Genomic DNA, 54,941 nt, shown 5'->3' with positions numbered 1-54,941 from the left:
CTCTAGAACACAAGCTCAGTAGTTGTGGTACAAGGATGTGGGTGCTCCGTGACGTGTGGGATCTTCCTGGACCAGAGATCGAACCCATGTTTCCTGTGTTGGCAAGCAGATTCTTTTCCACTAAGTCATGAGGGAAGCCCCTGGGGCAGCTTTTAAACAGCGGGGCTCGGCTTGGCGGAGAGGGGCTGGTCAGCAGCAGATCAGGAAGTGGAATGGGGCAGGGGAGTTTCCAGGAGGAAGGAACAGTGCCAAGGCCTCCAGTGAGGGTATTTGAGGAACACACTCGTGCACCCACTCTGTGGTTAGGAAGTTTAACTCAGGAGTCCGTCTGCCTGCAGGGCAGATTGGGAGGAAGCAAAGCCCTGTCCTCCTGAAGGTCATGTTCTCACGGGAGGAAACAGTTAACACATAAAGTCATTTCCAATGGCAAGAAGAGCCTGGAAGAGAATAGACCAGGGTGTGGGCACCAAAGACGACACCCTCTAGGGAGGATGGAGGGGACTAAAGCCGAGAGTGAGCTCTAGAGCCTGCCTCCTTCTGGTCACACTGGCCTCTGTGGCCTCCCGGGCCTAAGGTTATTACTAGCATTGCCACCAAGATTCCCCAGAAGCTGAGGACAACACGTTCTGCCTCTCAGCCTGAGACTTCCAGATATGTTAGAGACGCACCCCCGCCCTCCTCCCAGGGACCCAGAACTAGGGTGCGCAGGGATGGAGCGGGGAACGAGTGAGGCAGCCACCCCCAGCCCCTCCAGGAAGGAGCTCGTGGAACCCAGGCGTCAGGCTGCCCAGTTCGCTCTGTGGTGACAAGGGCCCTTTGTGCCCCCCTCCCCCGGGGGCAGGGAGGAGCTGGGCCCTGGAGGCAGGCGGCCCCTGGCACCCGGGGGGAGGGGAGGGGCTGGCGAGTGGGGGCCTAGACCCTGGGAGGCCAGGGGACGGCGAGCAGGGCCGGTGGAGCAGAGGGTGCAGAAGCAAGGGCATCAAGTGAGTACTGCAGCTGAGAGGGCTGGGGACGGGGAGGAGAGCAGAGGACCTGGGTTGAGAGCACAGGGCAGGGTCACCCAGGGCGCGTGCAACGCAGGGCGTTCTGGGCCGTGGATGGTGGCTGTGAGCTGCCACTAATTTAGGATGGGGGAGGGTGCTGCTCAGGACCGCGCTGGGCGTGGGCTGGGATCATGGCACGGACACTGACTGAGCTTTGGGAGCAAACCACAGAGAGAGAGACAGAATGAGGCACCCTCCTTGGGACCCCTCCGGTGGAGATTCTGCCCTGGGGCTCCTAGGTTTGTGGCAGTTGGGGTGGAAGTGGTCCAGGGCCAGGAGAAGACCGAAAGGATGCCCAGGTAATCAGAGGTCTGTATCCTGCCATCTGGGAGGGGATGGGGGTGGGGGGGTTGAGTGGGCAAGTTCCAGCACTGAGCACACGACAGGGGTGTGTGTGCACAGGCGCGTGCACCTCTCTGAGTGAGCCTTAATCCACGTCAGTGTTTCTCCATCTTTTTTTTAACATCTCACTAAGGAAACCTTTCAGACTTGCTTTTCCTAAACCCACTTCCTCCATGAAATCTTAAGATAATAGATGGACTGTGTTTATGTACCACACAGCCCTTTAGAGAGCCACAAACCATCATAATAACTCAGGCTTTTCTGGACCCCATCCCCAAGAACCAGTTTTCATCCTTATTCAGAATGCATGATCTACACGCTTGGTTCATGAGTCTGGGCCCGTGGCCCTCACCTGTGTCTACCCGCCGTACCTCCCCGCGGCAGGCACAAAGACGGCATCTGCCGTGTGTTCTTCGGCATGGGTCTGGGTGGGTCTGGCCACAGCCACACCTCCATGTGTGTGCTGGTCCGAGTGCCTTTGGGAGTGTGCAGTGTGCAGTGTGTGTGCCTGATGGCCATGCCTGTAGCTGTGCAGGGGTGTGGTGGGCAGGAGGGTGAGGTGTGTGTGGGTATCTGCTGCACGTGGGTCCCGGTGCCTGTTGGTGTGTGCAGGGTCCTGAGCAGTGCTGTTGGGGTGAGCCGCCTCCTTCTGGTTTTGTCCAGATCTGTAACATTTCATGCCAGCATTTGCATGTGTCTGACTACATGCATCTGTCCGTGGGAAGACAGTGTCAGAGGCCAAAAAAGCAGCCACTTGGAAACTCTGGCTCCAACCCGAGGCGACCCACGGAGCAGCCGGGTGCCAGGGACTCACTAACCCCAGTCCCTGGTCCTTCCTGGCTCCACTCAGAGCCCGGCCAGGCGTTCCCAGCTCTTCTCTCGACCCCACCTACCTCAGAAGCCCCCCAGGACGAGGCGCCCTCACCCTGAGGGAACAGGCCTCTTTTGTAACCGGGCTCTGGCCTCTGGAGGGTGAGGACACCAGGGGCCATCTGTGGGCGGGAGAGGGCGGCAGGAATTCCCGCGGCATGTTGGGAATGCTGATGCTGTGAAACCCAGTCATTGATGGGGCTGGGTCCCTGCCTGCCACCCCCAGGTCTCAGCCATGGGACAAGTGCTCCCTTGCCCCATTCACACCCCTCGCCTCCCCCTACCCCAAGGCACTGCTGCTCCCCTTTGCTTCCCTGGAGTTCTCCATCATGGCTTGCCACGGGAGGTGACCACAGAGTAGCTTTGAGGCTGTGTGGGAGGGTCTCAAACATCCAGAGGCCATGGGCAACAGAGGCTGTGTGGGCAGCCTGGCAACGGCCACGACTCGTGCTGGATCCTGTGAACGGGGGTGGGGATGTTCGGGCCCCCACTTCCTTGCACCTGTTTGATTCTTGCTCCAGGTTGGCCGGCTGACAGCTGCAAGCGGGACCAGAAGGCATTCCCAACTCAGGGAGACGGAGGTGAGCGGGGAGGGTTCCAACTTCCCTTCCTCCTGGCTTTTCCTGCTTCCTCTTGTTCATCCAAACTTGGCTCTATCCTTACTTTCTGGAGATCCCCAAGGGCATAATGGTGATAAAGATAATTATTAGCACGTCACTAACCATGTAGATATCTTCACCGGCTCAATGGACGTGAATCTGAATAGTGAAGGACAGGGAAGCCCAGCGTGCTGCAGTCCATTGGGTTGCAAAGAGTTGGACGTGACTGAGCAACTGAATAACAACAAACCCACGGAGAGTCAGGACAGTTTGGTGGTGAAGTCTACAACCCTGGACAGGCAGACAGGGCTTGAATCCTAGCTCTGTTGCTTGCTGGCTGTGTGACCTTGGGCAAGTTACTCAATCTTGCTGGAGCTCAGCTACAAAAACAGGATAATAATTGCACCTACCTCAAATGAATTTGTATAGTAGAGTACCTCGGGTGGTACATGGTTGATGCCATAGATGTGTCTGTGATCATAAATACTAACAGCAGCAGCAGCTATCATCTGAACGGGCTGCTTCCCAAAATCTTACCAGAAGTCTTACTTTTCACTTCTCTGGGCCTTCAACACTCTCCTCTCCCCTCTCCAGCTCTGCTCACTTGCTGTACAAAATGATATTCCTCACGGCACTGTCTCTATTTTGGATTATGATTTCAGGTAATAATGCATGGGGATCTGGAGGTTTGTGGGTCCTGGCCCCTGAGCAGGCTGGGGTCCCTGGACCCCTCAGGTGGTGGGAGGTGATGAGAGTGGGGGTTGGGGGCACCCGGGCAGAATGTGTCTCTCAGCCTCGGCGGTCCTGCTCACCCACAGCCTCTCGTGGGGGTCAGTGGGGCGCCTGGATGCCATCGTCCATCTCGGCCTTTGAGGGCACGTGCGTCTCCATCCCCTGCCGCTTCAGCTTCCCTGATGAGCTGCGGCCGGCCGTCGTGCATGGCGTTTGGTACTTCAATAGCCCCTATCCGAAAACTACCCTCCGGTGGTCTTCAAGTCACGCACGCAGGTGGTGCACGAGAGCTTCCAGGGACGCAGCCGCCTCCTGGGGGACCTGGGCCTGCGCAACTGCACCCTCCTGCTCAGCAACCTAAGCCCCGAGCTGGGCGGCAAATACTACTTTCGAGGGGACCTGGGGGGCTACAACCAGTACACCTTCTCCGAGCACAGCGTCCTGGACATCATCAGTGAGTCTTGGGGGGCTGTGCCGGGGGCGGGGACCATGGGAAACAGGAAGCCCTCCCAGTGCCCTTCTGGGAAGGTCTGGTCGGCAGAACCAAGGACTTGCTGGTTTGGCTGGAGGGAGGGGTGCCAAGCCTCTGGCCCACATGACCAGGCAGATGACAGAAAGGGGCAAAGCAGGGCCCCAAGTTGTATTGTCCTCCCCAGAGGAAAGCAGTGGCTCTTACTCTTCAGAGACACCCGGGAGAAAGACAGTGGGGCTCGGGGATTGCGGTAAGGTCTCTGCATCCCTGTATTAGCTGGGCTACTGTAGGCAGTTTGCTGAAATTCTCTGGGCCTTGTTATCCTCTTCTGTAAAATGGGGATAAGAACAGCATTTAAAGTTCAATAAGGGAATAGTTGTCAAGTGCTAAAAACAGTGCCTGGCACATGGAGCCTGGCTCGAGCTAAATGGGGTAGCATGAGAATGCAGGGCCATAGATCTCAGGCAGTCTGAGTTTTTGTTGTTTTGTTTTGTTTTGAGCCATGCCAAGTGGCATGGGGGATCCTAGTTCCCTGACTAGGGATAGAACCCGTATCCCCTGCAGTGGAAGCTTGGAGTCCTAACCACTGAATGGCCAGGAAATTCTCTGAATTTTCAAGGGAAACCAGAACTGTGTGTTTTCAGCATAGGCTGCTACTTCAGATTTTTTTTTTAATGTCTTAAGTTTATGCCAAATAAAATGCAGCTCTGGGCCAGTTTGGGCAGAGTAGGGTCCACTGCCTCATTTCTGAGAGGCCCTGAGAGGCATGGAATCCTTAGATTCAGGTTCCCCATCAGCTCTGAGACCATATGAGGAGCCAGATTATAGCCCTGATGCAGAAAGAGACCCCGCCCCCAACTCCAAACTGCCACAGACAGACAGACACAGCTCCAGGACACACCACACACACGCGCGCGCACACATGTGGAAGGTAAAGCAAAGCAAACATGAGAAGGAGAAAAGTTTCTTGAGGAATATAATATATTGTCTGGGGCACAGAGCTTCCCAGGTTGCAAAGTTGGTAAAGAATCTGCTTGTCAATGAAGGAAGATGCAAGAGATTCAGGTTCCATCCCTGGGTTGGGAAGATCTCCTGGGGGAGGAGATGGCAACCCACTCCTGTATTGTTGCCTGGAAAATTCCATGGACAGAGGAGCCTAGTCGGCTACATAGTCCATGGACTTGCAAAGAGTTGAAAGTGACTGAGCATGCACACATAGGGCACAGATGATGAAGCAAGAGCAACAGGGTTTGAAGCTCAGTTTTATCTGGTACCAGCTGTGGCCTCAGCTTCCTCATCCGTAAAATGAGCAAAATAACATTACTCACCCTCTAGTTTCAGCATGGCTGGAAGGACTGGCAAGTCAAACACCAGTGAAGTACTCAGAACACAATATTGTTGTTTCCATTATTATTACATCCCTCGTTGGATCTGCGGAGGGCTTCTGGGTGAACCGTACCCAGGAGAAGAGCCGGTTGTGGGGAACTCTGCATCCAAGGGCGGGGAGGGAACCAGGCGCCAGGAATGGAGTCCGACAGCGGCCTGCGGGTGAGGGATGGCTGGTGGGCGACGCTGCTTCCTCACCCTCCATCTCCCGGGCTCATGTAGACACCCCCAACATCGTGGTCCCCCCGGAAGTGATGGCTGGCACAGAAGTGGAGGTCAGCTGCATGGTGCCTGACAACTGCCCGGAGCTGCACCCAGAGCTGAGCTGGCTGGGCCACGAGGGGCTCGGTGAGCCGACTGTGCTGGGGCGGCTGCGCGAGGAGGAGGGTACCTGGGTGCAGGTGTCGCTGCTGCACTTTGTGCCCACCAGGGAGACCAACGGCCACCGGCTGGGCTGCCAGGCCTCGTTCCCCAACACTACCCTGCAGTTCGAGGGCTACGCCAGCCTGGACATCAAGTGTGAGCCTGGGTGCGGGCCAGGGGCGGGGCGGAGCGGGGCAGGGTCAGGGTCAGGGAGGGGGCGGGGTCAGGGCCGGGGGCGGGAAATGCGCGAGCGCCCCCTGAAGTCCTGTGTCCTCCCACCGCACCGCAGACCCCCCGGTGATCGTGGAGATAAACTCCACAGTGGAGGCCATCGAGGGCTCCCACGTCAGCCTGTTCTGCGGGGCCGACAGCAACCCGCCGCCGTTGCTGACCTGGATGCGGGATGGCACGGTGCTCCGCGAGGCCGTGGCCGAGAGCCTGTCCCTGGAGGTGGACGAAGTGACCCCTGCCGAAGACGGCGTCTACCTCTGCCTGGCTGAGAACACCTACGGCCAGGACAACCGCACCGTAGAGCTCAGCGTCATGTGTGAGTCGCCGCCCTGTGCGCCTCACACACCGGGCACTGGGGAACCAACCTCGCCCAGGGCAGAGCTGGGGGGCGGGGGCTGAGGGTAGCGATGGCGGTCAGGTCCATGCCTGCAGTTGAGATGAAGATGGAGAGGAAGTTCCAGGTTAAAGAGTTCTTTCATTCTTGAACACCTACTGGGCATCTATCTCCTGGCTAGGAGGACATGGAGATAGGAAGAGAGAATCAGAGTTGGTCTCTGCGCACCCAGGAAAGCCTGTTAAATTCAGTTTCCTGGGGGGTAGAGCTGGGCTTGGCCCCAGGAATGTGCATTTTATTATTATTATTTTTTAAAATATCTGTTTATTTGGCTGTATCATGCGGGCCTAAAATCTCAGGGGCTTCCCAGACGGCTCAATCATAAGAAATCTGCCCACCAATGCAGGAGACATAGGTTTGATCCCTAAGTTGGGAAGATTCCCTGAAGAAGGAAATGGCAACCCACTCCAGTTCCTTCTGGGAGAATCCCACAGACAGAGGAGCCTGGTAGGCTACAGTCCATGGGGTCACAAAGAGTCGGACAAGACTGAACAAACACAGGTGGGATCTTAGTTCCACAACCAGGGGTCAAACCCATGTCCTTTGCATTGCAAGGTGGATTCTTAACCAGCAGGGAAGCCCTGAAATCTGCATTTTAAAATGAGCCCTATTACAGTTCCAATGGGAGGGCTGAGGGGAACCCAAGCCTGATCCAGCCCCTGTGGGCACCCTGGAACATTATGGGGCTTCAGGAGGAGGGGACGGGTCAAACAGGATTCTTGGCTGGGAGCCAAGGAGAGGTCATTCATTCATTCATTCGCTCACAAATATTTATTGAGGCAAAGTGCCCAGGACTGGGGATAATAAAAATGGCAGCGCCAGGCAGCTTTTGATTTCCTCAGCAGTTTCTGAGTGCCCTATGCAAATGGTCCTTCCCTAGACATCCCCACAGCTGGCTGCCTCCTCCCGGCCGCTTCTAGTCTGGAGGGAGCCTTCCCTCCGCATCCTAGTTAAAGCCATAACTACCCTGACTTCCCATCCCACTTTTATTTTTCTCCAAAGAGCTCCTCCCCATCTTGCCAACTATACACTTGATTTCCTTATACAGCACCTGTCCACATGGACAGAGATCTTCATCTGCCTTGTTCAGGCTAAAGCAGCGCATGTCATAGTCTATTCTCAGTGACCCCCTATGAAATTGGGAATATTTTTAAGTCTAGTTTCCAGATTTAAAAAATGGGGCCCCGAAGGGTTAAGACATGGGTCCACACACAGCTGGGAAGGAGTACAGCCGGGACTCAGACACAAGCACCGTGTCTGCAGAATCTCTGTAAACGAGACAGCCAGGCCTGAGGTTACCCGGGCTGTCCTGAGGCGGTGTGTTCCAGTTGGGGTGTTGAGGGTCACATTTAGGGGTGAGAGCTGGCTGGCAGAAGAGGCCCCCCTGGCTTCTGACCACTGGCCCCCTGTCCTGCCCCCTAGATGCACCCTGGAAGCCGATGGTGAACGGGACAGTGGTGGCCGTGGAGGGCGAGACAGTCTCCATCTTGTGCTCCACACAGAGCAACCCGGATCCTATTCTCACCATCTTCAAGGAGAAGCAGATTCTGGCCACGGTTATCTATGAGAGTGAGCTGCAGCTGGAGCTGCCGGCCGTCACCCCTGAGGACGACGGAGAGTACTGGTGTGTGGCCGAGAACCAGTATGGCCAGAGGGCCACCGCCTTCAACCTGTCTGTGGAGTGTGAGTACCCCCCTCCTTGACCCTCTTCCCCTGATGAAAACAGGTGGGCTTGATTCCTGCCCACCCACCCCTGTGGTGGAGCTCAATGGGGGACACTCAGCATCCCAACCAAGGGTCAGCTTTGCTCCAGCAGATGGGGGTGGGGAAGCTAAATCCACAGCAAGAAAAGGCCCACCTAAGGGACTTTCCTGGCAATCCAGTGGTTAAGACTCCACACTTCCAATGCAGGGGCATGGGTTCAATCCCTGGTTGGGGAACTAAAATCTCACATGCCGTGCAGGTTGGCCAAAAAAAAAAAAAAGTCCCACCTGAGAATATAATATTCCCACACCCTGGGATGGGCTTTTGACCAAGGATATTTCTGAATCCTGTGGCCACTGCTTCTCTGAAGTGTAGAAGTGTTAGTCCCTCAGTCATGTCCAACTCTTTGCGACCCCATGGACTGTAGTCCACCAGGCTCCTCTGTCTGTGGGATTTCCCAGGCAAGAATACCAGAGTGGGTTTCCATTCCCTTCTCCAGGGGATTTTCCTGACTCAGTGATCAAACTCGGGTCTCCCACACTGCAGGCAGATTCTTTACAGTCTGAGCCACCAGGGAAGCACACATGCATTAACTAAAACAAAAACCGCAACCTCTAACCCTGTGGAGCATCGCTAGGAGTCAGGCACTGCTGGAAGCTCTTGACAGGAACCTACTCTTTCACCTCTTTGACATCCCAGTGAGGGAGATTCTCTTACTGTCCCCAGTTTCCAGAGAAGGAAACTGAGGCCCTTAGGGGTTATGTCACTCACCCCAGGTCACCCAGGCAGAACTGAGATTCAGATGCAGGAGTCTGGTTCCACTCTTCTGTAATGCCCAAAGCTGACCTCATCCTGTGTTATGACATCAGAATACATTGGTCAAGCCGTTGTTATGTGCACGAGCTGTGTGGCTCAGTGGGAGGTGGGGGATAGGACCGAGAGGACGCCAAGCATGTTAACAGATATAGCACAGCCAGAGAGATGAGACGGGTGCAGATAAAAAGCTAACTGTCTCGGGAATGGAGCTCATTGTTCCACTGCCAACCAGTCCCCTTCCTGACCTCCCTTCTCTGGACAGCACTGGCAACACCCCGCTCCCACCCCAGCCATCATTCAGGTCATAGCTCCGAAGTCATGGTTTCCACTTCCCCTCCTCCAGCACCTCCTTCTGGAATGTCGCCTCCATCTTTCCATTCTCTCTGCTTCCTCCCCAACCCCAGCTTGGCCTCTGGCACTTGTCTCCAAAGTCACCACTTCCAGACTTACTTATTCCACCTACTGTGGTCCCCACCACACAAGTCTGTTAGAAGGTGTTGAGCACAGTCCATACTCAACAGTCTGCAAGTGGCCACAGTCAGTTGTTGTTCAGTTGCTAAGTCGAGTCTGACCCTGCAACCCCATGGACGGCAGCACTTCAGGCTTCCCTGTCCTTCACTAACTCCTGGAGTTTGCTCAAGCTCAAGTCCATTCAGTCAAAGACGCCATCCAACCATCTCATCCTCTGTTGCCCCCTTCTTCTCCTGCCTTCCATCTTTCCCAGCATCAGGGTCTTTTCCAGTGAGTCAGCTCTTCACATCAGGTGGCCAAAGTATTGGAGCTTCAGCTTCAACATCAGTCCTTCCAGTGAATATTCAGGGTTGATTTCCTTTAGGATTGAATGATTTGATCTCCTTGCAGTCCAAGGGACTCTCAAGAGTCTTCTCCAGCACCACATTTCCAAAGCATCAGTTCTTTGGTGCTCAGCCTCCTTTATGGTCCAACTCTCACATCCATACATGACTACTGGATAAACCATTGCTTTGACTATGGCTTTGTCAGCAAAGTGGAGACAGATTATTCCACGGCAATGTGATGGCCATCACTGCTCTGCTGACCTTTCATCTTGGGGACATCTTTCCTCCCAGTTTGCTCCCTCCCAGCATCAATATGTGATATGTGTATGGGTTGTGTATACTCTGCCTTCTTCATACATGCCCCTCCTTCTTCCTCTTGGTCTTCCCCATTATATCTACTTCCTTAATCAGAGCTTCTTAGGTGTAAGAGCCAGAGAACCCCTTGAGAACCTGATGGAAGCCCCTGAATGTACATACAACTCCACTTCATGTACATTTTCAGTCACAGACCATCCTGTCCCATGGACTGTAGCCCATCAGGTTCATCTGTCCATGGAATTCTCCAGACAAGAATACTGGAGTGGGCTACCATTTCCTTCTCTAGGGGATCTTCCCAACAAGGTTTGAACCCTGGTCTCCTGCATTTCAGGCAGATTCTCTACCACCTGAGCCACCAGAGAAGCACAATAAGAGTGGCAGCAGCAAACAATGCTGAAGGGCCTACCCTGAGCCAGGACTGCATCCCCAGCACGTGTTATTGTGGTGGCCTCTTTCTTTTCTTTTAATGTTTTTTTTTTTATTGTTGTAAAAGTCACATAATATAAAACACACTATCTTAACCACATTTAACTGTACAGCTCAGTGGCACTAAGTACATCCATACTGTTGTGCAACTCTCACCATCACCCATCTCCCCAATTTTTCACCTTCCTAAACTGAAGCTCTGTCCCCATTAAACACTAAGTCCCCATCCCCCTCCCTGGTCACCTCTTGAAGCAGCTGCATATTGTCATCATCTCCCTTCACTGAGGAGAAACGGAAGGACAGAATTCCCCAAGGCCATGCAGTTGGGAGGCTGGCCAGTGTCAAGATTCTTCTGGACCCTGTCTGTCCAGTTCGTAAACCTCTGGCTGTTTCAGTTCCCCTGAAGTCCCTGGAACCCAAGGACTCAAGGCCTTCAATGTGCCAGAGGGGACAAGCAGCTGTGCCCCCAACCCCCACTCCTGCTGAGCCCGTCGCTGGGCTCCAAGGTCTGGGTCACAGTGCTTGCACTCTGGGAGTCCAGCCCCAGGTTGCTGGGCAGAGCTATCCCTCAGTCCCCTCTCTGTCCCCAAAGTCTGTGTCTCCTAGTACTGGGGCTTCCATGCTCGCTGACAACGGTGGGTGCTCCTGAGGAGGGGGTCTCAGCAGGGGACCTGCAGGGCACTCACCCTTACTGAGATCTTGTGACAAGCAGGTCCAAGCCCTTTGCACATATTGACCTGTTTCGTTCTCACAACAATGTGACTGGGGGTAGGGATCGCTTGTCACCCCAGTTTGATATGAAGAAGTGGAAGTGTTACTGGTGTCTAGCTCCTGACAGAGCTGAATGGACTTGGGTCTGAATCCAGGCTCTGTTTCCGTCTTGCTGTGTGATCCCAGACGAGTGACTTCACCTTTGCTGAGCTCTGATTCTCTTCTCTGAAAAATGGGTGTGACAGTATCTTACACTAAGGAGCCCACGTGCCCTGTAAGTCTTAGACACCCTCTTAATTTCCCACTCATCTCCCTGAACTCCTGGCTGGATGGATATCCGCTGCCTTTCTGCTGCCAAGGCATTGCTCACATGCGCCCTCTGCTGGAATAGTTCTATGTACATGCGTGCGTGTTCAGTCGCTTTGCTGCTGCTGCAAAGTCGCTTCAGTCGTGTCCGACTCTGTGCGACCCCATAGACGGCAGCCCACCAGGCTCCCCGGTCCCTGGGATTCTCCAGGCAAGAATACTGGAGTGAGTTGCCATTTCCTTCTCCAATGCATGAAAGTGAAAAGTGAAAGTGAAGTCGCTCAGTCGTGCCCGGCTCAGTCGCTTTATCTAATCCTAAATCCCTAGATGGGATGTTAAGCTTTCTTTTCAACACACTCGTACTCCCACTTCAGAGTGTATTCTCCGTAGCCCCTGGCAAGTCAAGCACCCATTACCCCTGTTTGCACAGAAGAGAAGTCCATCTTGTAGGTCCAGGAAGCTGAGTGGCCTGGTTCGGGCCACCAGCCAGTAGATGGCAGAGCTGGAATTCAAGCCAAAGCTGTCTCACGCCCCGAACCTCCCATCTTTTGTGGGACCTGGGGTTTGTCTAGTATCAGTCAGGGTTTCACAGGTCTCGGGGCTGCCGGCAACTCTGCAAAGATGCTGAGCACACTGCAGGGTGTCAGCATTCCCGCAGCCCCGTCACAGCTGTACTAGCGGTACAGTCTAGAATGAAAAGGTTTTTACTTTTTAAAATAATCACTGTCAGTTCAGGTTGGTCATTACTAATTTACTCTGTGGTGTGTTAATTCGTTAATACTATAGTAAGCATCGGGCTTCCCTGGTGGCTAAGTGGTAAAGAATCCCCCTGCTAATGCAGGAGACGTAGGTTCAGTCTCTGGGTTGGAAAGATCCCCTGGAGAAGGAAGTGGCAACCCACTACAATATTCTTGCCTTGGAAATCCCATGGAGGGAGGAGACAGGCAGGCAGGCTATAGTCCATGGGGTCCCAAAAGATTTGGACGTGACTTAATAACTAAACAACAACATAGCAAGCATATACATGTCTACCTAAGCAGAATTTGGACTATTTAACTTTTGATTTACTAGACTTAGAGATATGTACCCATTCCAAATGGAATGATCCCTATTGCAAATACCCAAGTCTCATGGCTCCCTGCCCCATCACTGTTACCTGCATATTCTTTTTGGATGGAAATTGAAGGTCAGACTAGAGTGAGCAGAGGTGAGTGCCAAACTCTCAGAAGGAAAGAGAACATAGATGAAAAAGCAACATTCAATGTTCTATTATAATTTCATATTGGGAAATGAAAGGGGAAAAACCATCCCGGTATCACTTCTTTTTTTCTTTTTTAATTTAAATTTATCCAGTATCACTTTTGTAATTCAAATGGCAGCAAAGGTCAACAAAATTATCTTGAGTGGAGGGTGGTGTCTGGTGTGTCCTATGAGGGAGGGAGGGTCAGGACGCAGGGTCTCTGGGGAGTGAGTGGGGGCATCTGCAGGATGGCCAGGAGGCGGAGCTGGCTGAACTCAGTCGCTCATCCCATGAGTCTTCCCAGAGCTCCTGCCAGGTGAAAGGGATGTTCTGGAAACCTTCCAGTGGTTAAGACTCTCAGCTTCCACTGCAAGGGGCATGGGTTTGATACCTGGTCAGGGGATTAAGATCCCGCATGCTTCTCAGTGTAGCAACAAGAGAAAAAAGAAAAGGATATTCTAACAGTGGGGACAGAGTGGAGACAGAGCAAGTACTTGTCTGGATGGAAATAAGAGAGCAGTCACATCGGTATGTAACCCCAGTAGACGTAAGTGCTGAGGAGCAAACCCGAGTGAATGGTTAGTGCAGCAAGGTGCCGCTTACATGGTGTGGTCAGAGAAAGAGCGTGGTCTGCACAGAAGCTGCCTGGAGTGAGGGTGTGAGCACTGCAGGTGTCAGGGAAGTGCTCAAGGCTGAGGGAGAAACGGAAGACTCTGGGTGTGGGAAAAAGTTCCACGAGTATGAGAAACAGCAAGGAGGCTGGTGTGGCCAGAAGAGAGTGAGCCAGAGTGAAAGCAGAAGATCTGAGTGTGGCCAAGTCCTGCAGGGCCTTGCAGACCAAGGCAAAGTATTGGGGTTTTATTCTAAGTGACACAGGAAGCAGTTGGAGGGGGTGAGTTTAAGCAGGGAGTGCCGTGATCTGATTTATTTATTTATATTATAATGATCACTTTTAAAGATTTTATTTCAGGTTTTTTTTTGTTTAAATTGTATTTATTTTTGGTTGTGCTGGGCTTCCGTTGCTGCATGGGCTTTTCTCTAGTTGCGGTGCCTGGGCTTCTCATGGAGGTGGCTTCTCCTGTTGCAGGACCACAGGCTCTAGGGCGCACAGGCTTCAGTAGCTACAGCATGTGAGCTTTGTAGTTGCAGGTCTGGGCTCTAGAGAACACAGTAGTTGTGGAGCACAGGCTTAGTTGCTCCGTGGCATGCGGGATCTTCCCGGGTGAGGGATCGAACCCGTGTTTCCTGCATTGGCAGGTGGATTCTTTACCACTGAGCCACCAGGGAAGCCCCTCATGTTTTTAAAATATATATTTATTTATTTGGCTGGGCCAGGTCTTAGTTACAACACTCGAGATCTTCACTGCAGCATGTGAGATGTTTTTGTTGCAGCACATGGGATCTAGCTCCCTAACCAGGGATTGAACCTGGCCCCCTGCATTGTGAGTGCAGGGTCTTAGCCACTGGACCACCAGGGAAGTCTCTATGATCTGATTTATATTTTACAAAGTGAGCAGCATTGGAGAGGGCATTAGAGAGAGTGTGGGGCGTCCCTGGTGGTTCAGTGGTAAAGAATCTACTGGCAATGCAGAAAATGCAGGAGACATAGGTTCAGTCCCTGGGTCGGGAAGATCCCCTGGAGGAGGGCATGGCTACCCACTCCAGGATTCTTGCCTGGAGAATCCCACGGACAGAGGAGCCTGGCGGGCTTCAGTCCACGGGGTCTCAAAGAGTCGGACGTGACTGAAATGGCTGAGTGAGCACACACAAGAGAGGGTGCAGGGGGCACAGCCAGCTCATCTCAGCCCAGAAGCCCCTAAGTCCCCATCTCCAGCCTACCAGGTCTTGGTCTTGCCCCCACAGTCGCTCCTGTGATCCTATTGGAGTCCCACTGTGCGGCAGCCCGTGACACAGTGCAGTGCCTCTGTGTGGTGAAAGCCAACCCAGAGCCCTCCGTGGCCTTCGAGCTGCCCTTGCGCAACGTGACGGTGAACGAGACAGAGCGCGAGTTCGTGTACTCAGAGCGCAGCGGCCTCCTGCTCACCAGCATCCTGACGCTGCGGGGGCAGGCCCAGGCCCCACCCCGGGTCATCTGCACCTCCCACAACCTCTACGGCACCAAGAGCTTGGAGCTGCCCTTCCAGGGAGCCCGTGAGTGATGTGGCCTGGGGCTGGGAGTCAGGGAACAGATGGGACCCCTGTTGGATCTAAGCTCCCCTCGCCCAGGCTGATTATCGGGCGCTGAGCAATGGTCCGGCTATGCCGTTGATCGAATGGTCAAGATGTGCTTTCCAGCCAGTTAGGAGAGGCTGCCCCAAGCCTGCTGACACTTCGCGGGCCCCTCCAACAGCTCAACTGATCAGTCAGTGCAAGGGTGTGCCTGCTGTGTAAACATGTTCACTCCCGCCCCTGCCCTAGCCCGTCTCCTAAGAACCCTGGTGTCCTCCTCCCACCAGCAGCCCTGAGGGCACCTGGGTCTTCTCTTTCCTCAGACCGCCTCATGTGGGCCAAGATCGGGCCTGTGGGAGCCGTGGTGGCCTTTGCCATCCTAATCGCCATCGTGTGCTACATCACCCAGACGCGCAGAAAGTGAGTGGGCTGAGCTGGAGTGTAGTGGGGTGGAAGGGCGGGGGGGTGGGTGCAGGAAGCCTCCAGGGGCAGGGCAGGGCAGACCAGTTGGAGGCTGGGCGTGGGTAACAGAGGGCGGGTTCCGCTGTGAGAATTCAGCTGGGTGGAGGACAGTGGACTCCGGCTAACAGGAGCCGCCGTGGTCAGGTCACAGGTGTCGGTGCCTGGATGGGACCCTTCCCACCAGTCATCACGGGTGCCCCACATTCTCTGCTGTCTCCTCCTGCCCCTCCCTTGTGATGTGGAGAGCCAGTACCCTGGCTTGCGGGCACAGCATCAGCCACAGTGGGTTCCAGAAACTCCAACAACTACACATAATCTGTGGTATCAGTAAACGCTCCCCAGTCCCAAGTCACACCCGCCTGCTGCTGTTTCTCTTCCTTGTGTCACACACCCATCAGCACTCCCGACAAGGAATTAATCTCCCCATTCCGCATCCTGGCAGCCAGGGGGTACAGATGGCCCCAGAGAACCGAGAGGAGCCAGGCAGGGGTCCTGAAGGTGGCAGAGACTGGGGCCCAGGGGTGGTTCGTCTTCAGCCATGAAGCAGGAGAGGGATGGGCTAGGATGGATGGGAAGAGGCTGCTCACCGAAGCGGCCGCCCACCCCATCTTAGAGACTGGGCCAAACTCCTAAGGTAGAGGGAACTGCAGACAGAGAGAGGAGTAGGGAACCCAAAAGTCGCACTGGGGCTGACATGTCCTGCCCTGCAGAAAGAACGTGACGGAAAGCCCCAGCTTCTCGGGGGGAGACAACCCCCCGGTCGTGTTCAGCAGCGACTTCCGCATCTCCGGGGCGCCGGAGAAATATGAGGTGAGGCCAGAGCCCCGTGGCGCCAAGCTGGCTGGAGATCCTGGGTGCCGGGGACACTGAGGGCCTGGGAGGGGCCTGGGAGGCCCTGGGTGGAGGGGGAGCTGGCCCCAAAGAAAGGGAGGAAAGGATCTGCTGAGCCTGGCTCGGCCCTGGGCTGGGACAGGGCGCTCAGGCTGAGGCTGCAAGCGGGGCTGTAGAGTTCGGGGCCCACGAGAAGCCCTGACCCTCCCTGCCTGGGTCTATGACTGCATTTCCTTCTCCAATAGTCCAGAGAGGTCTCTACCCTGGAATGAGCACCCCAGGAGGTAGGTTCCGGGGGCCTCAGTGTGCCCACCTCTGGGCCCGTGTTGGGCCTCGGGGTTGGCGGGCATGTGTGTGCGTCCCCGTCAGGCGTCCAGGTTGGTCCCCAGTTGAGTGTGGCCTTGCCCAGCAGCCCCTGGCCTTGTCTGTTCTGTCCCACTACTGCTCCCGTCTGTCTGTCTGTGGCCACTGTCCTGTGTGCGTGTGTGTCTGAAGGAGGGAGGTCAAGGATGGCAGGCATGATGGGGAAGCTGAAGTTGCACCTGGAGGATGTCCCAGATTGAGGAGGGACCACACCAGACCCGAACCTGCTGAGCCAGGCACTTACAACAACTGGGAAAAGTGGCTTCCCGACAGGTGGCTTCCATCTAGAAAGGTGTTATGGGTTGAATTGGGTGCCCCGCAAATTCCCAGGTTGATGAAGTTTTCTCGGAGACAATGAATTTGTGGGCAGCTTTCAGGCTTAGCAGCGAGGAGGTTGTTTTGTGTAGGGGGCACTGGTGCAGGCAGGGCTCCCAAGGGCAACCCAGGACCATGGGGTCGGCTGGGTGGGTGGTCCTTGAGGAAGGAGGCTCACACATGCTCTAGAGCCATGGGTGTGCCAGCAACCCAGCATCTGCAGCTGGGAAAGGTGGGACAGGACCGCCTAATGGGTTGGCTCCCTTCACAGAGTGAGAGGCGCCTGGGATCAGAGAGGAGGCTGCTGGGTCTTCGGGGAGAACCCCCGGAGCTGGACCTGAGCTATTCTCACTCAGACCTGGGAAAACGACCCACCAAGGACAGCTATACCCTGACGGAGGAGCTAGCCGAGTATGCTGAAATCCGCGTCAAGTGAGGGAGCTGGGGGCACCCTGTGCGGTCACCCACCCCCTCCAAGACCCTCACTGGCCCCCACTGGCTGTGGGCTCCCTTCCTCCCCAAAGTCGTGGGGGCTGGGGCAGGGAAGGGCTGGGGCAGGTGACGGAGAGCTCTGGGCCTGGCCTCCCTCTCCTTCCCAGCTGCCCCCCCCCCCCCGCCACCACCCCACCCCCACCTTGTGGCTTCCCTCTAACCTCCTTTAACCTCATCTGTCTGGAGGGGAGCTCTGTCTGTCCATGTTATTTATTGCTACCCCTTGCCTGGTCTCCTGCCCCCACACCTGGCCCCAGGACCTGTACGGAGGGATGTGAAATAAATGCCCTGAAACCAAATACCCTAGTTCCTGATGATTTCTGACCCATCCTTGGGAAGCCTGCCACTCACCTCCTTGCCCTCCCCCTGAGTCCTCTGGGATTCTAGCCTGGCACCCAGGCCAGCCATTCTTAAGTTGTTCCTGCTCTAATCTGGCAGCTGTGGGCTGGGTTTGGTCCACAGGAGGTCATGTTTGACTGCTGGGTGATTTCACCTAACAACCCTCATTCCTGCTTGTGCCACAGTCAGAGTAACCAATAGCCCAAGGCTCCCACTTCCGTACCACCGTGTCTCACTGACAGAGATGGCGGCTGCTTCTTCGGAAGGAGCCTGGCTCCCGATTTGCCACAGTGCCCACCATTCCCCGGTCCCCCACCCAGTTGGCTTCACTCACTGACTTTCCCCCCTGCCCCCTGTGGGTCCCAGGGGGACCCCGGGTCTCAGTGTTTCCTGAGCCTGTATCAGCTTGACTGCCATGCCTCACATTTATGCTGCATTCTGCAGCTTCAATCTTTCTTTTTAAGTGAAGTATTTATTTTGGTTGCTCCATGTCGCTTGTGAGATCTTAGTTTCCCCCACCAGGGATCAAATTCTAGTCCCAGAAGTGAAAGCCCTGCATCTTAACCACTGGATCACCAGGAAATTCTCAATCTTTCAAACCTCATTTGAATCAAGAAATATCCATCAGGCACCAGCTGTGTATTGAACCCCTTTAGGAAGCTCAGGCTATCCTGGGAAGGGAACCCCCACCTCTTGCAGGACAACCCTGTGAGAACTCTGGGGCTCCGAGAAGCCCTGTGATTTTTCCCAGGGTCCCAGAGCCAGGAAATGGTGTGGCCAGACCCTGGACTCAAGTCTTCTTGAAGTTAAAGAAGGCCAGACTCTCTAGCATGAATTGTTATCAACAACTAACATTTTTGCTGAGTGCTTACTATGTGCCCCATGATTCTACCTGGTTTACATGAATTAATCTCCATCCACCTTCCCTGACGACTCTGACAATTGTTCTCCAAGTGGGGTCTTGGCACTACCAGCATCAGCCTTACCTGGGCACCTGCCAAAAAGGCAGATTCTCAGGCCATACCCAAGCCTAGCAGTCTGTGTTTTCATGACTCTTCCTGGTGGAGAAGGGCATGGCAACCCATTCCAGTATTCCTGCCTGGAGAGTCCATGAACAGAGGCGCCTGGTGAGCTACAATGCACAGATCTGCAAAGAGTTCGACACGACTGAGTGACTCAGCATGCACGTACACATCTGGTGATTCTCGTGCACTGATGTGGAGAATCTGGAGGAGCCGAGGCAATGAGGTGACATGACTTCCCTGAGGGCCCCCAGCTGAGGACTGTGCAGCCCCGACTTGAGCACCCACCTGGGACCTGGCCCTAGAGTCCCACCCCCTCCCCTGCACTGACCATTGTACAGCACTGCCGTTTCAGTGAGAAGCAGCAGGAGCTTGTGAGTATGAAGGTGCCGAAGGGGCAGTAAGAATAGAGCTGCAGGGCTATGGGGGATTTGGGCGATTCCTAAGGAAGGTGGTTGTGCCCTGGTTTTTTTTTTTTTTTTTTTTTGGAGAAGGTGGGGGGTACATCAGAGACCAAAGTCAAGGTCTAGAGGCAGAAATAACTACACTGTTGAGTGGGAAGGGAACAAGGCTACTTTAGCTGGAATGGGTTGTCCCCATGCAGGAGAAAGGCAGACAGGCAGGTGGTAGCAGGGCGGGACCCCACCCTGAGGCCTGCCCCTTCCTCCCGGTGCTGGCAGTCACTCAGGGAGAAGGACATTAAATAAATGACATCAGACAGAACACCTGGCCACTACAGGCAACACCTGCTCCCAACAGGGAAGGCTAGTGGAGACTAGAACGAAAGCAGATTTAGGGTCTCGGGGTTGGGGAAGTGTCTGTATGGCAGGAATGTCACTCAGGGACACCCTGTGTGAAGTTCCCAAGTGACAACACGTTTGGCAAAGTTCCAGGAGCTGAACCAAAACTGGAGAGGGGGGCAGAGAACAGCAGGGACTTCAAGGCTGCCCCACTAGACATTTTGACCAGCTCTCCTGTGCATGTGTGGGAACCTGCCCTGACGCACCTGTCCCCTGACAACAACCCCTGGCTCCAGCAGGTCTGGCTGGGGAGGAATGCCCCTAAGGACTTCGCCCTGAGAGGCAGAGCAATGTCAATAATCGGAGCCATCAGAGTAACCCTGTGCTGCCTGAGGTGCAGCCAGAGTGCCACCCGGGTGAGCTGGGTGTCCCGGGGAGCGGTGTGGAGGGACTTTTAGGTGATAGTCATACTTCACTTAGTCTATGTCCAAGCAAAAGGAAACTAGGTTGCCAAATGTGATTGTTTTTAAATTTTTCAAAAACCTTTTTGCTTTATACCAGAGTAGAGCTGATTAACAATGTTATGATAGTTTCAGGTGAACAGGAAAGGGACTCAGTCATACATATACATGCATCCATTCTCCCCCAAACCCCCTTCCCATCCAGCTGCCACATAACATTGAGCAGAGTCCCACGTGCTATACAGTAGGTCCTCGTTGGTTATCCACTTTGAATACAGCAGTGTGTACATGCCCATCCCCAAAGGGATATTTAGAAATTTGATTTTTTTTTTTGCTAAAAGCTTAGGAAGAAGTAAGTTTAAAAACCAATCAAGTGAATTGATTTCAAGAAACGTACGAAATAACAATACTTCAGGTGGTTCACAGACAGAACAAAAATCCTAAAGGTCACAGGCAAACCATTAAAGTTTGGGTTACAGTGAGGTGATCTGACACAAAGACCATCTCTTAGGCTAACATTTAGTGATGACACTCAACTCAGCTATCACACTCTGCCCAGCGCCTGGACCCCCCAGAATTCGCCAGTTCCATCAACACGAGGTTACTGAGCACTTCCTTGTAGGGCTGCTGTACAGACCAAAAGACCCACACTCTGGCTGCTGGGACTGACATCAAATGGAAGAGATAGACAAAAACCAGATAAACGTGTGGTCAGATAGTGAGTGGGCTAAGAAGGAAGCTAAAAGAGATAGAAGGACAGCATGTGCCTGCAAGTTGGCTGATTTAGAGAGCAGTCAACTGAGTAGAGACCGGAAGGAAGAGAGGGAGGGAGGGAGCTCAGTCGATTTCTGGGAAATGAGGGTCCCGGGAAAGTCAAGATCAGGTGCAAATGTCCAGCACAGGAATGTACTTGCGGTGGTCATGGAACAAGAAGGAAACCAACCAGCATGCCTGGAGTGGTGTATAGGAGTCTGAGCAGTTGCCCAAGGGAGCTGGATCACAGCAGGGTTTTAGGCCACAGTCAGGACTCAGACTTTGAGTGAACTGGGGAGCTGCTGGAGACTTACACAAAGGCGGAGCATTAGGGAGGGTTTTGGTGACCCTGCTGGCACCTGTTTAGACAGTGAGCACAGGGGATCATCAGGCCAGGGGCTCCGGAGGCCATGACTCCTGTCCAAGAGACAGGGAAAGTGGGTGGTGAGAGGGAAGAGAGTCAGGACCTGTTCTGGAGGGGGCCCTGAGGAGACCGGCTGATATGGAGGGGAAGGAAGAGAGGATCCCAAGATGCTGACAGCTTCCTTAGGTGCTAGAGAGGCTGAGAGGCGCTAGCTTGGTGGAGAACACAGCACTCAGTATGTTCAAGGACAGGCAAGGCTGACAGGATTCTTCTCTCAGGACACATCAAGCTGAGGAAGAGTTAGCCCCCATGACACAATGACTCAGAGCCGGGGACACAAGCAGGAGAAGAGTTTTGGCCAGGCTGGGCTACTCTCACAGCTGCACCTGTCAGGAAGGAGGGGCCACTTGGTGAAGGAGGGGCCAGGCACCGGGGCATGTCAACAAGGACTGCTTTGTCCCTCCCCTCCCACCAAACTCCTTGGTCATTCCTGATTGAGAAAAGCCATCCCCGAACATCTCTCTTGGACAGGAGTCATGGCCTCCAGAGCCCCTGGCCTGATGATCCCCTGTGTTCACCGTCTACACAGCGGCCAGCAGGGTCTCCCAGCCTATCTTGAGAACTGGTGCCTGGTGCAGGCAGCTCCACATACCCAATGAAGAAAGGGCTCCAGGCTGTGTGCTGGCTACTCTCCTGGGGGTGGGAGAAGGAACCCCACAGCTCTGCCCGGGAGGAGCCACACCTCCTTCTTTCCCCACCTTCCTCACTCTGCAAAACATGACCCCTAATATAAATTGGACTTCAAAATCAATTTCTTTTTGCTCCGGGAAAGTTTTTTTAAGAGAATGAAAGGACAAACTATAGACTAGGAGAAAATAGCTCAAGTCACTTAACCTGACAAAGAACTCATGTCTAGAGTGAGTATATAAAGAACTCTCAACATTCAAAAACACCAAACATCAAACAACTAAAAGATGAGCGAAAAAAAAAGGGGGGGGGGTGCAAAAGGCAGGAAGAGACATTTCACAGAAGATGGTAGATGGTATTTGGATAGAAAATAATCATATAGAAAGATGTTCAACATCATTAACCTTTAGAGAAATTCAAGTTAAGATCACAATGAGCTATCATTCTCATACACCTATTAGACAGCTACCATACAAAACAGTGACAACAACTAATGCTAGAAAGGATGTGTAGTAATGAAAGCATTTATACATTGCTAGTGGGAATGTAAAATTGTCCAGCCACTTTGAAAAACAGTCTCAAGACAGTTTCTCAGAAGGTTAAACCTAGAGTTCCAATCTGCCTCTGAAATTCTATTCCTAGGGTATATACCCAAGAGAAATGAAAACATATCCACCCAAAAATTTGAACACAACTGTTGATAGCTCATTACTCATAAAAACCAAAACCTGAGAACAACCCAAATGTCTATTGAGTGATGAATGAATAAAGAAGATACGATTTATCCATACAATGAAATACCACTCCTTGACAATGAAAAGAAATGGAGTACTGTACAGATCCTGCAAAATGATGAACTTAAAAACATTAAGCGAAAGAAGTCAGTCACAAAAAGCTACATATTGTATGATTGCATTCCTGTGAAATGACCAGGAAAAGAAAATCTGTAGAGACAGAAAGTAGATTTCGTTGTTGCCTAGGGCTGGGGTGCAGGTGTCGAGAGGAAACAGGGGGTGACTGCTAATGGTGATGAGCATTTTGGGGTAATGAGATGATCTAAAATTGGCTGTGGTGATGGTTTGCACAATGCTGTGACTACACTTAAAACCATTGACAGGTATGCTTTAAGTAGGTGGATTGTACGGGCAATTAGAAAATGGGCAAAAGACCTAAAAAGATACTTTACCAAAGAGGATACACAAAAGGCACAGAAGCCCATGAACAGATGTTCAGCACCACTAGCCATTAGTGAAATGCAAATCAAGTCTGTGCAAATCACTGCATACCAATAAAACAACTAAAATTAAAAATAATAATGATAGTAAATGCTGGTGAGGATGCCGTGAAACTGGATCATTCATACATGGCTGGTGGGAATGTAAAATGGTACAGCCACTCTTGAAAAACTAATGAAATAATCCTACCATATGACTTGGCAACTGCACTTCTAGGCATTGATGCCCAATAAATAAAAATTCATGTCTACACCAAAACCTGTACACGGTTGTTCAAAGCAGCTTTATTTGTAATAGCCCCAAATTGGAAATAATCTACGTGTGCCTCAATACTAAATGGTTCAACAGTTGTGATACATCTATGTGCTACACAGTACAATGTACATAATACATTCCATTGCTACATAGTACTCTGTGGATGTATCACAACTCCCTGGGATACAGCCAACAATTGTGATATATCAAGGAGTACTATGTAGCAAGTACTATGTAGCAAGGGAATGAGGTATGGGACAGACATCAACTTGGAAAGTTCTGAAGGGCATTAAACTGAGTTAAAAACAAACCAACAAAACAGTCCAAGGACTTCCCTGATGGTCCAGCGGTAAGACACTGCGATCCCAATATAAGGAGCCCGGGTGCGATCCCTGGTCAGGGAACTAGATCCCTACATGATGCAACAAAGAGTTACCCTGGTGCAACTAAAGATATCGCATGCCGAAACTAAGACCTAGTGCAGACAAATAAATAAATATTTAAAAAATCCTAACGGGTCATGTACCATATGACTCCCTTTATGTACTATTATCAAAATGACAAAATGGTAGAGATGGAGAACAGATTACTGGTTAGAGATAGTGGAGGAAAGGGAGGTGGATGTGACTACAAGGGTGATCTTGGCCATAATAGAATAATTCTGTATCTTGTCTGCAATGGTTATGTACATCTGGATATGAGATAAAAAGACTTAGAACCACATACAGGTTGTACTACACCTAATTATGTAAGAAGTAACCATGAGAAGAAACTCATCACAGGGCACACCAGACTTTTCTATCTTTGTCACTTCCTCTGAGTCTATAATTATCTCAAAATAAAAAGTTAAAAAAAACCCCACCAACCCAGTGATCTCAGTGCAGGACTCCCAGGCCAGGGAACAAGATCCCAGTCTTCAACAGGGGACCTACTGGGGATGTATATTCTGCCTCACCAGCTAGGAGTATCTGCTGGCATAGCTCCAGGCATTGCTGATGGTCACAGGAAGAAATTGTTCAGGGAGTTCAAGGGCATGTCTTTATTTCTGGAGGTCAAGGGCTGCATGGAGGAGGCAGGGCTAAGGAATCAGGATTCCTGAGAATGCAGCTCTGGCGCCTTCACATCTTTTCCTCCAAAGAGGTAGGTGGTCTCTGTTTTGGGGTGTCACCTGCCCTGAACAATGGGGATGGCAGCACCTTTCTCACAGGGTTAAGTGAGGTCACACACACGCTGCACTCAGCTGTCTATGACATACGACATGTGATGAGCACCTGGTGAACAGACCTGGGTTCAAATCCCAGTCCTGCCACCTGTCAACTATGAGCTGTCCCTCAGTTTCCCCTCTAAGGATGGTGCAGACATGGGTGGTTCTGACTTCCTGAGTGTGCTGTGAGCTATCAGGAGCATGCAAAGCACTTTGCACGGTGGTGGTCATGAAATGAGCATCACTCTGTAAAAGCGTGCTGTCGTTATTGCTGATAGTCCCTTGCTCTGCCTGACAGGTACTCCATGGTGACATTACATCACACATACCTCTGGCTGCTCATCTCTAGCTTGATTTTGATAGAGAGGCCCTCTGAGACCAGATTGTGGTTCCCCGCCTGTGCCCCAGAGATGATGTTCCAGGCAGACCAAGCTCTGGGGTGGGAGTGGGGTCTTTGGCTATGTCCTGCCTGTGAGCTGGGGCTGTCACCTCACCTCCAGGGAGCACTGTTGACCAATTATGATACAATGTATTAAGTGAGTAATAGTTACATAATCACAATAGTAAAAGATATTATCTGTTTTCACAATCAATAGCCAGACAAAAAAATAAAAGAAAATTACAATTGCAAGCCATAATGGGAACATGATTAACCTAATAGTGTAAGATAATTACAAAGTGGAAGTGCACGTGTACATATGTTTTCATCTGCTCAGCCAGTCTTTTAACTAGTGCATTTAACCCATTTACATTCAAGGTAATTATCGACATGCATAATCCTATTACCATTTTCTTAATTGTTTTGGGCTTATATTCTATAGGTAGGGTTTTTTATTCTCTTGTTTTCTACCTAGAGAAATTCCTTTAGCATTTGTTGTAAAGTTGTTTGGTAGTGATGAATTCATTTAACTTTTGCTTGTCTGGAAAGCTTTCAATTTCTCCATCAAATCTGAAGGAGAGTCTTGCTGGGTAAAGTAGTCTTGGTTATAGGTTCTTCCCTTTCATCACTTTAAATGTATCATGCCATTCCCTTTTGGTTTGTAGAGTTTCTGTTGAGAAATCAGCTGATAGCCTGATGGGGGTTCCCTTATATGTTGTTTGTCATTTTTCCCTTGTTGCTTTTAATATTTTATCTCTGGCTTTAATTTTTCTCTCGGTTTGATTACTGTATGCCTCAGTGTGTTCTTCTTTGGGTTTATCCTGCCTGGGACTCTGTACTTCCTCTACTTGGTTGATTATTTCCTTTCCCATGTTAGGGATGTTTTCAGTTATTATCTCTTCAAATATTTTCTCAGGTCCTTTCTCTCTTCTCCTTCTGGGACCCCTATAGTGCAAATGTTCATGCCTTTAATGTTGTCCCAGAGGTCCCTTAGGCTGTCTTCATTTCTTTTCATTCTTTTTTCTATATTCTGTTCTGCGGCAGTGATTTCCACCATTCTGTCCTCCAAGTCATTTATCCATGCTTCTGTCTGTTATTCTGCTATGGATTCCTTCTAGTGTTTTATTCATCTGTTTGTTCTTTAGCTCTTCTAGGTCTTTGGTAAACAATTCTTACATCTTCTCAATCTTTGCCTCCATTCTTTTTCATAGATCCTGAATCATATGCACTATCATTATTCTGAATTCTTTTTCTGGAAAGTTGCCTCTCTCCACTTCATTTAGTTGTTTTTCTGGGAGGTTATCTTGTCCCTTCATCTGGGACGTAAATTCCTGCATTTTCATGCTGATTAACTTGTAATGTGGTTTTGTTTTAGTTGCTGTGGGATTGTGGTTTTTCTTCCTGCTTCTCTCTGCCCTCTCATGGAAGAGGCTAAGAGGCTTTTATAAGCTTCCTGATGGGAGGGATTGGTGGTGGGGAAAACTGGGTCTTGCTCTGGTGGGCAGGGCCTTGCTCAGTAAAGCTTTAATCCAATTATCTGCTTATAATTGGATTGGGCTCCCTCCCTGGTAGTTTTTGGCCTAAGGTGATCCAGCCCTCAGGCCAAACATCCAACTTACCTTGGATCATCAATAAAGCAGTTCCAGAAAAACATCTATTTCTGCTTTATTGATTACACCAAAGCCTTTGCCTGTGTAGATCACAACAAACTGTGCAAAATTCTTTGAGATGGGAATACCAGACCACCTGACCTGCCTCCTGAGAAATCTGTATGCAGGTCAAGAAGCAACAGTTAGAATCAGACATGGAATAACAAAATGGTTCCAAACTGGGAAAAGAGTGCATCAAGGCTGTATATTGTCACCCTGCTTATTTAACTCATATGCAGAGTACATCATGTGAAATGCCAGGCTGGATGAAGCACAAGCTGGAATCAAGATTGCCAGGAGAAACATGAACAAACTCAGATATGCAGATGACATCACTCTTATGGCAGAAAGTGAAGAGGAACTCTTGAGTGAAGAGCCTCTTGATGAAAGTGAAAGAGGAGAGTGAAAAAGCTGGCTTAAAACTCAACATTCGAAAAACCAAGATCATGGCATCCGGTTCCATCACTTCATGACAAATAGATGGGGAAACAATTGAAACAGTGAGAGATTTTATTTGCTTGGGCTCCAAAATCACTGCAGATGGCGACTGCAGCCATGAAATTAAAAGATGCTTGCTCCTTGGAAGAAAAGCTTTGACCAATCTAGACAGCATACTAAAAAGCAGAGATGTTACTTCACCAACAAAGGTCCATCTAGTCAAAGCTGTAGTTTTTCCAGTAGTCATGTATGGCTGTGAGAGTCGTACTATAAAGAAAGCTGAATGCCTAAGAATTGATGCTTTTGAACTGTGGTGTTGGAGAAGACTCTTGAGAGTCCCTTGGACTGCAAGGATATCCAACCAGTCCATCCTAAGGGAAATCACTCTTGGGTGTTCATTAGAAGGACTGATGTTTAAGCTGAAACTCCGATACTTTGACCATATGATGCGAAGAGCTGACTCATTTGAAAAGACTCTGATGCTGGGAAAGATTGAGGGCAGGAGGAGAAGGGGACAACAGAGGATGAGATGGTTGAATGGCATCACTGACTCAATGGACATGAGTTTGGGTAAACTCCGGGAGTTGGTGATGGACAGGGAGGCCTGGCATGCTGCATTTCATGGGGTCGCAAAGAGTAGCACACGACTGAGAGACTGAACTGAACTGAACTGAACACCAAAGAATTGATGCTTTTGAACTGTGGTGTTGGAGAAGACTCCTGAGAGTCCCTTAGACTGGAAGGAGATCAAAACAGTCAGCCCTAAAGGAAATCAGTCCTAAATATTCATTGGAAGGACTGATGCTGAAGCTGAAACTCCAATACTTTGGCCACCTGATGCAAAGAACTGACTCATTGGAAAAGACTCTGATGCTGGAAAAGATTGAAGGCAGAAGGAAAAGGGGACAACAGAGGATGAGATGGTTGGATGCATCACCGACTCACTGGACATGAGTTTGAGCAAGCTGCAGGAGTTGGTGATGGACAGGGAAGCCTGGCGTGCTGCAGTCCATGGGGTCACAAAGAGCTGGACACAATTGAGTGGCTAAACTGACCCAGCCCTGGGGTCCATGGGCTCTATGGTCTCATTAATGGCAAACTCCAAGAGAGTTTACTCTAAAACGGACCTTCCCAAACACCTGCTGCCGGTCCCCCTGTTCCTGTGGTAAGCCCCTGCCAACCCAGCCCACACCTCCACAGTAGACCTTCCAACACTGGCAGGCAGTTTTCGTTCAGTTTCCTGTGGACTCACTGCTCCTTTCCTCTGAGTCTTGGTGTTTGCAAGGTTCTCTTTGTGCCTTCCAACACTGAAGTCTCTGTTTCCCCCAGTCCCATGGAAGTCTTGTAATCAAGTCCCACTGGCCTTTAAGGTCAGATCCCTGGGGGTTCCCAGTCCTTTTAATTAGGTCCCCAGGCTGGGAACCCTGACCTGGGGTTCTGAACCTTCAGAACAGTGGGAGAACTTCTTTGGTATTATTGTTCTCCAGTCTGTGGGTCACCCACCTGGGGGGTATGGGATTTGATTTAATAATGACTGTGCCCCTCCTACTGTCTTGCTGTGGCTTCTTCTTTCTTTGGACATGGGGTGTCTTTTTTCAGTAGGTTCAGCATCCTCTTATCGATGGTTGTTCAACAGCTAGTTGTGATTTTGGTGCTCTCGAAGAAGATGAGCATGTATCCTTCCCCATCCTCTGGAACTGGAAGCCCAAGAAATCTGGAATTGTACTTTAAATTTCAGTTTCTAAATATTCATTATTAATATAAATAAATGTGACTAATTTTGTGTTTATCTTGTATTCTGCAACCTTGCTGAATTCACTTATTAATTTTGGAATTTTTTTGTAGGTGCCTTGGGATTTTCTACACAGACCTTTATGTTATCTGTGAATAGATTTTATTTCTCCCTTTCAGATCTATATGCTTTTTATTGCTTTTCTTTATCTTCTTATACTGTCTAGAACTTCCAGTACTATATTGAATAAGATTAATTGAGAGTGAACATTCTTGCCTGGTTACCAAGCTTAGAAGGAGAGAGTATTAACACTGTTAAGACTTAAGTATGTTTTGAAGGTTAGTTGTAGGTAATCAAGTTGAAAATTTTTTACTCTTAGTTTTCAGAGAGTTTTTATCATAAAAGGGTGATGAATTTTGCCAAATGCTTTTTCTGCAACAATTTATATGATCAGGTGAGTTTTCTTCTTTGTCCCATTAATGTGAGATTACATTGACTGATTTTCAAATATTGAACCAGACTTGCATCCCTGGAATAACCCCTGCATGGTTATAGTTGTATAATTCTTTTGATATATTGCTGACATCTATCTGCCAATGTTTTGTTAAGAACTTTTGCATCCATTTTCATGAAGAATACTGGTCTATAGTTTTCTTTTTTATACTATCCATTTTCATGAAGAATATTGGTCTATAGTTTTCTTTTTTATACTATCAGTTCAGTTCAGTTGCTCAGTTGTGTCAGGCTCTTTGTGACCCCATGGACTGCAGCATGCCAAGCTTACTTGTCTATCACCAACTCCCACAGCTTGTTTAAACTCATGTCCATCGAGTCGGTGATGCCATCCAACCATCTCATCCTCTGTCATCCCCTTTTCCTTCTGCCCTCAATCTTTCCCAGCATCAGAGTCTTTTCCAATGAGTCAGTTCTTTGCATCAGGTGGCCAGAGTATTGGAGTTTCAGCTTCAGCATCAGTCCTTCCAATGAATATTCAGGACTGATTTCCTTTAGGGTTGACTGTTTTGATCTCCTTGCCGTCCAAGGGACTCTCAAGAGTCTTCTCCAACACCACAGTTCAAAAGCATCAATTCTTAGGCATTCAGCTTTCTTTATAGTACGACTCTCACAGCCATACATGACTACTGGAAAAACCACAGCTTTGACTAGATGGAACTTTTTTGGCAAAGTAACGTCTCTGTTTTTTAGTATGCTGCCTAGGTTGGTCAAAGCTTTTCTTCCAAGGAGCAAGCATCTTTTAATTTCATGGCTGCAGTCGCCATCTGCAGTGATTTTGGAGCCCAAGCAAATAAAATCTCTCACTGTTTCAATTGTTGCCCCATCTATTTGTCATGAAGTGATGGGACTGGATGCCATGATCTTGGTTTTTCGAATGTTGAGTTTTAAGCCAGCTTTTTCACTCTCCTCTTTCACTTTCATCAAGAGGCTCTTCACTCAAGAGTTCCTCTTCACTTTCTGCCATAAGGGTGATGTCATCTGCATATCTGAGTTTGTTCATGTTTCTCCTGGCAATCTTGATTCCAGCTTGTGCTTCATCCAGCCCGGCATTTCACATGATGTACTCTGCATATGAGTTAAATAAGCGGGGTGACAATATACAGCCTTGATGCACTCCTTTCCCAGTTTGGAACCATTTTGTTATTCCATGTCTGGTTCTAACTGTTGCTTCTTGACCTGCATACAGATTTCTCAGGAGGCAGGTCAGGTGGTCTGGTATTCCCATCTCAAAGAATTTTGCACAGTTTGTTGTGATCTACACAGGCAAAGGCTTTGGTGTAATCAATAAAGCAGAAGTAGATGTTTTTATGGAATTCTCTTGCTTTTTCTGTTATCCAGTGGATATTGGCAATTTGATCTCTGGTTCCTCTGCCTTTTCTAAAACCAGCTTGAACATCTGGAAGTTCATGGTTCATGTATTATTGAAGCCTGGCTTGGAGAATGTTGAGCATTGTTTTGCTAGCGTGTGAGATGAGTGCAATTGTGTTGTAGTTCGAACATTGTTTGGCATTTCCCTTCTTTGGGATTGGAATGAAAACTGACCTTTGCAAGTCCTGTGGAGTCCTCTGGGAGGGTGCCTGGACTCTGTGAGGACCCCACAGAGTCCCAGGAGAGTCTCTGTGTTTTGTATTGTATTTGTCTTTTTTGTTTTGGTTTGGTTTCAGGGTAATACTGACTTCATAGAATGAGTTGGAAAGCATTCTCTCTACTATTTTCTACAAAATAGATTATGTAGAAATGGTGTTAATTCTTCCTTAAATGATGGATAGAATTCTCCAGTAAAACCATATTGACCTGAATGCTCATTTTGCACGTTTTAAATTACTTTAGTAGTTACAGGGCTATTCAAATTATCTGATTCATATTGATTGAGTTGTGGTAGCTTGTACTTTTTGAGGAATTGATCCATTTACTCTAAGTAGATAGAGTTTTTCATGATATTCCCTTATTATCTTTTTGACATCTGCAGGGTATGTAGAAATATTCTCTGTTTCACTTTCAATATTAATAATTTCTCTCTCTTTTTGTCAGTCTTGCTAGAGATCCATCAATTTTCTTGATCTTTTCAGTGAACCAGGTATTTTATTTCCACCACAGGACTGGAAAAGGTCAGTTTTCATTGCAATGCCAAAGAATGCTCAAACTACCGCACAATTGCACTCATCTCACACGCTAGTAAAGTAATGCTCAAAATTCTCCAAGCCGGGCTTCAGCAATATGTGAACCATGAACTTCCTGATGTTCAAGCTGGTTTTAGAAAAGGCAGAGGAACCAGAGATCAAATTGCCCACATCCGCTGGATCATAGAAAAAGCAAGAGAGTTCCAGAAAAACATCTATTTCTGCTTTATTGACTGTGCCAAAGCCTTTGACTGTGGATCACAATAAACTGGAAAATTCTTCAAGAGATGGGAATACCAGACCACCTAATCTGCCTCTTGAGAAATTTGTATGCAAGTCAGGAAGCAACAGTTAGAACTGGACATGGAACAACAGACTGGTTCCAAATAGGAAAAGGAGTTCGTCAAGGCTGTATATTGTCACCCTGTTTATTTAACTTATATGCAGAGTACATCATGAGAAACGCTGGACTGGAAGAAGCACAAGCTGGAATCAAGATTGCCAGGAGAAATATCAATAACCTCAGATATGCAGATGACACCACCCTTATGGCAGAAAGTGAAGAGGAACTCAAAAGCCTCCTGATGAAAGTGAAAGTGGAGAGTGAAAAAGTTGGCTTAAAGCTCAACATTCAGAAAACGAAGATCATGGCATCCGGTCCCATCACTTCATGGCAAATAGATGCGGAAACAGTGGAAACAGTGTCAGACTTTATTTTTCTGGGCTCCAAAATCACTACAGATGGTGACTGTAGCCATGAAATTAAAAGAAGCTTACTCCTTGGGAGGAAAGTTATGACCAACCTAGATAGCATATTCAAAAGCAGAGACATTACTTTGCCAACAAAGGTCTGTCTAGTCAAGGCTATGGTTTTTCCTGTGGTCACGTATGGATGTGCGAGTTGGACTGTGATGAAGGCTGAGCACCGAAGAATTGATGCTTTTGAACTGTGGTGTTGGAGAAGACTCTTGAGAGTCCCTTGGACTGCAAGGAGATCCAACCAGTCCATTCTGAAGGAGATCAGCCCTGGGATTTCTTTGGAAGGAATGATGCTAAAGCTGAAACTCCAGTACTTTGGCCACCTCAGGCGAAGAGTTGACTCATTGGAAAAGACTCTGTTGCTGGGAGGGATAGGGGGCAGGAGGAGAAGGGGACGACAGAGGATGAGATGGCTGGATGGCATCACTGACTGGATGGATGTGAGTCTCAGTGAACTCCGGGAGTTGGTGATGGACAGGGAGGCCTGGCGTGCTGCGATTCATGGGGTCGCAAAGAGTCGGACACGACTGAGTGACTGATCTGATCTGATCTGATTATTTGTCTGGTTTCAATTTCATTGGTTTCTGCTTTTATATTTATTATCTCTTTCCTTATGCCTGTTTTAGATTTGTTTTGCTCTTATTTGTCTGGTTTCTAGAGATGGAATCTTACGTTATTGATTTGAGGCTTACTTTTTTTTTTGGCTTGCATGAACTTAATTCCCCAACTAGGAATTAAACCCTGGCTCTTTGCAGTGAAAGTACCAAGTCCTAACCACTGGACTACCAGGGAACTCTCAAGACTTAACAGTGCCATAAATTTCTCCCTTGTGTTTTAGCTGTGTCCCACAAAGTTTGATAGGCTCTATTTTCATTTTCTTTCAGTTCAATGTATTATTAAATTTCCCTTAAGATGTTCCCTTTGACCCATAGGTTATTTAGAAGTGTGCTGTTTGGTTTTCAGGTGTTTGGGGGATGCTTCTGTTTTTTATTTCTAGTTTGATTCCATTGAGGTTAAAGCATATACTGTATGTTATTTCAATTATTTCAATTTTTTTGAGGCTTGTTTTATGGCCTTAAATTTGGTTGATCTTGGTATACATTCTATGCTCACTTGAAAATAAAGTGTATTTTGTTGTTTTAGGGTGGAGTAGTAGTCGGAGAAGGCAATGGCACCCCACTCCAGTACTCTTGCCTGGAAAATCCCATGGACAGAGAAGCCTGGTAGGTTACAGTCCATGGGGTCGCTGAGGGTCGGACACGACTGAGCGACTTCACTTTCACTTTTAGCTTTCATGCATTGGAGAAGGAAATGGCAACCCACTCCAGTGTTCTTGCCTGGAGAATCCCAGGGACGGGGGAGCCTGGTGGGCTGCCGTCTATGGGGTCGCACAGAGTCGGACACGACTGAAGCGACTTAGCAGCAGCAGCAGTAGTCTGTGAATGTCAGCTAGATACTGTTTGTTGATAATGTTGTTGGTTGATGGCATTGTCCTTTGCTGTTTTTTGTCTAGTTCTTCTATCAGTTGTTGAGGACGAGTGTTGAACTTTCCAACTATAATCGTGGATTGTCTATTCTTTCACTTCTATTGGATTTTGCTTCACACATTCTGTAGCTCTGCTGTTTGGTACTTACACATTTAGAGTGCTATGTTTTGGTGGGTCAACCCTTTCCTTATTGCATAATATCCTTCTCTGTCTTGGATAATTTTCTTTGTTCTGAAATCTACTATGCTGTTGCTGCTTAGACAGCTTCAGTTGTGTCCAACTCTGTGCGACCCTATGGACTACAACCCACCAGGTTCCTTGGTCCATGGGATTCTCCAGGCAAGAATACTGGAGTGGGTAGCCATGCCCTCCTCCAGGGAATCTTCCTGACCCAGGCGTTGAATCTGGGCCTCCTGAATTGCAGGCAGATTCTTTACCACTGAGCCACCTGTATTATAGCCACTCCTATTTTCTTTTAAAAGTTGAGATATAATCAACATATAACATTATGTTAGTTTCAGGCGTGTAATGTAATGATTCAATATTTATATCTACTGCAAAACAATCACTACAATAAGTCTGGTTAACATTCATCAGCATAAATAGCTACAATTTTTCTTCTTGTGATAAGAACTTTTAAGATTTACTCTCTTAGCAACTGTCAAATATACAATACAGCAATAGTAACTATAGTCACCATGCTATAACTTACATCCCCAGGATTTATTTATTTATTTTATAACCAGAAGTTTGTACCTTTAACTCACCTCTACCCCATTTGCCCACCCCCTACTCCCTGCCTCTGGCAACCACCAAACTGTTCTTTGTATCTATGGGTTCATTTTAATTTTTTGAAGATTACACTTGTAAGTGAGATCATACGGTATTTGTCTTTCTCTGACTTATTTCACTTAGCGTAATTCCCTTCAGTCCCATCCATGTGGTAGCAAGTAGCAAGATACTCTTCTTTCATGGCTGAAAAATATTCCTTTGTGTACATATTCTTTATCCACATTTCCATTGATGGACACTTAGGTTGCTTCCATATCTGCCGGGAACATTGGGGTGCCAATATCCTTTCGAGTTAGGATGTGTTTCCTTCAGAGAAATACCAGAAGTTGCTGTCACAGCGAGCCGGGGCCGGGGGTGTGGCCAAGAAGAGTGAAAATAGGTCACTGGCAACTCCACTGTGCTTCCCCTTTCACTCTTAGATGCTGCCGGGGTCCCTGAAGAGGGAAGACACATGAGGATACAGGTAAAAACGATTTTGTTCTCTTTTGCATTAGACAAGCATGCATGGAGCAGCCGCTGAAAGCTGGCACAATTTCGGGGGCTGGGAGCACAGTGGGGACTCTCTTCCCTTCTCCTGCCAGTGTGACAACAGGTAGTAGTCCCCTGTCTTTGAGTATCTCTCTGGCGAGTCATCTGAGAGCAGGAGGGTGCCCTGCCCTCACGGGGTGCCCAGGAGGGGAGAGCGGACCCAGGGAGGCCAGCTCTGAGGTCCTGTGAGGCTCTACGCAGGCTGGTGTTGAGCAGAGCACATGTCGGGAGCTTTTGCGCACAGGGCCGACTGTTCCCAGACTCCCCACGCCATCTCACCTCAGCAGCCTTCCAATCGCAGGCCTGGGACCCACTCCTTGTGCCCCAGAGACCACCTGAAGCTCCGTGGGGATAAGCATACAGCCCTGCTCTGAGAAGCGTCCCTCTGCCACTGGCCCGGCGTCCTCCAGTGGGTCCCCAATGAGGGTGTGACTGGTGGCTGCTGGCAGAGGGGCACCCTTGCCCAACCCCCGGAGGCTAGTCTTTGCCATGAGGAATGGACACTGGCCCTGGCCACGGCCTTTGTGGGAACCCAAAGGGGGCCCAAAGTGCATCCCTTGGAATACTGACCCTAGGACTAAAGTGTGTAAAATAGTTCCCCTGGCTAAAGAAGTTGGGGTCTTGTGCTGTACTCTAAGGTCCATGCTGGGAAATGCACGAGGCATATACAGCTGGTTAAAGGGCCTGAAAAGATCTATGCTAAAGATCCCATTTCACATTTTTTAATCCAGCTTTTCTCAAATGGATATGACCTTAAAGACTTTTTGGTGTGTAATGTGATTAACACCTGCAGAACTGTATGGTCCTTGCATGGAGTGTCTACCCCATCCATGCCTGGGGCCAGACCAGCATGACTTCTGTGCCTGGGAATAGGCCCCCTGGTTAGTTTCAGCCAGCAGCCTAGCTTTCCCCACACTAGTCGTGGACACCCAACAGTCCTTAGCTTAAGCCACACAACCGGAGGAGATAAACAGCCGGAGCGGTTGGGGGCAGGGGCGCTGATGTGTGGGAACTGTTGGCTGGGCAGGGAGGGGGTGGGGAGGAGACGAAGGTCTGGGCTGAGACAGGAGACACACTCTGTTGGCCCGTCCTGGTGACCACCCCCACCCAGGGACAGGCCTGAAGGGTGCAACCATGCAAATTGGGACTTAAATTTAACTCTATGTAAATGTAACTCTGTGTAAAAGTCTAGTGCGTTAGCTGTCCAGCTCATTGTGTGTGTGCACACACACACACACACACAGGCAGTGGTTGCACATGGGTGGCCCTTGGACCACCTCTAGCCCACGGACAGGTTTTGTTTGACCAGCATGGTGTTTATTTGTTTTGTTTCAAAGCAAGACAGGAAACTGGCTTCTTGCAGCTTTTAAAACAGTAGAAGATAGAGCAGTGCTGGGCCCACGTTCCCACCTGACTGGAACTGAGATGCATGGCCTTTACTCAAGGCCGCTGTCCCCACCTGGTTGATTTGTCTCCTACCGAGCCCAGGGTATGGGGGGGGGGGGCGGTGCTCTGAATGGTCCCTTGGACCACCTTCTTCTGAGTCCTCTCAGATCCATCTAAATACTCTCCTGGCATCATACTTAATGACTGGCTTTAGAGTTGTTGTTGTTGTTTTCCTGGTCTTTAAAATCAGTTTGGCCCTGTCTCTTTCCTATGTGAAACCCTTCCCTGGTTACCCCAAGGTAAGCTCCAAGTCATCTAGGGCCTGACATTTGAGGTGCTCAGCAATTTGGTGCCACTCAAAGCTTGAGAGCTGGCCAGCAAGTTTATAGAAGTTTGGATGGATGATTGATTGGATGGATGGATGGTTGGAAGAAAGGAAGAAGTGCTAGTCCTACATGGTGTTGGGCTGATGGGAGAGGCATGGCATATCCTGAAAAGGCCTATGAGCTTCTGGAATTCCCTATCCTGCTGTGCAACCAGTCACTGTTCTCTGGGGATCAGGGAAAAGGGGTTGGCATAGGTGCGCAAGAAGAGCTGTCTGGAAGATGTCAGCGACCAGGTGGCTCAAAGACAAACTCTTCCTGGCCCAGGCTCCTGCCTAGACACAGCACCATGCATCTCCTTGGCCCCTCGCTCCTGCTTCTCGGTAAGGATGGCAGTCTCGGTGGGTCCTTGGGTCTGGGCTGATGGTGGAATCTGGAGGAGGAGGAAAGACAGGGGAAGAGAAGAGTAAATGTGGGGCAGGGTGGGGACCGGCAGTGTGTGTGTGTGTATATATATGTGTATATATATATCTGTGTGTGTGTGCGTGTGTTTGGGCTTCTAAGGTGGCGTTAGTGGTAAAGAACATGCTTGCCAAGGCAGAAGACATAAGAGTTGTGGGTTCGATCCCTGGGTTGAAAGATCCCCTGGAGGAGGGCATGACAACTCACTCCAGTATTCTTGCCTGGAGGATCTCCATAGACAGAGGAGCCTGGCAGGCTACAGTCCATAGGGTCGCAAGGAGTCAGACACGACTGAAGCAACTTAGCACACATGCACGCACATATCCAGGGGATCTTCCCAACCTAGGGATTGAATCTGGGTCTCCCGCATCGCAGGCAGATTCTTAACCATCTGAGCCACCAGGGAAGCTCATACATGTGATCCCTCTCCCTCCCTGTCTCTTCAGGGGAAATTCTTTATTCCTTTGAAAGTTCTCAGTGTCCCTCACTAGTGTTTTCTGTTCACTTTGGTGGGTTCCAGAATACTTGGCTTTCTCTGACTCAGCCTGGAACTTTAGGCATCCTAAGACCCTCTATGCCTGGGATGGAGCCTGCGTCTGGATCCCTTGCACATACAGTTCGGTAAAGGGTGGTGGACACACCCTAGATAACCTGACTGTGTACCACAATTTTACGTATGACAAGAAGACCAAGCACTACAACGGGACCATCCTCTATAATAAGAGCCTGAAAACCAAGGAGTCTACCCCCAGTCAGGAAAGGGTACAATTCTTGGGAAACAACAGAAACAATTGTACCCTTCTCATCAATCCTGTCAAAGTCAATGACAGCGGCCTTCTGGGGCTGAGGGTGACATCGGGGACTGACAAATGGATGGCATCTCTAAACCTCAGCATCTCTGGTAAGGCCCTGAGGATGGGTCCCTTTGTCTCAGCAGGGAGGAAGGTGGGGAAACATCCGACTCCTGGGACCGATCACAAACTGGGTTGCCTGCAGAGGCCAGACGGGGATGCCAGAGAGTGACCATCGTGGCACAAGGACCCTGTGGAGCCCATGGCAAACTGGAGTGTGGGCATTCACCCCTCCTTGAGCAGACTGCCTGCCACTCAGCTCCTGTACATTCTAGAATCTGGCTTCTGGGTTGCCTGATTTTTTCAGAGAACATGGAGATCTGAATTTTCAAGGGAAACCTCCCAGTGTGTTAATGTGAGGGATTAATTCTAATTAGCCCTATGTGGCTACCTGGCACACGGATAGGGTATGAACAAAACACAGGTGTGGGGACCCCACTCCAGGCGGCATGCTCACTCTGTTCCATAGCCTGTGGATTTGGTGAGTGGTTCTATGCAGCCCTATGTTTGGGGTGAGAGATGCCACAATATGAGGGTGACCCAGCCCCAGGGATAGGGGAGACTGGCTGCACAACAGACCTCTCCACTAAAGGAAAGTAAACACAGAAGGCAAACACCAGGGCGTGTGACTGAAGTAAGCGTAAACCATAAGACACAGTTCCTAAGGAGGACCAGCTTTCACAAGCCCTTTCAGAAGGTATTTTGGCTGAGCAGAGAAAGGCAGGCCTGGGGAGAGGTGGACGGAGTGACCGGGGATTCCTGATGGGTTACTTGGGGCAGGGCGTCTACAGTGGGTCCATCTCTCAGGCTTCCAGCGTGGTCCCTGCTCTTTTTGTTTTTCTTTTTTTAAAAAACAGTTTTATTGAGATAAGTCTAATACAACTCACCTATGAAAAGTGTTCCGTTCAGTATTTTTTGGTGTATTTACAGACATGTTCAACCATTACCACAGTCAATTTTATAACATTTACATCATCTAGAATTGCAGTGCCTTCACCTGTCACTCCTGTGATAGCTAATTTGTGTGTAGATATGTCTGGGCTACAGTAGCCTGGAATGTGATCGAATGTTATTTTGGATTTTCTATGAAGATGTTTTTAGATAAGATTAATATTTATTTTATTTATTTTTAAAAATTTATTTGTTTAATTGGAGGATAATTACTTTACAATATTGTGATGGTTTTTGCCACACATCAGTGTGAATCAGTCACAGGTATACAGGTGTCCCCTCCATCCTGAACCCCGCTCCCATCTGCCTCCCCACCCTATCCACCCAGGTTGTACAAAGAGCATTGCTGTGGGTGCCCTGCTTCACACACCAAACACACACTGGTTATCTATTTTACACATGGCAGTGTATATGTTTCAGTGCTACTTTCTCAAATCATCCCACCCTCTCCTTCTCCCACTGAGTCCCTGCTCTTTTGCAGAGAGTGCTCCTCAACCCCACATAGAGCTCCATCAGGAAATCCGGGAGGACCAGGAAGTCACTGTCACCTGCTCACTGAATTTCGCCTGCCGTGATTACCAGGTCCATTTGCAGTGGTCCCTGGAGGGGTCTGTGACCACCTCTACCATCCTCTCCCCGGAGAGGGTCGCCACCCAGAGCCACCTCAGTTTCCAGCCCAAGTGGACTCATGATGGCAAGAACCTGACCTGCCAGCTCTGGGACCCCATGAAACAGCGGATACTCTCGGAGAAAACGGTGTTGCTGGAAGTGAAGCGTGAGTCTCCCCGATGCTTCTGTGGGAGAGACGAGGGTCTTGTCCTCTCTCCACCTCCTCAAAGGGGCATGGGAGCTCAGAGAAGGAAGCATGATGGGTCTGTGGGCACCTGCAGATGGGAATGGTCCAGGCAGAGCTTCGGCACCCCCTCTATCTTTCCCATCATCAGCGCTGGTGTTTCAGGGCATGAATTCATGTTAGCATCTGCTTCCCCGGTGGCACTCATGGTAAAGCAGGAGACATAAGAGATGCAGGTTTGATCCCTGGGCCGGGAATATCTCCTGGGGGAGGGCATGGCAATCCACTCCAGAATTCTTACTTGGAGAATCCCCCTGGACAGAGGAGCCTGACAGGCTACAGTCCATGGGGTCACAAAGAGTTGGACATGACCAAAGCGACTGAGCACGCACGCACACCAGTCAAACAGAATAAAATAATTTAATCTATCCTCAAGCCATGAGATGATTTGGGGATCACTTGGCTAAGGGTTTTTTGTTCCCCTGGGGGGATGGGGTGAAGAATTTTTTCACATCATTATTGGAGGTTCATTCATTCATTCAATAAATATTTATTGTGAACCTACTAGGCGCTAAGCCATATTATGGCTGCCAGGCATAGAGCAATGAGCAAAGTTCTTGCCCACGTGGAACTAGCATTGCAGTGGGGGATAGAAGAGCAAATAGATGATCAGGGGAATACAGAACAAAATTTTAGGTGGTGCTGAGTGTAGTTAAGAAAAAATAGGGACTTCCTTGGTGGTCCAGTGGTTAAGACTCTGCCTTGCCATGCGGGGGGCACAGGTTCAGTTTCTAGTCAGGGAACTAAGATCCCACATGCTGGAGAGCAACTAAACTCATGTGTCAAAACTAGAAAGTCCATGTGCTGCAACTAGAGAGTCCGTGCACCACAACTAGAGCCTGTGTGCTGCAACGAAAGATCCCACATGATGCAACGATGACCATGTCCTGCAGCTAAGTCCCACCTCAGCCAAATAAATAAATGTTTTAAAAGAGAGAAAGTAAAAGGAAATCAGGGCTAGGACAGACAGAGTGAGGGGTGGAGGCTTAACTCAAGCTGAGACTCAGTGAAGGAAGGGACTGAGGCGGGCACACAGTATCTTTGTGAGAAGAGCAATCCAGGGAGAGGGAAGAACTAGTCCGAGACCTTGAGGTAGGAACTTGGCATGTCTGCATCAGAGCAAGGGGTCCAGGGGCCCAATGGCAGGAAAGGAAGGCCGAGAGGGACTGGGACACTAGATCTCAGGGGCTGCAGTGAGGGGTTTGGGTTTTTCTCTAAGTGTGGAATCCATGGAATGGCTTCAAGCAGGGGAGTGGCAAGCTCTGATGGACCGTCCTGGGAATGCTGCTGGCTGCTGGCAGAGACCAGAGCTTTGGGGACTGGGCTTGGGGGGAGCAGAGAGATGACTCGGGAGGCTGTGACAGTCCCCTGGTGCTTGGACCAGCCCACCTTTGTTGACAAGGGCAACAAGGAGTGGCTCCAGACTCTCGGCCCACTCTGTGTAGGCTGCTACTTTATCAGAATAAAAGAGCTGCAACTTCTCAGCACTTAACACCCTCGGAGAATTCCCTACCCCTTCTGCACTGTCCTCTGCTCCTCCAGACGCACCAAATTTGGAGATCCAGGTCAGCCCCCAAGAAGCCATCGTCACAGAGGGCGAGTCTGTGACCATGAGGTGCCAGGTCATCAGCAGCAACCCGCCGCACTGGAGTGTGTCCTGGTTCAAGGACAGGACAAAACTGAAGGAGCAGGGGACAACACTCGTTCTGCCCGAAGTGACCAGGATGATGAGCGGGCAGTACACGTGCCAGGTCTCCAATGATGTGGGCTCAAGACAGTCAGATGTGGTGGATCTCCAGGTGCACTGTGAGCCTCCTGGGAGCTGCAAAAGGGGCAGGCTGGGAGTCAGCAGGGGTGCCACCCAGGCCCTCAGGAGGGGACCCATAGAGGCCTCTGCTCACCCCACCCCCCGCTTCGGCCCCTTCTTCCAGATCCTCCAGAACCTTCCTGGGTTCAGCTCTCCCCCTCGTCAATTAAAGAAGGAGTTACAGTAGAGCTGACTTGTATGTCAGTAGCCAATCCTCCTCCAGCGAATTACACCTGGTACTTCAATGAGCAAGAAATACCCGGAAAGAACGGCAGGACCTTCCAGATCCCTCAAGTCCTCGTCAAGCATGCTGGGAGGTACTCCTGCTTGGCAGAAAATAGTCTTGGGCCTGGATCTGTTGACCGGGAAGCTGACTTGAACGTCCAGTGTGAGTAGTTGCAGAGGAAATAGAAGAGTCCGAGAAGGGACAGCAAGCAGAAACCAGGGGCTCCCGACAGATTAGCTTCTGGGAGGTGGGCCTTGTGCTATAGTTCACAGTCATGTCCTTAGCACCAGAAGAGGCCTGGCTCGTGGGAGGTGCTCAGTAGATGTTTGTTGACTGAATGAACGGCAAGCTGCGAGGGTCCCATGAGGGACACAGAGACGTGGCATTGCTATGCAGCAACTGAGTCCCTGGAGAGGTCCTGAAGTATTTGAGAACTGGGGCAAAATGCCTTGTTACCTCTCTGTCATCTGGCCCTGTTTAGCACCAGTGAGTCTTGTTACTGAGCAGAGCCCGGGACAAAGAGAGTCCCTGTATTTGATCCTTGGACCCTGGGGCGTCATAGTATGGGCCAAATACACTGGATACCCAAATCCTGGAATCTAGACAACGGATATGGTTTACATAGTGGCAGCAACGTGTTTACCACTTGCCGTGTGGCTCTAATGGCCTCCTCTCACTCCGTCCTCACAATGTTCCACAAGGTTAGCTACTCACAGGACCCCATTTGACAGATGAGTAAACTGAGGTCTGCAGCCTCCAAGTGGCAGGATCCAGCAGTCTAGCTCCAGAGCTATGCTTTTTCTTTTTTAAATGAATGCCCTTGCTCTATGACCAAGCCTTGACAGCCCCCAGACCCATGCAGAGATCCACAAACAGCAGCCCCTCCTTTCTCAGCACCATAGGTATATACTCTGCCCAGAGCTGTTCTCTTAACCACTGCACCATCCTACCTCAAACCACAACCAGGCCAAATGGCCAGGGCAAGAGGGAAGCACAAGCCTTCCCTCAGCTAACTGACAAACTGCGTCAATGCAGGGCATGGGGAGAGCAGAGAGGAAGCTGGAAGGAACAGATACTGATATTAGAGGTAGCTATATTTTCTTCATCCATCTCTCTGGTTTTCTCCAAGATCCCCCCAAGGGGGTCACCACGGTGATTCAAAACCCCACACCGATTCGAGAAGGAGACAGTGTGACCCTGTCCTGCACCTTCAATTCCAGTAACCCCAGAGTTACTCGATATAACTGGAATAGCCCAGGCTCCCAGGACCATACATCACAGAAGCTGACGATTCAAAAAGTCACCTGGGATGCACAGCCAGTCAAATGCGAAGCCTGTAACCAGTGGTGTTCGTGGTCTCCCTCTGTCAACCTGAACGTCCTCTGTGAGTGCCCCAGGCCCGCGGGAACTGGGGGGTAGCCCAGTTGGGATAATGGGGTTCTAAGAGTAAGGAGCCCGAAGCCTGGACCACAGTCCTCACAGAGAACTGAGGGATGAGAGTCAGGCCTCGGGGCCAAGGGGAGAGGGAGTCTTGGGGACAGGAGGAGGGAAAGGGATGCCAGAGGTCAGCCTGAGGTCCTTGCCCTCCAGATGCCCCCAGGGACGTCAACATTCAGATCAGCCCTAATACAGAGATTCAATCTGAGAAGCGGGTCCTCCTCCAGTGTCAATACTCAAGTAGCCGTCCCGCGGACGTCCACTTCTTCTGGAAGAAAGATGGAAGCCTTCTGAAGGAAGGGAAGACACTTACCTTTGGCCAAATCTTTCCAGAAGATTCGGGAACCTACCACTGCTTGGTCAACAACTCCATAGGACAGACCTCATCTAAGGCCTATGAGCTCCAAGTGCTGTGTGAGTAGCTGGAGCTGGAGGTGGACGGCAGAGATGGGCAGAGGACCAGTGACCTGAATCCTGACTTTGCTTGTCCTGCAGATGCTCCCAGGAGGCTGCGTGTGTCCATCAGCCCGAAAGACGGGGTGGTGGAGGGGAAGACGGCAGTCCTGACCTGTGAGAGTGACGCCAACCCTCCCATCTCCCACTACGACTGGTTTGATGGGAAAAACCAAGACCTTCACTATTACGGTCAGATGCTGAGGTTGGAGCCTGTGAAGCTGCAGCATGCAGGCAGCTACTGGTGCCGGGGGACCAACCGTCTGGGCCAGAGCCAGTCACCCCCACCACCCTCACTGTCTACTGTAAGGCCCCCTCCTTCTTCTTCTCTGGCCCTGGCCACTCCTGGGGCTTCCTCCTTGGCTGTGCTGCTGTGTGTTCAGATCACATCCTTGATCCTGCCCTGCGTACCCTCCCTCTCCTGCAGGGGGCGGACGGGGGTGTGGGGAACCCTGCGCTCAGAGGCCCCCCTGCTCCACACACAGCTATTCCATCTTCCTTCTGCTCAGTCTCTTCAGACTCCAGGAGGACTCCCTCTCTGCCTGCCCCCCTCCTTTCAGACACCCTGAGCTCCTATTGGCTCCCTCTCTCTGCCCCTCCCTCTCTGTCTCACCCTTGAAAGGTTGCTTGTTTCTATCTTTTGATTTTTTTTTACCAGTTTTTTTTTTTAAGACAATGCAAGTACATGGTAAAAAAAAAAAAAAAAAAGGGAAGAAAAGAAACAGCATGGAAGGGTAAATAGTGGAAGGTCAGTCACTTCTCCTTTCTTGCTCCCTGAGAACTCTGCCTCCTCTCCACCCTCAAGGCTTTCACTGTTGGCTGGGTATGTCTCCTTGCAGAAATATTCTGTTTGTGCACAATAGGCCTCTAGAGACCTGTGTCCATACACCCTTCTTTGTTACTTAGACTTTGGAAGAGCTCACACATTGCCTTGAATTTTCCTTCCTTCATGTAATGGGGGCTTCCCTGGTGGCTCAGATGGTAAAGAATCTGCCTGCAATGCTGGGGACCTGGGTTGGATACCTGGGTCGGAAAGACCCCCGGGAGAAGGGAATGGCAACCCACTCCAGTACTCCTGCCTGGAGAATTCCATGGACAGAGGAGCCTGGTAGGCTACAGTCCGTGGGGTCGCAAAAAGTCAGACACGACTGAGCGGCTAACACTTTCACTTTCCATGTAATAACAGCACTTGGAGATTGTTCTAGATTTGTGCATAAACAGGTGTCTGAAGAGTCTGGAAACATAGGGGGAAATATTCACTTACTGTGTTTTTCTCAGATTAGTGATTGGAGCCAGGACTTTAAACTTAGAGGATCCTCAGCATGTAAAGCTGGTGCTAAGGCGAGCCAACCTAAGTGTGTCATTCGGAAAAGTGACCTAACACCACGTTCCCTAGGTCTCCCCTTCGCAGACACCCTGAGACCTGCCTCTTTTCCTCAGGGTGCAATGTTGCAAAACTATGTGCCCAGTGCCCTCCTCAAGGCTGGACACAGTCTCCTGCTCCGGGCACACCCACAAAGAGAACTGTAGGCTCGGTTCCTGCCTGGACTTGCTGGGTTGAAGGACAAGTGATTTTAAGTAAAGCCAAGTGGCCCTTGGGGCTTCCCAGGTGGCGCTAGTGGTAAAGAACCCACCTGCCAATGCAGGAAATGGAAGATCCCTGGGTCAGGAATATCCCCTGGAGGAGGGCATGGCAACCCACTCCAGTATTCTTGCCTGGAGAATCCCATTGACAGAGGAGCCTGGAGGGCTACAGTCCATGGGGTCGCAAAGAGTCGGACACGACTGAAGCGACTTAGCACAAGTTCACACGCAAGAGACCTTCTGATGAGACAGTATCATTTATGAGGGTCACATGCTCTTCGGGTGCCTGAATCCGTCACAAAGCAGACACTCCTCTTGAAAACCGATTGCACCTCCCTCCTAATGAGATGTCCGGAAGGCAGGGCTGGCTTCTCTCTCTTATTCTGAGTCACGTGCCCGGGGCATGGAGGAGTTTCACAGGCTAGAAGGACAGTGGCCTCGCAGAGAGAAGCCGAGGATACCTCCCAGGCAAAGGGCAGAGCAGGCCTGCTCCCCGACTGAGGCTGTGCCATCAACTGATGTACCTCCCTTCTCCATCAGACAGTGCTGCCACCATCAGCAGGCGTGCGGCCTTGGGAGTGGGGTTCTGCCTGGCCATCTTCCTTCTGGCCATCTGGGGAGTCAAGCTTCAGCGGAGGTGAGTGCCTCCTACCACCTGCCTCCTTTGCTTTGCCTCCCACATCCCAGTGAGTGGGTCCCTGGTCACTCAGCCTTGCAGCCCCCAGCATGCTGGGTCCTCAGGGAGCTCTCCCCAGGCCCTTCGTCCTCTCTGATCACGTCTTTATTTCTCAGTTGGAAGAGGATTCAGAGACAGCAGGGCCTTCAAGAAAGTTCCAGTGGACAGAGCTTCTTTGTGAGGAATTTAAAGGTAGGAGGGCAGAAAGAGGGAATGCAGGGCAGGTCTTGACGTCAAGAAAGAAGCAAACTGGAAAATCAACTATGTGTCAGTTAAAAAATAAAAAAGAACTTTCCTGGCAGTCCAGTGGTTAAGACTTCGCCTTCCAATGCAGGGCATGTTGGGTTCCAACAGGTAGCTAGGATCCCACATGTCACAGGACCAACAAACCAAAACATAAGACAAAAGCAATATTGTAACAAATTCAATAAAGGCTTTTAAAAGGATGGTCCACATTAAAAAAAAAATCTTTAAAAAGAAACACAGTGGACATGGATGATAGACTACTGTGGGGGTGGGTGGGGGAGCTAGGATGGGGAGAGGAGTGATAAGAGCTGAAATTTTGTCTTTCTCTCAGGCTAGAAGGACCCCCCAAGCCGAACGCCCCGCCTCCCTGGGGTGCTACAACCCGGTGATGGAAGATGCAGTCAGCTATGCTACCTTGAGCTTTCCTCTTGGCGAGACTGACACTCGGAGACTTAGGTACCAGGGGGGTGACACCTGCACCCTGGGAGGGACATGGGGGTAGCGCTTCCGTCTTGCCTTCCTCTTTGCTTCATCTTCTCATTCCAGCTCTGTAATGACCCCCTGGAGAATGGTCTAGGGAACTGGATCTATGCCTTCAAGCAAGGGCCAGTCTCCCTCACCAAGGCTGAGGCTTCATGAAACACACACATGCATTCACTCGGTGGACACCCTGAGCTCCTGCTATGAACACAGGGGGCTGAGAGGCTGGGGGTGCTCTTAGGGGCTGGGGGAGTTGGAAAAAGGAGCAAATTGCATGCAAAAGTCTTCACCTGTTGTTATCTATCTGCCTTCCCTCTCAGAGACGCAGGGAGCTCAGAGATGCGGGAAATTCCCCCAAGCAGGGACGACAGGGTCACCTATGCTGTGGTGCAGAACTGTCAAGTGGTAAGAGGGCAGGGCTGTAGGAGGCGGGGGGAGAGGGAACCTGGCCTCACCCCTGCGTCCCAGACAGGAAGGACCCGGTGGGCTCCGTGGTGGCAGAGGCTGGGCAGGGGGAGGGCTGCCCAGGCCCCGGCATGGTCAGAGCTGGGGCAGGCATCTCCCAATTAGAGAGGTCAACTGCGGCCAGTTTCCGGACGAGAGGGCTTCGTCTTGGGCCCTTGGGACCCCGGGGTAGGGGTAGGGGGGGCCAGGAGGGAAGGGGCAGTGGGAGTGGACAGTGGAAAGCTGCTCACCACACTGTGGCTTCCTCAGGCCGACTATGAGAACGTGACTCCGGAGGTCCTAGATGATGAGGGCATTCATTACTCGGAGCTGGTCCATTTTGGGAATGGGAAGCGGGCACTGGCCCAGGAAGGAGTGGAATACGTGACCCTCAAGCACTGATGGGCCAAAACCTTCTCAGCTCCTGCTGCTCTGCTGGGGCGTTATACACGTGCACGCACGCATGCACAGTTACTGCAGCCCAGCTGGTGCAGAGAACTTTGTATGTGGCCCAGACACAGTGTCCCTTCTTAGCACTGGTAACCCTCCAAAGGGTTTGTTCCTGGTCCTTTCCTCTCAGCGTCTCATCTACATACCTACCTTGAACTGTACAAATCTTCCCCCTGCCCCTCCCCAGCCATCTGTCACCACCTGTGTGTGTGTGGTCTGTTAGTCGCTCAGTCGTGTCCAACTCTTTGTGACCCCATGGACTGTAGCCTGTCAGGCTCCTCTGTCCATGGGATTCTCCGGGCAACAATACTGGAGTGGGTTGCCATGCCCTTCTCCAGGGGATCTTCCCGAACCAGGGACTGAACCTGGGTCTGCTGCATTGCAGGCCGAACCTTTACCGTCTGAGCCACCATCTGCCCCCTCCCAAACCCCATCCCCTAGATGGCTGTGTCCCCGCTGGGATCAGCTGGTCATTATTTTTATTTCTCTCTCATCCCGTTCCTTTGACAAGTGACCCCTGCTCGATAACTGCACTCACTAATATAATGCCTAACTTTTGCCTCTGGGACAAAGAGGTAGAGAGAGGCACTGCCCTGGGCCAGTTCCTCCTCTAGGAGGCATTCCACGGAGAGGATTATGCTGCTGCGGCCCCTGTCCTTGGAGGTCTCGGGGTCTGAGATGTACACCGATGTGGATACAAGTGTAAGAGACACAGAGCTGCACAATAAACCTGACTCAGATATTGCATCAAACAGCCAGTGAGTGATTTCCAGTCTGCAGAGTCTGAGTGGGGACAGGGAGATGGGGCAGGCATTCAAGGGCTTGGGAAGAAGGGAAAGGTCATGATCAAATCACCAGACTGGAGAGCCCATCTTCTGGTTGCCGAGAGTCCACTGGCATCACAGACAGAGTCTGGGTCTCAACTCTTCCACCTGACCAGCCAAATGAGCTTGGGCAGAGTTCACCGGCTTCTCTAAGCCTCAGTTTCTTCATCTGTTAAAAAGAAGATGCAGGTGGTTCGAGATAGGAAATGAGCTATAATCTTATGTCATATTATAAGAAGGCTAACACAGCAGCCAAAAGTCCCTAAAAATCAAATTCCTATCTGATTTGCATCTCTTGAAGACTGTGAAAAGGGGAAGCCAACTCATTACTCACAGCACTTCTCAAAAAGTGGCCTTGCTGAGTTCTTTCACAACCCACAGCTGCATGGCTTCTCGAAGACCTAGAGGGACCTCTCACCCTTTCTACCTTCGTTTACCCCCACTCGTTTTCTAGTATGTTTCCTGGCCGACTTGCCCTCTGCTTCTCCGTCTGTTCTCTCTCTACCCGTTCCACTTCTGCCAAGGGGCCAAAGCCCATTCTCCTTCGGGGCAGGAAAGCGTGGTTCATCAATCAGCAAGATGCCCAGCAAATTCCTGGCCTGTGATGAGTGTTCTGAAGACATCACCTTCCTTTCCTGCCCCCAACATTCCCCCCTGCCCAACACCAGATGCTCTCTGCAAGGTCGTCCTTGGGGTACCCGAGGAGTGGGGTGCTGATTTCCCCATCTAACTTCTTGTCCCTGGTTTGACTTCTTCCTCTTTTTTCTTTCTTTTTTGGCCACACCATGTGGGTTGGGTCATCTCAGTTCTCGGGCCCTCACAGTGAAAGTGCTGAGACTTAACCATTGGACTTCCAGGGAACTCCCTGGTTTATACCTCTTATGAGCACCATATGCTTTTTTTCAGAGAAGGCTTTGAGGACTGTTGAAATGAGAGGGGAAGGGCTTGGGAACCAGAATCACTGAACCCATTCCACCATGTACCTACTGAACACCTGTCACTACATCCAGCACAGAACCAGTTATCGGGATACAAAAAAAAAAGATAGAGCATGGTCCTAATCTTAGGGGTCTCTGGTCTAGCTGCCCAGAGGGTTTTAGACACCCAAGGAGCTGGAAGCAGCCTGCAGAGGCCTGGCACGGGGTTCCCTGGCAACCAGCAGGTGACTTCCATCCTGTCCCCATGCCTAGCTGCTGATATCAACCTACTTCATGACCAATTGCCTGAGAGATGTAGCTGTCATCAGGTCCCACTGAGACGTGCACAGCAGAGACTGGGCAGCCTGGGGCCAGAACACATGCAAGCCCCGCATCCAGCCCCAGACCTCACTGTCCTCGCCCAGACAATAGACCATTCATACGACTCAGTGAGTCCCTGCTGTGTATGCAACCAGCAGTGGACAGAGCAGACAGAAAGCTTCGCCTTCACTGGCCAACAGTCTAGTAGTTGTTGCTGTTTAGTCGCTAAGCCGTGTCTGACTCATTTGGGACCCCATGAACTATAGCCCGCCAGGCTCCTCTGTCCGTGGGATTCTCCAGGCAAGAATACTGGAGTGGGTTGCCATTTCTTTCTCCAGGAGATCTTCCTGACCCAGGGATGGAACCTGCATCTCCTGCATTGGCAGGAAGATTCTTTACCACTGAGCCACCAGGGAAGCCGTACATTTTAGCTGAGGAGCTGGCAAATCTGGTGTCTCAGTGTTTCAAGTGCTCAGAATAAACAACACAAAGTGACAGCGGAGGGGCTGGAGCAGAGGCAGGGCCCATAGGATGCAGGGACCGAGGGAGTCTCTGAGGCTGTGATGCTTGGCAGACACCTGGCCTGCCACGCAGGAGAGCCAGTGGAGAAGAGCTTGAAGACCCGCCGTCTCCCTTGGCACCCAGCTTTGTTCATCTCCCAAGCACTCATCACAACAGCTAAAATGGCACTTTTGTTGATTTTTTCCCCAGCCCTGTCCGTTTCTGAGTGTTTCCAAAAGACAGAACCCTAAACAGCAGGTGGTGAGTTCTTCTATATCCCAGGGGAGGTGCTGGATGACAAATGCAGGACTTGGAAGGGAGGCGGCAGAGAACCTGAGATTTAAAGGGAAATACGACCATTTCTTTGGAGGGAGCTATGGATCTGCGGAGAACCTCACGCTACCCGCACTTGAAGCCTGATGGGAAGCATTTCCAGGGAGACACTCGGAGAAACTTATTCTGGGTGACATGGAATTCGGGGAGGACATAGTGACCTGGTGACTGACACACATGCCCAAGAAAGCTGAAGTCCAGAGAGGCTGTATTGTCAGTCTCACACAGGAGAGAGACAGATGGATAGACAGACACCTGCTATGTGTCAGAGACAGAGAAACAGGACCACAGAGACAGCCTGGGGCCATTTAAATCTCACTTAGGGAGGATGGGGCTTCCCAGGTGGCTCAGTGGGTAAAAGAGCCCATCTGCAATGCAGGAGATGCAGCGAGATGCGAGTTCGATCTCCATGTCAGGAAGTTCCCCTGGAGAAGGGAATGGCAGCCCATTCCAGTATTCTTGCCTGGAGAATCCCATGGACAAAGGAGCCTGGCGGGCTACAGTCCATGGGGTCGAGAAGAGTCGGACACGACTGAAATGACTAAGCAGGCACGTAGGGAGGATGATGCCAACAGGGAGGTGAACGACTGAGTTCCCAGGGGCTGAGAAAGGTAAGCAGCCAGATGAAGGGGCCACCCAGCGTCCCTACAAGTGCCCCCAGGAGGGATCCCCTCTGCCATCAGTGCAGCTCAGAGAGGGGCAGGGCAGACCACTGCCCGGGTACTTCAGTGCCGTCCATCTCAACTTTGCTTGTTCCTGGTCTCTCCTCCTCCTGCTCCTGCCGACACAGGGAGGGTCAGTAACCACTGTCAGAACTTTCCTCATGGTCCAGTGGCTAAGACTCCGTGCTCCCAATGCAGGGGAGCCAGGTTCAAACCCTGGCCAGGGAACTAGATCCCGCATGCTGTAACTAAAATCCAGCACAGCCAAATAAATTTAGAAAAAACAAATATAAATATGAAAAAAGCAACCACGGTCATCAGGCCAGAGGGGAGAGGAGAGGCCTGTTATCAGGTACGAGGAGAGGGGAAACTCCAACTAGGCATGATGATCTCATTACCCCACATTACCACCTACTACATGCCAAGTGGAGGTGCTATGGTGACCAGAGGGACTTTTTTAGTCTCTGAGAGTGAGTCTGGCCCTGCCCATGAGCTCATCCAAGAGCAGAGAAGACTTAGCCCCCAGGGCAGGTTTGAATTGTTGGGGGCAGGGTGGAATAAAACTGTGTTCTGGTTGTACCCCACCCACCCTGCTCTTTAAAGGTGCTGGCCAGGCACACCTCCCTCCACCCAACGAAAGCCCACACCTCTAACCTCTCCCCTTCCTGTGTTCACATCACCTTGGACCCTCACCTCCTTCCGAGATGGTCCATTAGCTGCTCATCCAGGCTGTGAGTGCTTCAGGCTAATGGCCCTGCCACCCCGCCCTTCCCTCCCTTCCGGCTCACTGCCCATCCTGGCCACCCTCCCTCAGGGGACTCCTGAGCCTCAGACATCTGGCAGCACCAGGAGGTGAGTCCCTCTTCCTATGGCTTCTCTCCCCATAAGAATGATTCCTCAGATCCCTGCAAGAATGATTGCCCAGATCCCCAGATGCCTCCGCTCAGGGGGAACCCCTGAAGTCAGCTAAAGTCATTCCCTTACACTGAGGGGGCTTGGCTTACCCCTGGACTCTCCTCAGGCGACCCTCTTCTCCTGCCCATGGCCACAATCTTCACCTTCCCCATACCCCAACTTCTTCCCTCAGCTGGGAGTTGCCACCTGACCCACACTGCCTGCTATAGGGGTGCAGAGCCCTCTCTTTATAGGGAATTGGGAAAGGGGCATGAACACAGGAGTCTAGATTCCTCTCTTGAGAAAAACATCCTCTTGGGCTTCACTCTGGTTCTGAATTCTCTCCACCCTTTGTTTTCCCAGAGGCTCAAGAATCAGGAGGTCTTGCCTCTCCTGGGACCTGCCCACCTGTGTTCCGTCTCCCATCTGTTGCCAGCGATCGTGTGCTCCATTTTAAGGGGGCACGTGGCAGAGAGAAAGCAGAGGGCTGACAGCGAGCGGTCCCTGCTTGAATCCAGGCTTGACTGCTAAAAACCTGCCACCTCCCTCTATGGGGCATCCATCTCTCCACTGATCTCACTAGACAGCTTCTCGCATCCTGAGCAGTGCTGAGACCAGTCTGTGACTCCAGGAGCCCCCGTTCCTCGGTCCCAGGAGATCTGAGATCAGGGAGTGAGTGGGGCGCACAAGGGGCCCCATGGACCTGCCCCCGCAGCTCTCCTTCGCCCTCTATGTGGCTGCCTTCGTGCTGGGCTTTCCACTCAACACCTTGGCCATCGCGGGCGCCGTGTCCCACGCCCGGCTGCGCCTCACCCCCAGCTTGGTCTATGCCCTCCACCTGGGCTGCTCTGATCTCCTGCTGGCGACTTCTCTGCCCCTGAAGGCAGTGGAGGCCCTGGCTGGGGGCACCTGGCCCCTGCCGGCCCCTCTCTGTCCTGCCTTCGCCCTGGTCCACTTCGCTCCACTCTATGCGGGAGGGGGCTTCCTGGCCGCCCTGAGTGTTGGCCGCTACCTCGGAGCTGCCTTCCCCTTGGGCTACCAAGCTGCCCGGAGGCCGCTCTACTCCTGGGGCGTGTGTGTGGCCGTATGGGCCATCGTTCTCTGTCACCTGGGGCTGGTCTTTGGGCTGGAGGCCCCGGGGGGCTGGCTGGACAATTCCACCAGCTCCTTGGGCATCAGCACACCAATCAATGGCTCTCCGGTCTGCCTGGAGGCCTGGGACCCAGCATCGGCAGGCCCGGCTCGCTTTAGCCTCTCGCTTCTGCTCTTCTTTCTGCCCCTGGTCATCACAGCCTTCTGCTACGTGGGCTGCCTCCGGGCACTGGCCCACTCGGGCCTGAGCCACAGACGGAAGCTAAAGGCGGCCTGGGTGGCTGGCGGGGCCCTGCTCACATTGCTGCTCTGCTTAGGACCCTACAACGCCTCCAACGTGGCTGGCTTCCTGCACCCCGACATTGGAGGCCAGTGGCGGCAGCTGGGGCTCATCACAGGTGCTTGGAGCGTGGTGCTCAACCCTTTGGTGACTGGCTACTTGGGAGGCCACCCTGGCCAGGGGACAGTCTGTGTGGCAAAAACAAAAGCAGGAGCATCCCAGAAATAGTAGCTATTGCTGGGGGGAAAGGGGCAGGGAGCAGGAGAGCCTGGCTGCTTCTCCAGGCTCCTGGCAAGGGCCACTCTCAAGGAACGGCGGGGCAGCCTCGCCTGGGAGCATCCCTGGAGCCACTTGTGGGAAGAACTGAGCCTAGAAGAAGACAGGATTGCAGTCAGAGAGAAGGATGGAGGCCTGGAGCCAGATGGCAGGAGGAAGGTAAGCTGCCCCCGGCACATAGGACTTCCCACCTCCCCTGTCTCTCGTCTCCTCGAATCTTGACTGCCCCGACTGCCAGCGAGTCATGTGGAGGAGGAGGAAGGATATTTGCTTCTAAGCCAGAGGCACTGCCACTCTGATGGTATGCTTGGGGAGATGTTACTCCAAAATCTTTTCCTAGGAATGTACATTTAAATCTCTCAAGAAGCAGCAGGAGGCAAGACCATGACACTGTGATACCCTATAGGGCTCACAAGGGGGCAGCATTAGAACTGTGAACAGGAAGCTGGTGGCAACAGATGCTTGGGCAGGGGGAAGGGAAAATACTAGCAGCACCAGAAATAGTCGCAAACAAACATACATGACAGTCACCACGTTAAGAGTTTTGCAAGCGTTGTCTCATTTCATCCTCCCACAATCCTTTGATTTAGCCGTGCAGCTGCTGTACAGATGAGCAGGCAGCTCACTGCACAAGGGAGTCAGGCAAAGGGGCAAACGCTGACTGAGCTCTAGACTGCGCTTTGCTCACCAAGCCACGTGCCTGGTGTGGGGCTGCTCCCACCCAGGAGAAGGAGTGACTTACTCTAATTTGAACAAAGCCGCTACCCACTTTGTCAGGCAGCGCACGCCCCCTGGTGCAGGGCTGTGCTCTGCAGGGAGTGCCTTTTCCTAATTTGCACTAAGGCGCTGCATGAGTTTGCCATGGTCCTGGAACCAAGTATGACCATCATCTTCATTTCTCGGGATTAAGAAATTTGCCCAAGGCCTTACAGCAATGGAGCAGTGGACATAAGATGTGATGCTTCCAGGAGGACCCCAAAAGGTCAGGGGACATCTGGAAAACTTAGGGGTATCGGGGTTAATGCCTCTCTTTGCGGTCCCTTTTGTGAAGGTGAGTGGTAACACCCTGAACCCAAGAGAGAGGCAGACGACAGCGGCTGAGAGAGACACACACGTGGGCGTCTGCTCTGAGATGAGGTGTAGGAAGCAGACTTATTCCTCTAATGATGACAAAGACGTGAACACATAGAAGCAAAAAAACTGGTAGCTGTGTGCCTGACTTGCACTTGTGGATTACACAAGTTTTCATGCTTGAATGTCTACAAGGGGGAACTTCCTTAATGGTTGTCCAGAGGTTAAGACTCTGTGCTTCCACTGCAAGGGGAATGCGTTGGATTCCCTGGTCAGGGAACTAAGATCTTGTATGCTGC

General features: G+C 50.9%; 3 protein-coding genes and 1 non-coding gene across 4 annotated transcripts; 3 read left to right on the top strand and 1 right to left on the bottom strand.

Annotated features, from left to right (window-relative positions):
• The first annotated feature begins 1,042 nt into the window (after positions 1-1,042).
• MAG (myelin associated glycoprotein) lies at positions 1,043-17,681 on the top strand. The gene is given in 12 exon segments (XM_027514221.1): positions 1,043-1,352; positions 2,777-2,836; positions 3,449-3,516; positions 3,673-3,822; positions 3,825-4,040; positions 5,667-5,963; positions 6,097-6,354; positions 7,855-8,115; positions 14,614-14,901; positions 15,243-15,339; positions 16,092-16,191; positions 17,162-17,681. Coding segments are annotated over 10 exon segments (1,878 nt in total). The 5' UTR covers positions 1,043-1,352; positions 2,777-2,836; positions 3,449-3,470; the 3' UTR covers positions 17,327-17,681.
• On the bottom strand, positions 14,157-14,228 carry TRNAV-CAC. Its single transcript has one exon. It is a non-coding gene; the product is annotated as a tRNA-Val (tRNA).
• Positions 17,682-34,703: 17,022 nt separating the features above from the next.
• Positions 34,704-48,223, top strand: CD22 (CD22 molecule). Its single transcript, XM_027514170.1, is given in 15 exon segments — positions 34,704-34,777; positions 36,790-36,934; positions 37,534-37,914; positions 39,297-39,590; positions 41,211-41,474; positions 41,600-41,863; positions 42,831-43,085; positions 43,292-43,552; positions 43,634-43,873; positions 43,876-43,896; positions 45,716-45,812; positions 45,968-46,043; positions 46,429-46,553; positions 46,898-46,982; positions 47,292-48,223. Coding segments are annotated over 15 exon segments (2,652 nt in total). The 5' UTR covers positions 34,704-34,765; the 3' UTR covers positions 47,424-48,223.
• Positions 48,224-52,290: 4,067 nt separating this feature from the next.
• FFAR1 (free fatty acid receptor 1) lies at positions 52,291-53,814 on the top strand. Its single transcript, XM_027514350.1, has one exon. The coding sequence runs from the start codon at positions 52,621-52,623 to the stop codon at positions 53,521-53,523; it is 903 nt and encodes a 300-aa protein (XP_027370151.1). The 5' UTR covers positions 52,291-52,620; the 3' UTR covers positions 53,524-53,814.
• Positions 53,815-54,941: the final 1,127 nt, after the last annotated feature.

The sequence above is a fragment of the Bos indicus x Bos taurus genome, chromosome 18 (assembly GCF_003369695.1).
Source record: "Bos indicus x Bos taurus breed Angus x Brahman F1 hybrid chromosome 18, Bos_hybrid_MaternalHap_v2.0, whole genome shotgun sequence".
Taxonomy (NCBI): domain Eukaryota; kingdom Metazoa; phylum Chordata; class Mammalia; order Artiodactyla; family Bovidae; genus Bos; species Bos indicus x Bos taurus.
The sequence above is the reverse complement of the archived record's forward strand: the minus strand, read 5'-3'. Positions and strand labels throughout refer to the sequence as shown.

Coding starts and splice junctions, on each gene's coding strand:
- FFAR1 (XM_027514350.1), top strand. CDS start 52,621: ATGGACCTGCCCCCGCAGCTCTCCTTCGCCCTCTATGTGGCTGCCTTC.